The following is a 72,089-nucleotide window of genomic DNA, read 5'->3' as shown; positions in this document are numbered from 1 at the left end:
TCACATTGGGTCTGTCTAGCACCATGTACATATACATTTGCCTGTGTTTTTTACTTTAGTATCACTATACCTATGATCAATGAGATGTGATCATCAGTCAACAAACATACCAGTCTTAATGCATTATTATTGTCCCTTAATAATAATACTCGACTAGGGACCTTTAGGAATATTGATACTATTCTCATAATCTCATTTCTAAGTCACATACTTAGAGATATAGAATTGCATATCATATTCCAAGGACATTTATTAATCTAACATTTATATCGCAGTAAATTAAGAATTAATAAATTATAAAGAGAATAATCGATAGAACATAAATATTAATAATCATAATGTCTTAAACTAAAAATCATAGTGTTGTCTCCAGGGTACAAACACTAACAATAATATCATTTTACAGGAGCGCTACATTAACATATGCGAAAAGAAAGCCGTTGATCCTAACGCGACCCAAAATCAAAGTTGGATAGAGGCGGTAGGACGTATTCGTGAGAATGTGATTTTTGGACATCCAAGGGTTTGAAACTCTGATATTTATCGTATATTTTTGTTATAGACTTGAAATGTTAATATACTCGAGTTGTTGCAAATGATTTGTTCCTAGTAATAATATATCAATATTATTTATAGAATCTGACACACGTCCCCACATCCTCAAAAAGGAGAAGGAATCTCTGGAAGATCTGCCTTGAGTGGCAGACATGATAAAATGTTCATGCATGTCGTGGATGAGACCTTGACCCAAGCTCGAGCCAATCCGGAGGAGTATAATTTGACACCCAAACATATCCGTCTTTTAGCACGGGATGTGGTGGAAGGAGACTCGTTATTACCTCCGAACCATCTTATTATTAGAGAGACGCGTCAAGCCATTGTTAGGATCATGGTGGAGGTCCTCAACAAAATCTATAAGATGGACGATGTTAGGTCACACACACACTGTAGAGGGGGTGAATACAGTGTATAATAAAATTAAATCAAACTTTTATATCTCAAGTAACAGAAAATAAACTTTATTGAAATAATAAACTCTGTTACAGTATGGAACTGTTACCTCTCAGTGATGAACAAATATCACGAGAGCTGCTAGGGTTACAATGAATAAACTTCTCGAATATGATAACACTTTTAGTGTAAACCCTATGTCTGTGTTTATATACTACACAGTTACAAGATAATCACTAATTGATATGGAATATAATTCTGCTTCCTAAAATATATCAATCAGATATTTTTTCTTCCAAGTATTCTATGTTTCATAGAATTCCCTCTTCATGCATATCTCTTCTTATGTTTATCTCAATCTTCTTTCCTTTAATCAGCTGTTGTCCTTATCTGAACGTCCTTCAGTACTTAAGTTCTGATATCCATCTTCTGATGATTATCTCCTGATAATATAAGTACTGATATCCTTAAGTCCTGACTTCCAGTAAGTACTGATTTATCCTGTTTAAGTAAGATCTGAAAACTAAACATAAATCATTTTAGCCATGACATTATCAAATATATCTAACAATCTCCCCCAACTTATAAATTAGCATAATATACAAGTTTAACAGATATTTGATGATGTCAAAAATATTAAGTACAAATGCATGAGAATTAAACTAGATAACTACAACTTACAGTCCTTAAAGCTTTACCAGTCTTTAACTTCTGATAACAACTTCAGTCTGTATTCATATCAGAATTTAAGTAGTTGTAGATCTTGACTTGGCTTCATCTTCTGATCTCTCTGATATCAGGAGTTGTTCTAAGATAGTTCTTCAACAAACATCTCTCAGCATATCTCAGTTCATCAATCATCCTCCTTTTAGCATCTTTAAGCTCTGCAGTATCTTCACCAATTTGAAAGATTGCAGCCCTGAGATCATTAATTCTAGCTTTTCTTATATCCTGATCCAGTCTGATCAAATATGCCTTATCAGACTCAAGATTGAATTCCACAGCCCTGTAACCCAGAAAGGTAGTTATAACCTTAGCAGTGTTGGGCTTCATTTCAACTATATCACCCTTGTGATCTCTGTACTTTGGAAGATATGTGCTGTCAGACTTAACAGAATAAAGCCTTTTCTGTCTCTGAATCTGATTCTTCAAATAGTTTGCAGCACTTTCACTTATTCTGTCATTCACTTGAAGTAAGAATAATACATGCTCCAGTTCTTCAAAATACTTCAATGGAATGGCATTTTCCCTTATATGATAAACCCTACCATCTGTCATGAAGTACAACAATATATGTTCTTTCAAGTAGGTATGGTAAACTATGTGTACAGATTCCAGTTGATTCAATCTCTCAGGATTTGCTCCAATACCTGGTTCACTCAAGGAAGTTGGATCATTGGTAGTGTTCTGTATTCTTCTTTCATCAGTACTTCCTAATCCAGTTTTATCTCTTGCTTTCTTTCCATTAACTACTCTTGCTTCAAAACCACTTGCAGCAGTCTTCAAAGGTTGAGTCTGTTTGGCTTTGGTGAATCCCGGTAGAAGTGTCTTTTATTTATTTTCTGATATCAAGTTAACTTGAGCTATGTCAGAGGTTACTTGCTTCTTTGGAATATCAGAACTTACTATCTCTTGATTCTGAACAACTTGAGCCATGTTAGAGGTTGTCTTAAAAACTTTTCTTGAAGTCAGAGCAAGATCATCATCTTCATCAGTAATTTCTTCATTCACAGGAGGCACATAAACCTTGATAGGTTCACCAATTTTTTCTTTACCCTTGGACCTTGGATCAATCTGTGGTTGTGATTTAGCCATGGTTGCATCAGAATTTGTCTTTTCTTTTGCCACAATGCCCTTGAGTTTTGGAAGTGTATTTTTACCAGAAGCTTCAGATTTAGATGTGACTTTTTCTGATTTAAGTCTGGCTTCTTCTTCCATTAGATTCTCCAAGTCCATTCCCGGATTTTCCTGAAGAAATAACTGTCTTGACATTTCTTCATCAAGATCTAAAAGTTCATCAGAACTTATCCTTTTACCAGTAGCAGGACTAATTCTTTTTCCAGCATTAGAACTTGTTCTGTTACTTGTGATTTCAGCTTTTCTTGATGAGAAACCTCTACCTTGACTATGACCTCTACCCATTCCAGGGTTTCCATGGTCATCTTTTTCATCATCCTTCCCCTTCAGTGTCTTATCAGTTTTGCATTTGGACTTAATTACTTTCTCCCCCTTTTTGGCATCAGCGGGTAATAGAAGAGAGACAAGCAATTCCACTGAGGCTTGGATTTCATTAAGTTGAGATTGCTGAGAAGATTGATTTTTCAGAATATCATCAATCTGAGCTTGTTGTTTCTCTTGAGTCTTCTCAATATAAGCAACTCTGTCAAAGGTAGGTTGGAAGAATTTTTTTTTATCAAGCTTCTGAACTTGTTCTTGCTTCATTAATTCTTCCTGAATCTTATGTATCTCTGCATGAGTAGTTGAATGGAGACCTAGTAGATGTTTAGTACTCAATGCAGTGACTCGAAACTGTATTTTGAAATCATCAGTAATTAACATCTCATCAGCTTTTGTCAAGTGCTCAGCCAGATGTTGTGCAGATGGAGCACAGGTAACTGAGTTCCATTCCTTAGTCCACTCCTGTCCTGCAGGAGTTTCACTCCAAGGCACTGGTGCTTCTCTGGTAACAAACTTCTTAACTAATTCAAATTTAAGAACAGTTTGTTGAGGGGCATGTCCTGAAGGACCTGCTGCATCAGTATCTGCTTTTGGAGCAGCATCACCAGTATCTCCAGCATTTACAGCATCAGAACTTACAGAATCAGCATCTTCTGACAAAATAACAGTATGAGAAGCAATTGTGGCTTCAGCATCATCTTTTAAGTGCTGATCTGGTTCCAAGTTCTGATCAACAGCCATATCCTGATGCTCACCTATAGTCTGATCATCAGCATCTAGATGCAGAGAAGGTGTAGTAGATAGTTCTGAAGTTTGAGCAGCATCAGTAACAGGTGTTGTTGATGGATTAGTTGTTGTTGGAGCTTCTAAGTAAAGTATTTCAGGCACAACCAGGTTCTGAATATCAATTTCAGCACTTGTGCCTGGATCAACAAGAGATACAGACTTTTGAACAGGAGACACAGATGGTGTGTTGGCCTTTTCAGTAGCAGCTTCCTGAGTTGGAGTTGATGGAGAAGCAGTGGCGTTGGCAGATTCTGGTTCTTGTGAGATCAGAGATTCATGATCTCCTTCCTTAGCTGCTTCTTCCTCATCATCTGAAACTGGTCTTTTAGCTCTCTATTTCTTGTATCTCTTTGAAGATGGGGATTCCTTGGGAGTTTCACTAGAAGTCATTTTTCTAAGCCTTTTGAGAAGCTTAGATCCCCCAATTCCAGAATCCTTCTGAGAATGAACTTTCTCAGCTACTTTGACAACAGGTTCTGATGTAGAAACCTGTTCCTCACTGTCAGATTCATCTCTCAAAACAATCCTCCTTCTCTTCTGAGGTGTTTGAGGAACAGTCTTTGTCCTCTTAGGCTTTGAAGATGAAGGCTTCACAGTAGGTGCTGAGGATGAGGGTTGAGCTGTCTATGAAGTGGAGAGATATGATTTGAGATATGTTCTGAGGGTAGGTTGAGTAGTATGAGTGGTATGTTCTGATAGTTGCTGTGGTGTTTGGGAGGTGGTGGTTGGTTGGATATCAGAATAAAAAGATCTATAGGTGTCAGGATCAGCATTTACCAAGATCTGTTTTACAGACTGAGGAATCTGTAAAGGTCTGACCACTATTTTCTTAAGATCAGCATTTACCAAATCATTAAAGGCTCGTTTTGCAATTTTGAAAGGTGGAGTTAAGTCAATGGTAGGTTTGGGTTCATCAGCACAACAAAAATTATATATAAGCTGACAAAATCTAGCAAAGTAGACAACATTCCTATCTTCTGTCATCCTATCCCCAATAAAACCTATCACTGCATTTGCAAAATCGAAATGAGTTTGGTTAATGATAGCATACCCGATGTGCTGACTCATTATAGGGATTGCATCAAAATTAGAACACTTATTCCCGAAAGCTTTAGTGATGCAGTCAAAGAAGAAGCTCCATTCCTTTCTGATATGAGCCCGTTTCAACTGCCCAAGCTTTGCCAAACTCTGCTCGTACCCCAAACTAGCCATTAATTCTTTAAGAGCTGATTCCTTCGGGGTTGAAAAAGTACATCCTTCTGGTAAATGTAGAGCCTTTCGAATTATACCAGGAGTTACCACATGTGTAGAATCATCCACTTCAAAAACAATACTGGGAGTACCATGTGTACCACCATTATCAAAGTGCCCAGTCCGCCAAAACGTCGGAACTTGTTGGCCGGAAAAGACTGAAGGCTGGGTCAATGCATACCCAATTTCACTGTGTGCAAGAAGATCTTGCACAAAATGCAACTCAGGCGGAGCTTCAGCATGATCAAGAATTGCAGCATAGTTATTTGGAACAAATTTAGCTCCATCAATGATCAAATCCTTAGGTGCCATGAGAAAAATCGAGATTAAGAGTGCCTGTTAGGTGTTTGATAAAATGTCTGTATGAAAAACCAACGTCAAGAGATGAAAGAGAGTAAAAGCAAAGAGAGAGATAAAGTTGAAAAAGTAAATAAAAGATTGTATAATCTTCTCTCTCTCTTACTTATACTTGGTAAAAAAAATATAACCGTAGGACACCTGTCAGACATGCAGCGATAATGAATATTTAATGGGCACGGGAAAATAGTAATCATTACTTACCCACTTGCAGTTTTTCAAGGAAAAACCGTTCCACTTACCCAGTAATTCCATTAATCGAGGTAAATCAGTTTTAATTCAAAATTTAAATTGTTCCCAGATATTCAATTATTTTTCACTACAACTCCAATATTCTGAGAAAAATTGAAGAATGAGAATGACCAAAATAAATCAAGTAAATAAGTACTGAAATTGTAAGATCAGAACTTAATTTAAATGAAAATTGAAATGGTCATCAGAATATGGATATATCAGGATTTATCAGTGCATTTAAATTACAAATATCTCAGAGACAAAAACTTGCAAAAAGTAGAAATTCCATTAATATATCAAGAGAATACATTCATGAAATTTAAATTACATCAGAGCTTTACAAGATTGTCCTAAGCTTATAACCTAACATCAACAGCCTTAGTCCTAGCTCAAGAAGCAGGGCAAGGCTGACGATGAAGAAAAACAGGAAGAAGAAAATAAGTTATTTCTTCTTCCTACTCTCGACAAACAGAATAGCGAGTCTAATGATTCGCTCTTGTTGGCGGAGAGCTTCCCGCCTTTCCTCCTCCAATCGCTCCAGATGGCGATGGTAGTCCATATTGAAGAACAGGAGGTGGGTGAGTACATCCTGGGGAACTGAGTCCCATATCTCATCAGGAATGGCAGTGACGTGCCATTCCTGCTGCCAGGCTTCACAGCTCAGCTCCATGTTGAATGTTTCATAGTTCAAAAACATATTGTAATTGACCATGGTGTTTTTGATATAAGGAAAATGAAGGTGAGTTTGTGATAAAAGAATTGATGTATAGGCTGATGTGAAGTGGTTGTTTATATAGGAAAAAGAATGCCAAGAGACGCAAGGAATTTTAATGCTGACAGGTAGAATTAATTCTACCTCGTCTCCCTAGACTTGGAAAGAGAAAAACAGTCATTGGAAAGGTAAAACATGGTTTATTGCGCACAAGAAGCAAGTAAGAATTATTGTGCATGTACGTGTACCACTAACCCTAATGATATTGACTGTTAATCTTCCACTTCAACATATTCTGGTTTAAACTGAGACTATTTTTAAATTTTATCCACAAATAAGTCAAGTAAAGAATCAGAATTTAATATCAGAACTTAGACTTATATCAGAACTTAACAGTCATCAGAACTTGATTTCTTAACTCGAAAAGTGAATGGCTATTTCTGTAATTCTTCACACAAATTGGATATACATTCTTCAGAACTTAATCATTAGAACGTGCAACAGAACTTGTCCTCAGAATTTATGCAGTCTGACACATAAATTGTTCATCTAAAATAGCATAGATCACCACAGAAATTTTCATTATTCATATGGAGTGTTGAGTGTGTGCATTAAGCTAAATATCAGACAAAGAGTAAAAGTCTGATTCACTTCAGTACATCTTAGAAATAGGGCATAACTAAAACTTTCCTAAAAACCTGTCATTATTCTGAAACCTACTATTGAATGAGTTCATACTTGAGTCCTCCTCACTTGTTTTGTGCTAATTTTGTGCATCTTTTTAAATTCCATTGTACAGTGGCTTCTCAGTGTAAGTGAGTCACGATTGCTTATTAGAATTTATGCTATTATCAGAGTATTTCTCCAGTAACCATAGAGTGTGCAAAGTCACCAAAAAATATTTTGCTTTTCTGATGCATATTTACTTAATACCAGCAATGCACTTGGGTCGTCCCTTCCACATTTTTACTCTAGATCTCAAAGGAGTACCTGATCTTAATCCTTGGTTCTTTTCTTTTTCTTTTGATAAGAGAGGTGTATCAGCACTTAGGACATTGAACAGATTTACTAGCATCAGAACTTAACAGATGAGAAGCATTATTCTAGTTTGTGACTTAGTAATAAGATAGACAAAGTAAACTCAACTAAGCTCAATATCAGAATTTGATTGTGTCAATAGGTTTCCACAGAAATAATTACTTCTAACATGGGATCCCTAGGTTATTAAAGACTACTAGGTCAGCATCTAGCACAGGTATCCTCATAGGATTGAATAGTTACATAAACAGACATATCACTATCAGAGTTTAGAAAGTCACATCAGACAACAGTCAGTACTTAAGCAATTTTCAATTAAGCACAGAATACACACAGAGAGTAATTTCTGTAAATACTAAGCAGATTTAGAGAAAGAACCTGAAACCATTCCAAGTTCATTTACCAATCTTGTAAAAGTAGCTTCACACAGTGGTTTGGTGAAGATATCTACTAGTTGTTGATCTGTTGGAACAAAGTGCAATTCCACTGTACCTTCATCCACATGTTCCCTTATGAAGTGGTACCTGATGCTGATGTGCTTTGTCATCGAGTGTTGAACTGGATTACCTGTCATAGAAATAGCACTTTGATTATCACAGTAAATAGGGATTTTAAAATATGTTAACCCATAATCTAGTAGCTAATTCTTCATCCAAAGAATCTGTGCACAACAGCTTCCTGCAGCAATGTACTCTGCTTCTGCAGTTGATGTGGAAATTGACTTTTATTTCTTGCTAAACCAAGAAACCAATCTGCCTCCAAGAAATTGGCAGCTTCCACTTGTGCTTTTCCTGTCAATTTTACAACCTGCAAAATCTGCATCTGAGTAACCTATTAGTTTAAAATCTGATTCTCTGGGATACCACAATCCCAGATCAGCTGTTCCTTTAAGATACTTGAAAATTCTTTTCACAGCTGTCAAGTGAGGTTCTCTTGGATCTGCTTGAAATCTTGCACAAAGACAGGTAGCATACATGATATCAGGTCTACTAGCAGTTAGATAGAGTAGAGAGCCAATCATACCTCTGTAATTAGTAATATCTACTGATTTACCAGTATCCTTGTCTAGTTTTGTTGTACTGGACATGGGAGTGGATGCATTTGAACAATCTTGCATTCCAAATTTCTTCAGCAAATTTCTGGTATATTTAGTTTGACAAATAAAAGTACCTTCTTCATTCTGCTTGACTTGAAGGCCCAGAAAATAGCTAAGTTCCCCCATCATACTCATCTGATACCTTGACTGCATTAATTTGGCAAACTTCTTACAAAGTCTGTCATTTGTAGAACCAAAAATGATATCATCAACATATATCTGGACCAGAAGTAAGTCCTTTCCATGGTTGAGGTAGAACAGTGTTTTGTCTATTGTTCCTCTGTTAAATCCACTTTCCAGAAGAAACTGAGCTAAAGTCTCATACCATGCTCTTGGAGCTTGCTTAAGTCCATAAAGTGCTTTATCAAGCCTGTAGACATAATCTGGATATTTGGAATCTACAAAGTCTAGAGGTTGTTCAACATATACTTCTTCCTCCAATTCTCCATTGAGAAAAGCACTTTTCACATCCATTTGAAAGACAGTAAACTTCTTGTGAGCAGCATAAGCCAAAAATATCCTTATGGCTTCCAATCTAGTAATTGGTGCAAATGTTTCATCATAATAAATTCCCTCATGTTGAGAATATCCTTTTACAACCAGCCTTGCCTTATTCCTCGTAATTATGCCATCACTATCAGTTTTGTTTCTGAATACCCATTGTGTACCAACAACAGATCTTTTCTTTGGTCTTGGCACTAGGGTCCAGACTTTGTTTCTTTCAAATTCATTTAACTCTTCCTGTATTGCTTGCACCCAATCAGCATCTTGAAGATCTTCTTCCACTTTCTTTGGCTCAGTCTGAGAAAGAAAAGAGTTGAAAAGACATTCATTTGAAGTAGTTGTTCTAGTTCTGACACCTGCATCAGGATTTCCAATTATCAAATCAGGTGTATGTGATTTAGTCCACTTCCTTGCAGATGGAAGGTTCTCTCTAGAACTGGATGCTCCCCCATGATCCATGTTGTCTTCATTTTCATTTTCTGATGCTCCCCCTGAAACTATGCTCTCTGAGTTGGATTCTTCAGAATTTAGATTTTCAGTACTATCAGAACTTGGCTTATCAGAACTTGACGAATCAGAACTTGAAGAGCCAGATGTATGTTCTGATGCTTCTTGAGATATGGTAATATCTTGAGTATGTTCCCCCTGCATAGGTGCATCTTCCTTTGGCGTAGTCACCACAGTTTCAATAACATCAGAGTTTAATCCATCAGAGGTTGCAGTATCATGACTTATATTGTCAGGATTTTCAGTATCAGAATTTGAGTCTTCATTTTCAAATCTCAGCTGATCATGATCAATAAAATCTTCAAGTTCAGTAATCTTCTTATCATCAAAAGAGACATTGATAGATTCCATGACCACTCTTATTCTCAAGTTATAGACTCTGAAGGCTTTTGTGGAAAGTGGATATCCAACAAAGATTCCTTCATCAGCTTTTAGATCAAATTTAGATAGCTGTTCAGGATGAGTCTTAAGAACAAAACACTTGCATCCAAATACATGAAAATACTTCAGATTTGGCTTCTTCTTCTTCACCATCTCATATGGTGTCTTTCCTTGCTTGTTAATGAGTGTTGCATTTTGAGTAAAACAAGCAGTCTGCACAGCTTCAGCCCAGAAATAGGTTGAAAGCTTTGCTTCTTCAAGCATTGTACGTGCAGCTTCAATGAGAGTTCTATTCTTTCTTTCAACAACTCCATTTTGCTGTGGAGTTCCAGGAGCAGAGAATTCCTGCATGATTCCATGGTTGTTGCAGAACTCTTCCATTATCAAATTCTTGAACTCAGTGCCATTATCACTCCTTATTATCTTTACTGAATCTTTGACCAATTTATCCAGTTTCCTGACATGTTCAATCAAGATAGATGCAGTTTCACTTTTTGTGTGCAAGAAATACACCCATGTGTATCTGGTGAACTCATCCACTATGACCAAAGCATATTTCTTCTTTGCAATAGACATGACATTCACTGGACCAAATAGATCAACATGTAGTAGGTGATAAGGCTCAAGAATTGATGATTCAGTCTTGCTCTTGAATGAGGATTTTCTTTGTTTAGCCTTCTGACAAGAATCACAAAGGCCATCAGGAGCAAATACTGACTTTGGCAGTCCTCTCACAAGTTCTTTCTTGACCAACTCATTTATATTGTTGAAATTTAAATGAGAGAGTTTCTTGTGCCAATTCCAGCTTTCTTCAATTGATGCTCTACTTATCAGACAGATTGCAGAACCATCAGTACTTGTTGAAAGCTTAGCTTCATAAATGTTACCATGCCTGTATATTTTCAGAACAACCTTGCCTTTAGATTTACTTACTACTTCACAGTGTTCTTCAATGAAATCAACATGATAACCTCTGTCACAGATTTGACTTATACTTAGCAGATTGTGTTTAAGTCCTGAGACCAGAGCTACTTCTTTAATGATGACATTCCCAAGATTGATATTGCCATATCCCAAGGTTTTTCCAATGTTTCCATCTCCATAAGAAACACTTGGGCCAGCTTTCTCCACAAAGTCTGATAGCAGGGCTTTATTTCCAGTCATATATCCTGAACATCCACTGTCCAGAACTAGGATGTTTTTCCAGTTGCCCTGCAATTACAAAGACCACTAACGATTAGTTTTAAGGACCCAGACTTGCTTGGATCCTTTGGCCTTATTAAGTTTGTTAACATTTGCAGCGGATTTAGCATCAGAGTTTATGTTAACATTTTTCTTATCATAATTTACACTATCATACTTTGAATCAGAACTTACACTAGAAGGAACCATGGAAACTTTCTTTAAAGAAGGTTTTATTTGATAATAATCATAGTACAAACTATGATATTCCTTACAAGTATAAATAGAATGCCATAAACTATCACAATGAAAATAAGGATTTTGTGGCTTATATCTAACAGACTGACTCTTAACTCCTAACTTTGAAGGTAAGGAGTTTATGTTCTTATTCTTCCTGCAAAAAGAAGCCAGATGGTTAGAACTTCCACAGTTATGACACGTTTTCCTAGGAGCATCAGGAACAGGCTTATAATCATTGCTTTTATTTACACCTTCCTTTTCATTCCTATTTTTCCTAGGTGATTTTACCTTGTTTGCATTCTTAACATCTTTCAGCTTATGCTTAAGCTGCTTCTTTGTCATTAAGCCTATGTTTACTTCAGCTGTCTTTTCCTGTTTTAGTTTGTCAGAAGTTAATTCCTTTTTAACTTCTGATTTCTCATTATCAGACTTTACAGCTACAAACTTAACAGGTTTTAACTTTGGCTTTTGCTTAACAACAACAGGCTTAATTTCTACAGTTCCTTTATCATTCTTCTCCTCTCCATAACCTAAGCCCTCTTTCCAGTTTTCACTACTTAGCAAATTTTGAGTTGTTCTGCCAGAGTTAGTCCAAGTCCTGATAACTTCTTTTTCCTTTTCTAACTCAGTTTTTAGAGATTCATTTATTTTTAGCACTTCATCCCTAACATAAAAAGCATCATCTCTATCTTTCTGAGTTTGATGGAACATAACTAACTCCTTTTCTAAGAAATCATTTCTTTTCTTAAAAGCAAGATTTTCAGAAGTTAATCTTTCACATGTAATATTTTGATCTCTATAACTAACAAACATGGTTTTAAGATATCTTCTCAACTCATTAATATCTTCAGTATGAAAAGCATAAGTAGTTTGAGGTACCTTTGATTCAACAACTTCAGAACTGCTTCCAGCACTTGCCTTATCAGCATTTGCCATCAAGGCATAATTCTCCTCACTTTCAGAATCTGAGGTGTCTGTCCAACTTTTCTTTTTTGTGACAAGAGCCTTGCCTTTGTCACTCTTCACTTTCTTGCAATCAGGAGATATGTGGCCTTTCTCACCACAGTTGTAGCATTTGACATTTGTATAATCTCCTCTGTCAGACTTTCCTCCTCTGCTCTCAGATCTTCTGAAATTTTTCTTATCAGAACTTGTGCCTTTCCCGGAAAACTTCTTTCCCTTCCTGAACTTCCTATATGCTATCTTTGTGATTCCTTTCACCATAAGAGCACACAGCTTCATCATCTCTTCATCAGCATCCGTCTCAGGCAAGCTTTCAGATTCTGAGTCATCATCACTTTCAGAATTTGATGACTCAGTATCAGACTTTATGAAGAGAGCTTTACCCTTGTTTTTCCTTGAGGTAGCTGCCTTGGGGGATTCTTCTTCAGCCTTAAGAGCCACTGTCCTTGACTTTCCACCTTTTCTTTTGCTTCTTTGTTCCATCTCAAGTTCATGAGTCTTGAGCATTCCATAAATTTCATCAAGAGTTTTCATCAAGATTGTAGTTGTCTGTTATTGTTGTCGCCTCTAAATCCCAGCATTCAGGAAGAGCTAACAGGAATTTAAGGTTTGAATCTTCAAGATCATGCTCATTATCAACCAGTGACAGATCATTCAAGAGTTTGACAAATCTATCATACAAATCAGTCAATGACTCATTAGCCTTTGAGTCAAAGTGTTCATACTCTTGAGTGAGTATTGTCTTCCTGTTCTTCTTAATTGTATCAGTTCCCTGACACCTTGTTTCCAGAGCATCCAATATCTCCTTTGCAGTCTTGCAGTTTATTACCCTGTTTGACATTACATTATCAATGGCACTATGCAGTAAGTGTCGTACCTTAGCATCCTTAGCAATTGATGCAATATCTTCAGCAGTGTAATCACTCTTCTCCTTTGGTACAGTCTTTGCTGTTTCACCTGCAACTGCAACTGCGAGCTTGGTTGGTTTGTGAGGTCCTTCCTTGATTCTATCAAGATATTCTGGATCTGTAGCTTCCAGAAACATGGTCATCCTCACCTTCCATATGGCATATTCAGATGGTCTCAATATGGGAACTCTGATGGTCTCATACAGACTTTGAATTTGTGTCTTTGGAGGTTCTTCAGTTTTGGTGGGCTTAGTTGGAGTTTCTGTATCAGACATGATTGTGTTTGGATCTTAAACTGTTTGTGTGTTAACAGACAGGCTCTGATACCACTTGTTAGGTCACACACACACTGTAGATGGGGTGAATACAGTGTATAATACAATCAAATCGAACTTTTATATCTCAAGTAACAGAAAACAAACTTTATTGAAACAATAAACTCTGTTACAGTATGGAACTGTTACCTCTCAGTGATGGACAAATATCACGAGAGCTGTTAGGGTTACAATGAATAAACTTCTCGAATATGATAACACTTTTAGTGTAAACCCTATGTCTGTGTTTATGTACTACACAGTTACAAGATAATCGCTAATTGATATGGAATATAATTCTGCTTCCTAAAATATATCAATCAGATATCTTTTCTTCCAAGTATTCTATTCTTCATAAAATTCCTTCTTCATGCATATCTCTTCTTATGTTTATCTCAATCTTCTTTCCTTTAATCAGCTGATGTCCTTATCTGAACGTCCTTCAGTACTTAAGTTCTGATATCCATCTTCTGATGATTATCTCCTGATAATATAAGTACCGATATCCTTAAATCCTGACTTCCAGTAAGTACTGATTTATCCTGTTTAATTAAGATCTGAAAACTAAACATAAATCATATTAGCCATGACATTATCAAATATATCTAACAGAGGAATCAAGAGCTGCCAAGGTAAAACTTGTCGTTAACCTTTTTTTCTTGGATGGGAAGTTATATGAAATGTTAATGATTATGAGTGTTGAATTGGTTACCTAGCAAATTTTAGCAAATTTTTATATGAAACCAAATGGTTAGGCTTATCCTAGTATATAAAGATAAATATATTAGTAACGTGATTAAACCTAAACAATTGATTGATGAAATTAATATTGAATGGCTTTGGCAGATTAGAGCACATGTTGATTTTTAAGCAACAAAAAAGGAAAAAGATTATCTTAATATTATTTCTAATCACAGATAACTTACTTACGAGAAAAAAAATATTAAATGATTTATAGGCTAGCTTTTAACTTAAAAGACTCATTTTATACTTCAATTTTGACTCTTTTGTCTTTTTAAAAGTATGGTAAAATCAGAGTAAATATCTTTTTTCTTAGGTAAATAGAAATCTAAATCTAATAAGTACAAATTAAGAACAATCCTGCAATAAATTATTGTGCTGAAGTATGCATATAGCTAGTTAAATTTATACTAATTCGGACAAGATTAGATTATTCGCTGGAAACTTGAGTAAAGAGTAGACCTTTTTCGGGGGGGCTTTGGAATTTAAAAGTTCGAACTCCTTATCTTTTTTTGATGTACTTAGTTGAGCCGGATGAAAAAAAACTTTCACGCACGGTTTTGAAGGGAGGTATCCTATAGAGGATCATATCCCAATTTTTCTTTTGTTAGGACCATAGCTAAGAAACCCCACTTTCTTGCAATTACGAAGTTTGTTCGAATATGAAATCCAATGCTGGAAATACAATATCTCACTTTTTTTTAACTACTCAAGGCTTCGATACATTTCGAAATCGAGAGATCTTGACTAGAGCAGGTACTATCCGAGAACAATTATCCGATCTATATTTAAAAGACCGTGGTACATTACATGGTCAGTGTTTTGCGAAACTCAAGCAAACAAATACACAAAAAATATCGTAAATGACCTGATTTTTTATTATGAATTATTTTTTTGTGTATTTAGTTGTGGTCAAATGCTGAAGTGTCACAATTTTTGTTACCTAGAATAAAACAAAGTTAATATCTTGAGTGAGAAGCTAATCAATTTTTTTTATTTCTCCCGTGCATCTCTCCCACCTCCCTTATATTTACATGTTCATCAAATCTTCAAATGTCTCTTCTTCTGGAGGTATTTTTTATACAAGATGAGTAAATATGGTCTACTATTCCTCTAACCACCACGAAAGGATAAAAGTTTTGATATTGATACTGATAATCATTAATTATTGAAAACTGTTGAAATTCTATTAAAATATTAATTTTTACTTATTTTTTTGAGTTTTTATATTTAATGGAGCATGTGAGGAATTAGTATTAACAGATAATCTAGAAAAGTTGACGCATTAGTAGTTGATCTTAGTTTTTGGGTTGCACATATATCTTCCTAGTTTACTTTGTGCAATACACAAGCAGTAGTACATGTGCATACTATATCGGTAATACTATTTGTGTAAAAGAGTGACTATCACGAGTAATCAAAAGAGTACATAAGTTGTAGCACAAGTATTATTTATATTTTAGGCCCGACTATTTTGGACATGGTGCTAGTGCAGATGTTTTCCAGATTGTGTACTCTATATTTGAGCATAAATTTTCACCGAAATAAATTATTTTGATTACAAATTTATAACTTATTTAAGTGTTATATTGTAGGGAAAGGCACTAGCTACCGAATATGATTTTGATGATGGTGAGAGCAATGGCGAAATTACTGAGTCTGATGAGGATCGTGATATGACCGATTCTTATTATGATCATGTCCCTCATGGTGATCCAGTTTTTAGGGATTGAATGTTAGTGACAAGGTTGTCGCGTACCTATCAAATAATAATATCTAAAAAATCCTTCTAACTATGTAGTAGGATAAGTCGGAGTCGATCCCACAGAGGCAAAGGTACCAATCACTAGTAATTCTCGACTCGATTTAACTAAGCAAGTAACACAATAAAAATTGAGAGAAATACGTTGTATTAATCACATAACTAAAAATATCCAGAGTTAAGTACCCCCACTAGCATGAATCAATACAATTATGATTTCCCACCCCAAATCAATCATATACTACTCAAGAGTAAAGACGCGCCCTATAAAATACCAATAACCTCTCTCGAGTATTAATGACTTCTCTAAAATACAATCAAGCCTATTTTTATGGTATCAATGCAATTTAGAGACATTAAACACAACATCCTAACTTCCTAACAATCCGTTCTATCTATTTTCATGGAGCATTTCATGTCCTTATTGGATAAATCACAACCACCTAAGTTCAACTTTCGTTGATAAATAGATATTGGGTTCAAACAATACACATAATCACGTCTGACATGTAATTGTTAATTAAGCACAACTCAATAAGCAAGAGCATGTAATATAACTAAATTGGGGGGAATTTAGAAAATCATGCATCAATCATAACTAGGGTTCAACTTAACCCTAGATTTAAAAATCTACTCACTCATAACTAGATTAACAAATCACATAATATAATAAGAACACATAATTGATATTAATGAGGATAGAGAAGAAATCCTTCAATCTTTTACAAGAAGAAAAGTAATGATCATTCTCTGTATATGTATGTATATGTATATATAAAATAAAAGTCTTTTAATGCTTCTAGGAAAATACAAGTATGTTTTCTAAACTGATTAGGTTCCTAAAGGAAAATTCATAGCTGACTTTTCTTCAATAATTTTGGGTCGCTCCAGTTGTAATTTGATACTTGGACCTTTGTAGAATTAAAGATAATTCCGTTAGCTTCGCGTGGGCTGTTAAATCATCCAATTCTGACTTCTAGAACTCAAGATAAAGCCCAAATAGTGAATTACGCGCATGTAGTCCAACAAATCTGAATTTCTTTCTAATAAATCTCCAAATTAAACTTTTATTCTCCAATTCATCCCAAATTCATCCAAGTTTAGGATTTCCTTTCCTCCTACAATAAAACATTAAAATCTAATTAATAAAAATTCAAATCAATGTAGAATATAACAAAAAAGAGGAATAAAATCATATAAAATATATATAAATATATATCCTATCAAACATCCCCACACTTATCACTTTGCACGTCCTCGGGAAAAGAAGAAATAAAAACTATATTAACTAACTAACTAACTCTACTTTCGTAGATGACACGATTGTACTGAGCACATGCAAGAAGTCGTTAAACCCCTAAGCAGCCCCAGTAGGACGAGTTTTGTCTCGTGAGGATTTATCGAAGATATACCCATAAAATCAAATATTTTCAATCACCAAGTCTCTCAAGCATGAAACATATCATAGTACTCCACACATTGTAAATCTCATTCACATAACATCCCGAAACTGTCTGAAAGTACAAGTACTTTCACTTTAGGCATCATTAACACATAATAATCCAAGTATTCACATAATGTCTTGGTAGAAAAAAATACCATGAAATAGACACCAAAGCTGCCTTCAGTAAGTAATCATGCTAGGGATAAAAATTTCATATGACTCTCAACTCATACAAGTTATAGGTGTAAGTGTTTCACTCAAGTTCAATTAATTTACCTATGGTACCATATGCTTGATTGTCCACCAAATCTCCACTACTTCGTATATATGTATACACAAATCAAAATTAAGTACATATAATCATGTACTTTCCCTATTTCACATTGTAATAATCAGTGAACACATCCTACTTGATCTTCTTCTTTTTTTATTTTTTTCCAAGTTTTTTTTTCTTCAAAGTCAAGTCATTCTCTAGTAATCAAGGACAGTGAAAAGTCACCAAGATTGCGCTTAATACCAGCACATGTACATGAATCATCTTTTTTATACGATATTGCATTTGCTAACCATTGATCTCAAAGGAGGACTTGATACTTTAATATTTTTTTCTCTTTTTTTTCTAAGATCAAGTAGCTCCATCATAATAATTCCCACCAAATTGTAACTCTTTAACTAAAGAAATCCCCACACTAAATATTCAGCAATCCTGAATTTGAATCAATATGCTCTACCAGTAAATCAAGACAAGAAAGAACAAATAGGCTCAAGAATTTTAGATTGGTGATGTACGAAAGAAACAGATATAAACTTAAGGGGGTTCACTAAAGATTATTTTTTTTATGGGTATTGTTTAGGTATAATGAGGTTAATCCTAGTGCCTTTATCATATTCATGCATACACATATCATGTAGTCTCAAAACGGTTTAAAGCAAGTTCCAGAGCAACATGCCTAATGATGAAGATCACACAACAAAAAATGAATTGATATATAGTGTACCTAATCATAAATTAGGCTCAAATCCTCACATGTTCAAAGTATGCTCGACTCACTAAAATTGACTAAGAAACATCTAAAGTTTTAAAATTTCCGCAAGCACTACACAAGGAATTATCATGCATCAAATGATTTTTCATAGATATAAAACTCAGAATTAATCATGCAAAATAGATATACACAATGTGTACTTATCCATGCTAACATACTCTTGAGACAAAGCAATTATATACAAAAGTTTTTTTAATATTAATATTAAGAACACATCCCCACAGTTCAATGGTTCATTGTCCTCAATGAATAAAAATATATAATATAATATAATTAATACAATCCTAAAAAATACAAAAAAAATATGCAAAGAAAATTTAGAATACTCCCCTAGTGCATAAACACGAAGTGTCCTCCAAAAAACATAAGTCAAGCGCGTAAGACTCAACATAAGCTCATCTGCTATGTTTAGCTTCCAAAAACAATCATGATCATGAAAATAATTCCTGGGCATGAAAAAAAAATTATTTCCAGAAAAATTTCATAGGCATGAAAAATAATTCATGGGCATGAAAAAATTCTGATTTCTAGAAAAATTTCATGGGCATGAAAAATAATTCATGGGCATGAAAAATATCTGATTTCCAAAAAAATTTCATGGGCATGAAAAATTTCTGATTTCCCTATTAATAATCTTGAACTAAGAATTCTTTCCTGAAACACGTCATATCAAAATATCAAGGTATCTTACGGGAGTAAAACTAAAAGAAATACAAAAAAAATGTAATAAAAAAATTACTAATCTTACCAAAATCATGGGTTGTCTCCCAAGAAACGTTGTCGTTAACGTCGTTTAGCCGGACGTTCCAGAATCAAATTCATGGTGGCTTCAAGTTCTTATCAGAGAACCATCCAAACGATAGTTGAGATTAAATTTGCTCGCTTTGAAAATATTTTTCTCATCAATCTTCACATCAATTCTTGCATCTGTAAACTTTGTATTTTTCCTTTTCTTCTTAATGCTTACAAGGTGCTTATCTCTCTCAGTAGATTTAAACTCACGCTCTTCTACCTCATCATTGATAATCCATCTTGTGCCCTAGAGACAACACTCTGATATTTAGTTTAAGATATTTGGATTATTAATATTTATGTTCTATCGATTATTCCTTTTATAATTTATTAATTCTTAATTTATTGCGATATAAATGTTAGATTAATAAATATTCTTGAAATATGATATGCAATTCTATATCTCTAATTTATCATAGGGGACAATAATAATGCATTAAGACTAGTATGTTTGTTGACTGATGATCACATCTCATTGATCATAGGTATGGTGATACTAAATTCAAAACATAGGCACATATATTAGATACATGGATGCTGGATTGACCCGTTTTGAGATACTACATGTTTATAGTGTCATAAGGTATTCTCATAATGATAATGATGTAATGGTCCTTAAATCTGCAGTCATTATATTTCTATACGAGAATTAATATACTTTGATTCCATTAAAGTTATCCTTGATCGGGTAATGATAAAAGTAGACATTGGGTATATTATGAATCGTATGAGAAATATGAATGATTTAGATGAGATTTAACCCTCCTATTTTAGGCGTGATATTATTGGCATCTTGTGTGAGTTAGACTATGAAATGTGTGGCCACGCTCAAATGTTGATTTGATATGATAGTCTACTCATTGATCAAGGAAACATGGATTAAACTATGATGAGGATGACACATTACATGCCTCTAGTTTAATCTATAATATTTGGTTAAAGGGATTATATTATATTGTACATTATCACGAAAGGTTTAATCTAATCACCGATTTAATTATTCTTACTTGGGTAGCAATGATGTATTACTAGATGCTGCTCATTTTTTAAATTTTAATATGAGATATAAATTTTTTTGACAACGTAATAATAACCTACAGGGTCACACACAAAGAGCGCTTGAAGGAGAAATAATTTAAATTATGAATTTAAATTAAATAAGTAATTTTTTATTATGATATTAATTAAGTATGACTTAATTAATTAAATAAATAAAATAGAGAATTTACTTAAAATAATTCTGAAATAAGTTATTAATTAGTTAATTGTGACTTATTTAAATAATAAATTGGAATTTCAGATTATCATTAATTATAATTAGATTATAATTAAAAAAAACTCATATTTCTCTCTATATAAACTCTTTGAGGGCTGATTAAGGTTACATGGTTTGCAAATCCCTGGCCGTTCAAGGAGAAAGAGGAAGAGAGGTAGAGATGGAGTTTTCGGGTGCTAGTACACATCAATCCTTCAAAAAAACCCCTCGTATGGATACCATAAAGCGTAGATCGTGAGAGCGGGATACGTGGTGATTCAATAAGATTTGGAACTCCATTAATGAACTCTTAAAGCTTCTTTAAGGTAAAGATTCTGACTACAAATTAAATAACAATTTTCGCATGGATCCTGCGGAGGGTTCCGATTTATTCTAGTTTTAATTTAATTTTACATCATTTCCGTTGCGTTTATGTGCACGAAACCCTCCATGCATTGCCACTGATTTATCGATCCCGGCCATGTCTTCCGGTGTTCAAGCGAACACATCTACATATTCTTTTAATAACTCGACAAGCTCTTTCTAAAAGGTCGTTTCCCGGCCTTTTCCAATTCTTACTTTTCGAGTGGGGTTCCTAGGATCAAACTCTATTTCCACTGTCCGCGCAGCATGTCTTTAGGATGATGTTGCGCTTCTTACATAAAACTTTATAACATGAGAAACTTGTTAGGGTGTAGTTCCAAAAGTCACGGGAAGATATATCACTCCCTGGATTGGTATCATTGAATTCTCGAATCCATAAAGAGGGTCCTCAAGGCAGGGGTCTATGCGTAGATGGCCGAGCTTCCTTCTGTTGATTGTGTGTTTGAAAACTATGTTTGCAGAAGAGCCATTATCAACCAAGATTCGTTTTACCTCATTATCTGCAATATCGAGAGTGACCACCAGTGCTTGGTTATGATCAGGATCCAATCCTTCATAGTCCCTATAGGAGAAGCAAATAGACTCATATTCGTATGGATGGATCATCATGACATCATTGCCCATGTCTGGGCTCTGGGGTGGTGAGATCGAGCCGCCAAAAACTACATTTACCACATGTTTACCATTTCCCGGGTCTTGTCTTTGTCATTCGACTTTTTTTGCACATACTGGCCCATATTTCCTTTCTTGATCTAATCTTCGATGAACATTTTGAAGGAGAAATAATTTTCAGTCGTATGATCGTGATCTTTGTGGTATCCACATTGTTTGTCCCTTTCCCTGTTCTCCGGCGGAGCTAGGAGGGGATTTGGACAGTAATAAAAAGGTTTTCCTTTTACTTCCCTTAAGATGTCGGCCCGTGGCCTATTGAGGAGTGTCCATTCGAGCTCCGTCTTCGGCTCTCTTTTAGCCCTCGGTTTCCTATCATTCCTCTGGGGTCCTGAATAGTTATCCCGGGGTGGGGTTCCCTGGCACTGTTGGAATTAGTTAGACTATATGTCAACCTTTAATTTTTTTTGTCCTTTTGTATGATGAGCGTCGTTCCGGGGACTCGTCGTCATCATGGATTCTCTAGTTCATTTTCATTGATTTAAGGAAGTCGTTCTCTTTTATGAATTTGGAGGCCAAGGCGTAGGCAGATGCAAGGCTCTGGGGCTCTCTATGGATCAAGTCTTTGACATAACCTTCACAAGACACCGGATGTAAATTTCTCCAAAAAATGTTCATAGCATACTTCTCCTCTAGGTTGGAGAGTTGATTAACCGCTTCTTGGAACCTCTTGATGAATTCGGGTAGGGACTCTTTGCTTCTCTATTGGATTGTTTCCAAATGGCACATTTGCAATTCATTGATTCAATTAGCCCAGAATCTCTTTAAGAATATTTCTCCCACGAATCTACGCTACGGGATGGGATATGGGTGAACCATTTCTGCTCTCCTCCCTTCAGAGTCGACGCAAATAAATGACATCTTGTAAGATCACCGTAAACGTAGATGTTAGAAATTTGCTCGAAATAGTCCAGATGTTCCTTGGTGTCGGCCAGCCCGTCAAAAGAATCAAAGTTGAAGTGTTTTAGCCCTGATTCCCTGGGAGTAGACTTTAGCATTCTGGTAAAATGGGTGGCAGCTGCACCTATTTCCGTGTCACCCTCAATTTTCCTTTTAAGGTCACGGATGGCCCGGGCCATCTGTTCTTGCTTCGATTTCTTTTCGGGTTCGGAGTCCGAAAAGACATGAATTATGTGAGATTTTTTCTTTAATTTTGCTTCTTCTTCTCAGATTCTCTTTTCAATGATTTCTTTGGCTTTAGTTTCTTCCTCCTTCCGAATAAGGTCTCGGAGGGTGGCTTTTCTAATTTCATTCCGGGCATCATTTGTTGTCCTTTTCATATTCTTGGCGACCCGATCCAAGACAGATCCGCGGGTCTCCCCGGAGTGTTATTCTTCCTGGTCCCTATGACGGGTTTCAGAATCAAGGTGATTATTTTCTTTCCACAAGTTCATTACAACTTGTATTTGTTCCGGGGTCATGTTTCCTCAGGGGTTAGTCGATGTTTCAGCATACTTATGAGCTGCTTTTTTAATAGTTATTCTCTGATCTCCTAGTTGGAGAGGTTGGGATAGGGTTCAAGTTATGGGGGGCCTTTCCTCCACATCCTCCGTATCACCGTCCATGGACGGGGCGATTGGAGGCAGAATTGATCCAGAAATAGCGGTTTTACTATTCCTCGTAGTCATAACTTTCCAACAATACGTAGAAATCACAGTAAAACAGAGTGTGCAATAATACGTAAGTTTAGATCTAAAGAGTGTAGTGATCACAACTGTGACCCAATATGTGTTCACGTATTATGGAAAAAATGGCTAAATAAGATCAACTAATGATATCGTAAAAGTATAAGCATCGCCCAATATAGATCTGAAAAGGTCAAAAGAAAGCTTATAAAGGCGAAAGATCCTGGTCTCCTGGGCGGAGTAGAGAGATTGAAAACAATAACAACACCATGCGGAGGTTCGCCTTCCTTCTAGCGCCAATGATAACTCTGATCTATACTCCGGGGTCCTCTCCTCCTTCTATCCGGACTCGACCTCCATTTGTGCAGATACAACAGTGTTTGTGGTATAGCTATGGGATGTGCTCCTGCAAGACAGAACCGGAGAGGGGTGGCATCCCCGCGGCACCTCCGATGTGAGAATGAGATAGAGTTTTGAAAAAGTAGGGTAAGATAGGAATTAAACATATAAGAGTGGTGTGTGTACGTATATATGTGTGTAAAAATCAGTAACCCCCAACACACCTTTTGGTCAGCCTTTTATAGGCTTTCCAATAGGATCTGGGGGTTTCTACCTCGAATCTGAATTGTTTGCATATTCTGGATTAGGGAACGCGTGGACGTCTATGATGAGTCAATGCGTTCCTGGATCCGGACCGTTGAAAGGTTACAGATCCGGACAACCTGAACAATGTTGATGTTGTCACGTGTCCGGCCACCCTGCCTGTATTTGTTATTTGGGTCCTCAGCTCCTGGGCCTAAAGTAATATGGATATTAGAACTCAAACTATATTATATTCGATAGAGTGCTAGTTGTATTTTACGGAAACTTACGGTGTGTATTTGTGATCCATTTTTATGTATACAACATAAAAATATTTATAAAAACAATTAACATTCAAATATTCAGAATAAACCACAACGATGTTAAATCCAATTTTCACGTTGGTTTGTTTTAATTATTTCGTTGTTAACATTCTTTCAAAAACTAAAAATAATTTACTGAGAACATTGAAAAGAAATAGTATTATGTTTAATATTAAAATCACAGATATAGAAGTTATTAAATGGATAAATCGTTGTCAAGCAACTTGAAAATGAGTTTGGAGTTTGTAAAAGATTAAAAACTTTTACGGCATCTTCAACAGGACCCTCCCGGTCAGTCTCTAAAATATAATGTACATGATACATGATTCTTAGCAAGTTAATACATAGATTTTCGTGTCTAACTCCTTTACGTTATGTTGACTCCAAAATTATATAATATTAATAATTGAAATTTTTCAATTACAAAAATTTGAATAAAAACATGTTCAAGTAAATGAGACGGTGATGTGCAGGTTCCCCAATATTCACTCCGTTCTATTCATCTTTAGTTGTCATATCAGAAAACTTAAGCGTAACAAGAAATTTTAGTTGGATAATTGCGATCCTTAATGATTATAATATATATTAAATTTATTTGTAATTGTATATTAGTAAAAAAATGGGAGGTATTATCTTTAAAGAATATATGGACAAGTATTCGGGAATTACTCCCTCGTTCTCGATTTATAATTGTCTCATTTAATTTTTGACGGTCAAACTTGATTTTATAAAAACTCATTTTTTCATTATTTTGAAAAACTGAAAAATAGTACATATTAAAGTAGATTAAACAAACTTTCTCAAGATATTTTTTTATAAATATTTTCAATAATGTACTATATAAATTTTTTAATCAAAATTAGATTAAATTGACCACAACACTTAAATCGGGACGGAGAGAGATTTTATTTTTCGAAAGGAAAAACTAAAACATGATGGGAAGTAACAGATTTTGTTGCATTCTGTGAATGTGATTATGATTATGTGAGCCATGTGTTCTGGTTGAATTTAGACATCGATCAAGACCATTGTAACTTAACGAGTATTTAACAAATGTAGTGGTTTCCAGAGAAGCTTATTCAGGTACTCATTAGCGGTAGCGAAACCAAATACATATGCTGCAATCTTTGATATCTAACCAGAACTAAATCCTCCGAACTCAATATTAAATTTCATTTACTACCTCCCTCGCGAAAAATGTTTCCCGTTTTGACTTTTTACACTATTCATAATAAGCTATTCATTACTAATTTATATATTATATATAAGATCAAATATAATCATGAGTGATCTTCTTAGATTCATATTTATGAGTATTTTAACATAAAGAAATTTTATATATTTAATATTAATACAAAATTAAAAATATTAATAATTAAAAGTATGAATTGACAAATGTGTTAAAATATAAACAAAATAAATATTTAGGGCGGGATTTGTACCCCGTGTTTATGTTACTCCCGGAAAGCACTGCTTCCGTCTTGGTCACCACAAAAAAAACAGTCAAAATTACATACCCACTGCCCAAGATGAGACTTGGCCCAAAATATAGCCATGCACTTGAACTTCAGTCCTGTACACCTTTAAGCTCGCAGTGTTAAGTGAAAAGAGGTCAATAATTCAAGATATACGTCAGTATATATCTATGTTAAACATAGTATACATATCTGTAAATATCTTTGTAAGTTGATAAGCGTAGAATTAGTTTCAGCCTAGAATTAGTTTCTATATTCTATGCTTATCAACTTACAAAGATATTTATAAGATATGTATATTATGTTTAACAATCTCCGATCCAAATATTGGCAGGGAGATTAAAAGAGTAAAATATTATCAGATAAAATTAAAAAAAATAGATAAAATGGTTGGATCAATCCAGTTAAAATTATATCTAAAGTATAAACACATAAACTTATCTAAAGAATCTAAAAATTATCTAAAAAAATATTGATCACCCATTTTCTTTTTCTTTTATTATTCACTTAGCAAAAATATATATTTAATGTATAAAGTTTGTTTAGTGAATTAAGTAGTGAATGTAAGTTATTATAAATAAATTTTTTATTATAATTTTTTTTATTATTTTTGTTAAGTTTTGAAATGTAGAGAATATTGATTTTCTGCGTGAAGAACCTATAAATAATAGATAAATTCACGATCCCTCCCTTTTTATCTCATTAGATTTAATAAGAGAATAATTTTATAGAATCTAACCAAAATAGGATTGAGAACTATAATTCCAATAATGAATTTATTGCTATAGCATAAAAATTGATTTTTTGTGTTAAAACAAAACAAATACTCGTTGCTTTTAGTGATGACCACACAATCTAAATTTTAATATCTAAGTTTATAAGTGTCTCCTTTTTATCTAGCATTTGGATTATATGATTTGAATTAGGTGATTCTATAATTCTCTAGATCTATTCAGGAAATTCTAAAATTTTCAACACTTCCAAATTTATATTCTTGGTTAAAAACGTATCGGTATGTTATCAGCTACAGAAATATGAATAGAATACAAAATATGAATTCTGACGCAAAGGTAAAATGTTTTCTAGGATTCGATTATTAGAGAGAGGGAGATTTTCTTGAGAGAGAGAGATTTGTTGAAGTGTTGCGTATGGCTGGAGAGTTAAAAGTACTGACAAATTCAGTTGCTACTTTAAGAACCAAAGTCCAAACTTTAATGGGACCCATTAGTCAGATTTCTGTCACACTTTTTCCACGGAACAATGACTACGTGCTAAAACGCTTGACTTAATAAATCGACCACGTGAGGTCCAACTGTAAGAAGTCCGTGAATTTTAACCTTACGATCATGGGTTGTTTCGAGGGGAATGCTCATAGCTGGCAAAATGGATTTGGATACGAATAACGGAATCGAAATTCATGAAATTTGATTCAAAATTCGAATTATACAATCCGATAATTATTTGAAAATTGATTTAAACCGATATGAAAAATACCTGAACCGAAAATGATCCAAAATACAAGATTTAATTATAACTTGAAACTGATTAAAACGAATAATATATTACTGGAACTGAATATGACTCGATATAAACAAAATTTATACCCTTAAACAATTTTATGTTTATAATAACATACTTATTTAATCATATTCTTTTGTAAAAGTATATTATATTATATTAAAAATATATATTAAAAATATTAAATTAAATAAAAAAGATATTTTTTAAATCTCAAAAATATAACAAATAAATAAGTTATGATCCGAAAATATCTGAACCGAGTTTAATCCGAACAGAATTTTGTGTTCGATCTTAATCCGAATTTTATCCGATTTAGACCCGCACCAAATCATATCCAATCCGAATGGTCTTCAAATAAATCATAATACGAAAGTAGATCCGATCCGAAATTGATATGATCTGAAACCGAACTGGTTATCCGAATTATAAGGTCTAGGCATGCTTGACGTTTCTTATTAGAAGGGGTAAATAATTCGGTTGAGTACAACAATATTTATTTACTTAAAAGATTTAGGCCATACTATATTAAAGTCTAAATTTCTCACGGATGGAGTACAAACACATAATATTATTTTTATTCATGAAAGATCTAATTAGAGTATATATATATATATATATATATATATATATATATCTAAAAAATTAATTCAATTGAGATGAATACAAGAATCAGTAAATCGGTCATTGTCGCTCTAGAATAGTAAGGTGTTAAGGAAAAAATTCAAACAACATTGTATATTTTTTAATATCCCTCAATCATATGGTATATTTTGATACGATTTATAATAATAATTATAAATAATATCAATAATCAATAATTAAAGTAAATAAATTATGTTAGGGGGACTCGAACTTGAAACCCTCCTTGATATTAAAGTATTAAGAAAAAAAGTCCAAACAAAAACTTATGTTTTTTAACACCTCTTAATTGTATAATATATTTTGCTAATATTGAAAATAACAACTACAGCTAACACTAATAACAAATATTTGAACTAAACAAACAAGGATAAGATAACTTCAAATTTAAGACCCTCACTTAATTGAGCTGTGATACCCTCACTGTAACGGCAGAGTCCAGCTGGCAGGGAAATAAAATTTGAAATGCAGAAAGAATTAGAATAGTCCAAACTCCCACCTTCTCACATTGCTTTTTTTTAAAAATTTCTGATATTACGTGTTAAAATCTAAACTACAGGAAGTTTACTATTGCATCACGGACGTTTCGACATCATTTTTGTGTATGCATCTAGTACCCCCTTCGTACCCCGTCCCAGTCAATTCTTTACGTATAATTTGGATACGGGGGTTAGGAAATATGTGTAACATATTGAAAAAGAGAGAAAAATGGATGAAGTAATGGGACCCGTTGATTTTTAATATATAAAACGGAGATAGTATAGTGTGAAAATGAAGGAAAAGTGGGAAAGTGGTGGGACCTATTGGCTATTTTTGATAAGTTTTGAAATATAAAGAATTGGATGAGACATCCAAAAAGAAAAACGGTATTTCTAATGTGTGTCCAAAAGCACACATTAGTCACTAACTCCAATAAAAATGAGCTTTTTTTATTGGTGAAATTGATGTGAATGCAGGGGCCATTAACATTTATTATTCAACCACCAATAAGAAGAGCTCATTTTTATGGGAGTTAGTGACTATAGAAAATCCCAAAGAAAAATGTAAATAAATGGTTGAGACAGAGGGAGTAGTACTCTTTTCTACATCAATTTTTGGTACGCTTTTCAATATTTCTTTAAAGTATAACTCCATAATTTTTTTTAAAAAAAATTCTGTATAAAAGTTTTATGTTTAAACTTTTATCAAATAGTAAAGGTATTGAAATCAACGGGAATGAGGGAGTACTAGTTAATAACTGATAGTATCAAATATTATTTAGTTTATTAAATAATATTAAAAGTATATAATAATATCTTACTTAATTATTTGTAGTCATAGTAAATTGTACTAAAGTAAATTTATAGAAGTTACATTGTAAATAAATCGTGTATAATTACTTAGATGTAGGGAATCAACCCTTATTTAGATATATGGAATTGAATCAGGGTGAAATCATAAATACTATTAAAAATGTATAATAAATTAAATATCATTTAATAATACGTATTCGTAATAAACTGAATCTAAGTGAAATGATAGAATTTATAAAATAAATGAATTTTACGTAATTTCTAGAGAATCTAATCATGGTGAAATCAAATAAGTTCAAGTATATGAATAAATTTTGTATAATTAACTAGTACTCCCTCCGTCCTAAAAACGTTTCCTATTTGTGTTGGACACGTTTGCCAATGCACACTTTTGATTGTTAATATTTTTTAATTTGTATTAGTATTAAATATAAAAATTTCACTGTATTAAAGTACTGATAAATACGAATCCAAAGAGATCACTCATGACTATGTTTGATATTATAGATTAGACGTAAATTAGTAGTCAATCGCTTACCGTGAACAATACCGAAAGTCAAATTAGAAAACGTTTAACGGGACGAAGGGAGTAGTAAGGAATCAAATTCGATGTCACAGAGAGCCTATTCAATGTAAGTACTAAAATTTCATATTTTTGTTATTTTGGTACTATTTTATTTTATTTTAAAACTATTTTATTTATTAATAAAGAGTATAAATATCTTATAATAAGATATACAAGTGGAAGGTGATCTATTACATCAAAAAATATATTCGTCCCACTGGATTGTTTATGTTACTTTTCGACACGATTTTCAATGCTCGCACTACTACAAATCTTAACTTAGGAGACAGCACTTGCGTAGCGCTTTATATGAAGTGTTTTACAATTATATTACTATTATAGCGCTTAATATAAATAATGTTATACAAGTTAATATACAGCATAATTAAATAAAAAGAAATTAAATTAAAAATAACTAAGATTACGTATGGGAAGGATGCGCTATATAAGAATTTACTTTAACAGCGTTTCTCAATGCGCTATAGAACTATATGTGTTCTAAGTAATATTTATTTATTTTTTGATTTTTTTTATTCTTAGCGTTTGCATAAGTGTTGTGAAAGTTAATGTATTTTAAGTCATTATTCTTATGTATTTAAAAATATTTGTAAAGCTTGAATAGCAGTAAAATAAATGTTTTGTAAGTAAATGTATTCTACATAATTTTTTTCATAATCCTACTTTAATATTAAGAGTCCCTTAATTTTAATAAATAAATATACTTTAACAAAAATTTCCCCAATTCTCCTCTCCATCAAACAAAATTATCTCCCCTTCTCTCAAACAATGGCTTAACCGCCGTCTCTCTATCTCTCTTCTCGTAATCATCAATATCTTTAGAAGTCATTCGTCTCACTCCACTAATCGCACGGGGATTAGGCTTATTTGCTCGTGCTGCAGGTCTGGTTGGTTGGTTCTTCTTCAAATTGGGATTGCTTCACTTGGGGTTCAGTACTAGGTTTTGGTTTGGGATTAAAGGGGATTGAAATAATTTCCCAAAAGTTTCACTTGTTTCCCTAATTTCAATACTTGGGTTAAATTAATTTGGGTTTCAATTAATTTTTTCTTTAATAAATTTTTCCAATTTTGTAACTGCTTCACATACTAAAGTCGAGATTATCTATGGGTTTCAGTTTTTCTCACGGGTACAAGACAATCAACAAACCTCCACTCTTGAAGAACTTCTACTAGCCTGTTTCTGAAATTAAAGGTACACAAAATTTAACAGAGACTTGCTAGTAATTGTATTTGATGTTTGTTTATGGTTGAGTGTGGCATAGGTAATTTTAAGGTTAAATGTTTTTACTTGTATATTTTTACAAATCATATGTTCTAGTTTATGTTAAATATTTTATTAATCGTGATATTAGGAATGGTTCTAATTTGACACATGTATTTCATGATAATTGTGGTAAAATTATTCTTTAATTTGATTTGTACGTTGAGGCAAACCCTTCTCTAATATATGTACATAATGCCTGAGTGTGTGATAAAACGGACTTTGATCAATATGATTCAATAAAGTAGGGTAATTTTATACTATAACAAGCCTAGCTAGGTTGTTCTGAAAAGTTTTAATGTTGTTAATTTAAGGTTTATGTAGCAGCTGGTCTACGTAGCTATATATGTCCAGGGAGTGATCATGTAGCTAATGTAGCTAAGTGCCTTTGCACAAAGCAAGCCAATGTAGCTTGTATGTTAAACCTAATTATGCAAAAAAAACACACTCTGTTTTGCATTCTTGAGTCGTAATGGCGAGTGTTCTCTATATTAGTATCCATAGAATTAAAATGTGCAAGGAATTGTGAATTTAATTAAGTACTATATTGAATAAATATAACATAGATATGTTGTATTTTAAGCACTAGTTCTTCTTGAATACTCATAATGTGTGTGAGTAATTACTGTAATGTGTGTGAGATCAGTATGATTTAATAAAGTAGGGTAATTTTGTACTATAACAAGCCTAGCTAGTTTGTTCTGACAATTTTTAACGTTGTTAGTTTAAGGTTTATGTAGCTGCTGGTCTACCTAGCTATATATGTCCACGAAGTGATCATGTAGCTAAGTGCTATGCATAAAGCAAGCCCCTTGTATGTTGAACCTAATTATGCAAAAAAAACACCCTGTTCTGCATTCTTGAGTCTTAATGGCAAGTGTTCTCTGTACTAGTAGCCATAGAATTAAAATGTGCAAGGAATTGTGAATTTAATCAAGTACTGTATTTAATATATATAACACAAATATGCTATATTTTAAGCACCAGTTCTTCTTAATTACTCATAATGTGTGTGAGTAATTAGTGTAATGTGTGTGAGATTAATTCTAATAGGTAGTTACAAATAAGCCCGAAAGGTAGCAACTGAATATGTTTTCAATTCTGAGTTACTTTGACATAATATGCTATATCCTTCGAATGGAATTAAATATAGGCTAAAATACTATATTATCATATGAGCAAAATGAGACACGTAACTTCACGAGGCTAGTATCACCCAAAAAATCCAAGACAGTGATCATGCATATCAGAGTGCAAAAGAACATCTTTTTAATGACTGCACATTCTATAAAGATTGTCCATAAAGTACTTCATGAAATCTTTTATTTATTTGTTAAGTTACTAAACTGAATCTTTATATTTGATAAATATTATCTCTATATTTTTTACACAAAAAATTTTTGGAAGTTGCAATGCAGGGGCATCCAATGTCTAAACAACTTTTTGTAATTTTTGTAATTTTATTTTCCGTCAGAAGCCAATTCAGGTATTTGGACCAAGTATTCAGCTTTTATGTTACAGGAGAATAGGATATTGATCCTTAAACTGTTCTCTCAACTAAAAGTAGAATTAGGTATGTTATCTAGACTTGTGTTATTTTTTGGGTGAATGAATTAAGAAGGAACTAAAAAAAATTGTACTATTTCTTGAGTGAAGTCTTATAATTTTCATTCCTTCCTTTATTACATTTCTAGATATATGTTAATTAGTGTATCTGGCCGGCTTCACAGTTGTTAGACCATTATTGTTACACAAAAATAGAAAGGTAAAATTAAGCAAGCTTCAAATGAATGGTCTGGCTAGTTGGTTCACAAGTAGATATCATGTGTCATTAACACAAGTGTTTATAATTTTGTTGGAAGTAGAGAAAAAATTGACAACTACTACTCCATATATAAATGAATCTCGTCAAGTTGCTAACCTAGCTATGTAAACCTTACAGTTACTGATTCTCTTTCAATACCTCATAACCTGTATTGGATTACTTTTTTTGTCAAGATTCGATGCACACACAAATAAATATTTGTCCAGATTTCTATTTGTCAGTAATAATTGATTTACTCATTATGTGGTATATGAACTTTCAAGAATTAGGTCTTTTGTCACTCTCAGTAATTAATATAAAGAAAAACCTGCAAAACGTAAAACCAGTTTTTTAGGATTTCGTATCATCCTATTTTAGGGACGGATGGTCCTTTTAGGCTTTGAACACAAGGGGCCATGTGCAAAATCTGGAATTATAATGACCTTGTTGGCTTTTATAGTTCTTGACATGTTCAGAAGCTATAATTTTCAATCCATTTGACAATTGTACAATTTCCAGCAGATAAATGTTTATTGAATAATGTCTATGCTCTCTACTTGTGTTGGTTGATAAGAGCATGCATTTGGACATAATCAAGATTCTAGAATAGTTATAATTGAACTGAAAATACTAAATTAAAATCATATTAAAATTTTGTTTAATCTCGAGATATATGTAAAAATGGGTATACCGGCTATATCAGCGTTAATTGGTCAGAATTTGTTTATTTATTTCATGAAATATTTGTATGCATGTACTTAGTATCAATTTTTTCTTTGCCTTTTATACAATTAATTTGATACTAAATTGTATAACATAAAATTTCAGGTTGTATATTTATTAGTGTTCTTATGGATCGTAAATGGATAAAAGCACATCGGATGTCGGAAGAATACAAAGCTGGTGTCAAACAGTTTTGTAAGCTTGCGGCAGAAAATTCCAAGAATATTAATTTCATCTTATGCCCGTGTACGAAATGTTTGAATATTATTGAAGTTAATGGTCCAAACGAGTTGCATGACCACCTGATGTTTCATGGTTTTGAGAAAACCTATACCCGTTGGACATATCATGGGGAAGAGAGAGGAGAAAATAACTCTGGTAACTTTAACTTTGATTATCAATTTGTAGATACAGTTGATACCGATTTTATGGAAGATGCTGAGGGTGGTAGTTCTAGTGTTGAAAAGGATATCCCTAACATCATTAATGATGAATTACGTGATCATCCTGATATGCATGAGGAGTTAAAGAACGATGCTGCTTTACCTTTATGGCCTGGGTGCACTAAGGCTTCTAGATTATCGGCTGTGTTGACTCTATATAACCTAAAAGTTGGTCATCAAATTTCTGATGCGTTCTTCACGGAGATGCTCACAGCTGTTAGTGAACTTTTGCTGGATGGTAATGTTCTCCCTCGTAGAGTTATGAAGCTAAACAAATGCTCAAATCCATTGGATTAGTACACAACCGAATTCATGCGTGCCCAAATGATTATATTCTTTACCGAAAAGAGTATGAAATGTTGGATGAATGTCCAAAGTGTCATTTAAAACGATTTAAGGATGGAAATTCCCCGTCCAAGGTCATGCGGTACTTCCCAATAATACCCAGACTGATGCGGTTGTATGCTAGTCCTGAAGATTCAAAACATTTAACATGGCATCACAATGGGAGAATTAAAGATGGAATGTTGAGACACCCTGCCGATTCACCTCAGTGGAAGACATTTGATGATGTACATCAGGACTTTGGGAAGGAACCAAGAAATCTTCGTTTAGCACTTTCAACCGATGGAATGAATCCTCACTGTCTCCAAAGTAGTTCTCATAGTACTTGGCCTGTCATTCTAATTATTTATAACTTGGCGTCGTGGCACTGTATGAAGCGTAAATATATGATGATGTCTACCTTAATATCTGGTCCTATACAACCTGGTAATGACATTGATGTATATTTGGCACCTTTGTTTGAGGATTTGAAGCTACTATGGGAAGAGGGTATTGAAGTAGAAGATCGTTATAGAAATGATCATTTTAGGTTAAAGGCCATGTTGTTTGGAACTATAAGTGATTTTTCCGCTTATAGCAATATATTTGGATATAGTGTGAACGGTTATGATGCATGTCCTTTATGTGGTGATGAGACGGATAATGGCCGATTAAAGAATTGTAAGAAGTGTGTTTATATGGGGCATAGGCGGTGGTTAGACTCTAATAATAGATATAGAAATATGGCAATGGCATTCAACGGTGAAGTTGAAAAACGAGGTCCTCCTCGTATACGGTCGGGCCTTAAAGTGTTTAAAGAGGTTGAAAATATAAACATAGAGTTTGGAAAGAAATTCGCAAAAGATGTTCCTTATAAGGGTTGGAAGAAGTGTTCAATCTTCTTTGAATTGGCTAAGTTGAAAAATGATGTTTTTGTTTTGAAAAATGAAATCAAGGAGTTAAAATACAAGGGGTATATTCCGGGTTTGCAATATGGAGGTTCTAGCCATACAGATAACTTTGACATGGATGATGATGTTTATAGTGATCACTGCGACGATCATAATGCTGATGAAGCTGTTGCAAGTGAAGACCTTCCTGAGGTATAAAGTTATCCTTATAATTAATATAAAACAGGCATGGTATGGCTATATAGGTAGAAAAATAACTTAGTATTATAATACAGGGGAGTATTATAATATGCTCTTGGTCACCTTTGTACTTATGGTTCCGCTAATTTAGTTTAACTATAATTTTTGTTAATATCTGCAATTACAGGGAAAAAATCCTTGCTTTCTATACCTAGATCCCGGTCGTAGATATGTTGGGCGAGGGACCTTGTGGAATGATATAGATGATACAATGCTTCATGGTGTTCCATTAGAAGAAGAATATGTGAGGGTGCAGTTTGAGGTGGCGGTACCATCAGAGGTTAATACTCAATTACCTCGAGCTTGTGACGAGGCCTACCTTATTGGAGATGCTCCAGGATATTTTCTTGCATGGCCACGCAAATTGGTCTCAATGAAACTAGAGGTTGATATTTACTTTAATTTTTTTTTAATCCTCATGCTTATCTTGTATGATATTCAATTTTATGTTACTCTTTTCTAGACACCTCCAAAAATCTTAAATAAAGAAAAAAACCGAGAAAGGGTTAAACAGGTTGGCCAGGAAAAGGTTAAGGATAAAGAGAGGGAGAAAACAGTTGAGTCTATCGCTGCAGTTTCTTCAAAACAATTAGGTTATCCTCTCGCTCAAGATGTTTCACATGACGGAGTTGTGGAAATGGTTCGTCTTGCTATTGTATTTAATCGTGTTTCAGATGTAGAGATTGAAATGAGACCTTTTTGGGATGGAGACCCTTGGACCGAGCATATTAATAAGGAGAATGTTTTGGAGGTACTGAATGAGCAATGGTTAAGTGCTTCGAGCCTGACGTTCTACATTAGGTAATACAAAAACAAATTTCATGGATCTCTTATTTGCACCTATTTTTTTCTAATCATGTTTTTTCTTAGGTATTTATGTGAGGTCTATTTATCCAAAAATGAAAACATGGCAGCGAAGTTTTCTTTTGCTTCACCTCATGTCGTGTGTTACTTATCGGATAATTCCAAGGCTTCATCGAGTTTGGCAAAGTTTATGTTGGGATATGTTGATAAAGAGCACTTACTTTTTGTGCCTTATAATATTTCGTAAGTTACATTTTTTGTGACACTATGTAAGTTTATTTAATTTCATGTACTTATTACTGATAAATAATTTTTAGAGAACATTGGGTCTTGGTTGCCATAAATACAAAAACAGAGAGCATTTACTTTATGGATCCAGCTCCAAAGGCCACCATAGTAAAATACAAGAATTTGAAGGCACTTATAGAAACGTAAGTAGAAATATATAGTTAATAACTTGCAGATCGTATTTATAAAGGTTAATGCTTATTTCTTATGTCAAATATATTTTCTATTTAGGGCCTTGGTTTCTTTTCGGACTGGACGTGGAAAAACTTATACAAAGATGGCATATAACACCTTTAAATGGACAAGCATACAGGTAAACACTAATGATGCCCTTAAATATTACAACCCCTGTGATATGGGTTTTACTATCCATTAATATTTGTATTTTATATTCATCATGGTGAAAGTTCACTTTAACTTCCTTATTAATATTTGTATTTTAAAATTAATAGGTGTTTTTTGAAAATTTAATCTTATAGCAATTATAGCTTTTTCAAATATTTATCTAGATAAATATATTTAAAATATAAATATTTTATATAATAAATATTTAGTGCTACGCTTATATTATATACGTATATATATTAGCTTTATTCTTTTTTATTATAAAATCTAATATAAATTTACTTATATGATTAACCAAATATTTAAAAAATATTTTTAAACAAGATAGATAGTTTTCATTTGTATATATGTGTTTGTATTTTATAAAAATTGTGTACATATATATAGAGTAGCCTAATTCTTTTTATAGTGTATTTTTTCTAATGAATTTGATAGACTTGTTAGTTCATTAGGTATTGAGTATTTTTTAGAACAGGAGCCAAGTAAGGACCTTATAAAATGTTGTTTATTAAATTGAAGCATGTCCAACATTGTTGTTATGATAAGGTAGTGATATATGATTATTGTTATGCACAGTGCCCTAAACAACTTCCAAATGATGGTATTTTTTGTGGACATTACGTGGGATGTTTTATTGAAGATGTGTTGCGTTCCGGTGAAACGAGTATAAGTGTAAATGTAAGTGACCCTCACATTGCTAATACTAAAATGAAGCCAACTATATTTTAACATCATTTATTAATTTTTTATAATTTTCGTGTGTGCAGTTCACTCGTTCTAACAGACTCATGTGCTATTCTCATGAAAAAATGCTCCGCTTCCGAGATAATTGAGCAGGATTCTTTTACAACCGGTATCTGAAGGGAAAACTTTTGAATATGTAGTTTTTTTTATCTTATCCTACTTACTGGCTTGTAGTAAATAACGAAATACAGTTGTTTGAGATCTAGATCTAGTGATGTTTTCTGGTTGTTATTTAATTGTTACTCTGCTGGAGATTTTTAAATCATTATGAAAGTTTATGATTGATTTCAAATCTTTTTATTTTACAAGTTCAGTTTGTGTGATTGATTGGAATTTGAGTTTACATTTTTTGTAATTAGCAAGGTTGGATTGTATTTTAGGGATTTTCAAAAAACAGCAAATGTGTACAAATAGTGAAATTATATCAATTATATTTTTTTTTATAAAATGAAGGTCTTAATATAGCAGTTTCAAAAGTGCTATACAGGATGGCAGATGGTATATGTGTCCAATGCTTATATAGCATTTTTGAACCGTTATGCAAGTAAGCGTTGCTCCTTACATACCACTTCAAAAAATGTTCTACAACTTCGGGTCTCCAACTTATATAGCATTTTAAAAACTGCTATCCACTAAGATGTACTTGTACGACACTTACCTATATTACACTTATTAAAATGCTATCCAAGAGGAGCACTTACAGAGCGCCAAAATAAGCGATGTACAAGTAATTGCCACTGGCATAGCGACGTGTTGCATAGCGCTCAAAAGCGCTATACAAGTAATTGCCACTTGCATAGCGACGTGTTGCATAGCGCTCAAAAGCGCTATACAAGGTTTAAAAAAAGTGTTATACAAGAGCAGATTTGTAGTAGTGTCGTTTAAAGTATAGTTTCATAAGTCCGCAAGGGTTGGCTCAACTGGTTAAAGAGGGGATAACTATCCTCTTGGTCACAGGTTCGAATCCCACGGGAGGAGAATTTATGATTATGCATCTTGAGTCAGAGCCTGTCGCTTAAATGCGGTTTACCTTGGTTCACGTGGTTTGCAGGCTATTACGTGAGCCCGTAGGGTTTACCCAGTGCGCACCCGAAGGGTATAATATTTTTTTAATTTTTTTTAATAAAAATTTTATGTTTAAACTTTTATTAAAAAAAAATTGATAAAAACATTATGAAACTATACTTTATAGAAGTCTCGAAATACGTGTCAAATTGTAACGTAAACATCCCAGTGGAACCGAGGGAGTAAATTAATGTATGTACAAGAATCGATTCATGTTTTTAACCGTTTTTGTAGTGTAATAAAATATAACAAAAATATTATTATCTTAAACAACATGTCTAGAACATAAAAGGAATAATATAAACTTATTTATAAAAGAAAATCAGTAATTAGGATTTTCATTTATAAACATTGTTGAAAATATCAAACATGAATGAGTACGAGAGCAACTATCGTCAAAATTCATCCGTGTCTTGGAAATAATGAGAGGAGGATAACATGTAGATCATATTTTTTGCCTATATAGTTTTTTCGGTGCAAGAATAGTGATGACTCAGATGCAACTAGACAAATTTAAATAAACTCATACTCCTTCTATCCCTAAATATTTTTTCCATTTGTGTCGGACACGCACGTTTTTTATTGTTAATATTTTTAATTTTGTATTAGTATTAAATATAAAAACTTCACTCTATTAAAGTACTCGTAAACACGAATATAAGAAGATAACTCATGACTATGTTTGATCTTATAGATTAACCCTAAATTAATAGTCAATCACTTAACGTGAACAATGACAAAAGTCAAAATAGAAAAAGTATTGTGATACGGAGGGAGGGAGTATTGTTTTCGCAACAAATTTAGAGTTCGGATGTGTACTACAGTCTACTAGTACATTTTTTAACTAAACTTCTAGAAGATGGGGACGAGATGTTGTAGTGAATGTCGATTATTGTGTGGAGTAAAATTCGAGATGCAGAATTTGTTGTATCGTAGCAACTTTAGGGTTTCGTACTACGTAACTCCCGCTCTTTCATTCATGTTTCGAATATGTGAATGGAAAGAAGCCACGTTTTACGAGAGTTATACAAACCTTTTCAGTTTTCAGTCACCTTCCTTTCAAACTTGTCATAAACACAAACCGACCTGATTCCGTATTTAACTGACGGAGATGCGGGGACGGAATCAGAAATATAGTATAGAGGAGATTGAATAATATTTAGAAGGATCGAATTAATTATTTTATATTTTTTTAAAATTTTATATTAAAATTTTGATAAAATTTAAAGTTGACTGAGACCAGCACTCACTCCTAAATACACTAAGATCTCACTCAAATGCACATATTTTATAAGAGGTACAAGAACTCAATTCTGAATCACTCATTTGTTGGTTTAAATATAATTTTTTATTATAAAAAAGATTAATATGGCAAATAAAATTACTCTTTATTCGATTATTTTCTGTTTAATCAATTTTTCTCTGAAAGGATAAGCCATTAATTTCATTTCGGTATCACAGTGGGTGTTCTGATTCTCAATTTTTAGGATTGTAACAATATATTATAACCAAAAATATTTTCCTTTTAAAGAAAGTTTTCAATTTTTTGCTTATGTTTCTTTTGTCTTCTGTGATAGTACGTGTCAAAATTTTAAACCACACAGTCTATCATCGCATCACATTTCTACATCATTCTTGCCTATAAATAGTAACATACTCTATTATATCTTAACAAATTGCATACACGAAAGACGATCTAACTAAAATATGAGCTGGTGGTGGTCACGTTCAGTTGGCGCTGCAATGGTAATCCTTTAATCCTCTCTCTCTCTCTCTATATGTCTCTTCTAATCTTCGTTTTTCAATTATGTTCATACTAAGTTGTACATCTCACTACTAGTCACCACTACTAATTTAATCCTTCATGCATGCAACAGGAACAGGAATCTCTCAATCAAGAAAATGTTCCGTTGAGCTACGAAAATGTGGCCTTAGTTGTGGGCATTACAGGCATTGTTGGCAATAGTCTGGCCGAGATTCTCCCTCTCCCTGACACCCCGGGCGGCCCGTGGAAAGTCTACGGCGTTGCTCGTCGTCCAAGACCACCATGGATTCCAAACAAACATGTTGAGTACATCCAGTGTGACATTTCCAATCCAAAGGAAACTGAATCCAGACTCTCCGGCCTTAAAGATGTGACTCACCTCTTTTATGTCACTTGGGCTAGTGGATCTACTGAAGCTGACAACTGCGAAATAAATAGCAAAATGTTTAAAAACTTGTTGAATTGTATCATTCCGAATGCACCAAAACTGAAACATATTTGTTTGACAACCGGGAAAAAGCATTACATGGGTCCTTTTGATACTTTTATGATTGCACCACATGAACCTCCGCATACCGAAGATCTTCCCAGGCTAGATGCTCCAAATTTTTACTATAATCTCGAGGATATCTTGTTCGAGAATGTAGCCAAAAAGGATGGCTTAACTTGGTCAGTCCATAGGCCTGGACCTATATTTGGTTTTTCACCTTGCAGTATGATGAACATAATATGTACTCTCTGTGTTTATGCTTCAATATGCAAACATGAGGGTGCAGTTATGAAGTTTCCAGGGACTAAAGAAGCTTGGAGTTCGTATTATTCAGCTTCGGATGCTGACTTGATTGCTGAGCAAGAGATATGGGCTGCAGTGGATCCAAAGGCCAAGAATGAAGCTTTCAATTGCAGTAATGGTGATGTGTTCAAGTGGAAGCATTTCTGGAAGGTTTTGGCTGAGCAATTTGAGGTGGAATGCGGAGAGCTTGAAGACGGAGAGAGGCTGACATTTGTGGAGTTGATGAAGGATAAAGGGAGTGTGTGGGAAGAGATTGTGAAACAAAACAATTTGGTGCCAACTAAACTAGAAGATGTGGGAGCTTGGTGGCTTGCTGATTTTACATTTGGCATTGAGTATCCTTTAGATTGTATGAACAAGAGCAAGGAGCATGGTTTCTTGGGTTTTAGGAATTCCAAATCTTCTTTCATTCAGTGGATTGAGAAGCTCAAAATCTCCAAAATTGTTCCTTAGGGTCAATTTTTTCCTTGTATTTTCATGTTTTTTTAGAAATGTGGTGATTTTATGTTTACTTTTTGTGTCTGTGTGTATCTTGAAAAATGAAGATCTCATATAAGTCTAATGCAATGTTATCTTTGGTATTAATGTTATATTATAGTACCAAATGCAAAAATACTACTCTAAAAGGATGTCATACTTATATGTAAATATGCATATATGTATCCTTACTTCTAAATTTGAAACCAATGATACATACTTGCCACATCATCTATTAATACAAATGGAGGGGAAAAATTAAATAATTATTGTTTTGTACACCACAAAGTATCAAAACAGTATTAAATTAAGTAGAAGTTAAAAGATTTATGTAGATTTAAAACTAGTTATGAAACTAGTTTTGTAGTATAACTTTTATTTTAGTACCAAAAAACACTTTTTAATTTTATATTATAATAATAAATATAACTATTTTTTACATTTAACATTAGACTTGCTCCCAGATCTCTCCAGCTGAGTGACTACTTTAAATAATATATAAAAAGAAAACTTGGACATTTGATAGTTTGTCTTTTCATTTGGGGTTTTGTCGCAGAGTAACTTCTACCAGGGCCATATGGTATAGAAGGACTTGGGACTTGGGAGGGACCTATTAAACATACGATAAAATCAAATAAGAATAATACATGATCAATGCAAAGTTAATGAAGGTGAGTGAATATGGTATTCGACTATTCGTAACGTGACTTAAGCAATGTTCTTTCCGAGTAAGTTTTGAGGTAAATGGTGAATATTTATATTTTGTGTGGAGAATCGTAATGAATCCCGCTTTATTATCTAGACGTATGTATATATTAGAGCATATATACCGGTATTTCCTTTTAGTTAATTCAGCAGCTTAATTAATGGACAATGGCAAAATTGATATGCAGTGGATGTGTTTTGATGCAATCTATTTTCAAAACTCCATTAATTCATTAATAGGAATATTAATAATCAACGGCAGTTCTCTAACGGCTGGCAAATGACTGGACCCACGTACTTTTCACAGGCACACACATATTTAGTCATCTGCATTGTGAAATTAATAATAATAGCATATTTCTATATAATTATACATATTTTGTGTTCCTATATTTAAATATTATCTATTAAAATATTATATATTATATATTATATTACTAAAAACTAGCTAGCATTATGTAATTTTAAATACTATATATTTAATTTGACAAAAAATCATTTATTTAAAAATATCACGATTAATTATTGTCAAGAATATTATTTCTGAGAACACTAAATAATAAATTTAAGTTAAATATATAATTTTATACTAAATTATTGAAAAAGATAGCTAGTAATATATATAATTATTTATTCAATGAATAGTAATCGATGAAATGATGGAGTTTGATGGGTGTATATAAATTAACAAAAACGATTGATTTGTAATGAATAGTAACCAAATCCATTGATTCAATTCATGAATTGATGAATTGACGCCCCTCACGGGCTGCATATGCTCTTAGCGGAGTGCGCGGGGCGGATCAGGGGGGATTTTGTTAAAAACTGAAACCGAAACCGCAACCGCATACCCTCGGTTTTTAAAATTTAAAACCGCAACCATAACCGAAGTCACCAATTCGGTTTCGATTTCGATTTTAAAAATCTCGGTTCGGTTTTTAACGGAGCGGGTTTGGCTATAAAATCGCGTCCAATAAAATTAGTAAGATAAATACGAGTAATAAAATTTTTAAGCATTCAAAGTACAAAATACAAAATACTTTTATTCCGAAACAAGAATGCAAAGTCATAATAAATTACAACCATCTAAGTTAATTCGAGCATTATTTTAATAGACATGACTTTAGCTAATGATAGGAAAAAGAAGGAAACTGTTGTTGACATTTTTACAGGAAAATATATAAAAAATATTAAAAAATGACAGAGATAGAGAACATCATTTGCCAGACAGCTAATATAAGTCATTAGTTAGTAGTTACCACCCACGAGAGCCGACCAAACAAATGGTTTGGCTCGGCCCGATCGGAATTCGGCTCGCCAAAAAATCATCTAACTCGGACCGTGACGTAGCGGTTAATTATTCGGCACAAACCGGGTAAGAACACGAACCGAATACGAACTGTATATTCTGAAACCGAAACCGGCCCGGAACCGGCACGCATAGAGCTGCAAACGAACAGAGTCGAGCCGGGTTCTGTCCGAGCCGAGTCGAGCTTAGTTTATTTTTAAAACGAGCCGAGCCGAGTTTAATACCGAGCGGAAAGTGATGTTCAAACTCGGCTCGTTTATAAACGAGTCGAGCTCGAGCCGAACACGAGTTTGTTCACGAACAACCGAGCTGAGCTGAACTCGAGCCTAATCGAGTTTGTCCACTAATATTTTGAATATATTTCTCAATTGAATAATCTTAAATTATAATCTATAATTTTACAAGTTGTATCGAGATCAACTACTAGTTTTACATTGAAATTATATATGCACACCCACACTTTATCCTTATTTCTTAATCTAGCTATATCATTTTATTTTTCAAGACGATTTTTAGAAATATAACCAATTTTATTTTTAATTATTTGACATTTGTAACTTTATAAGTCATACATTACTTTTTAAAATGACGATGTCAAATTTTATTATATTTTGTTGTTTTACTTAAATTTGGTTTATGTAAATTACAAGTTATTTAATGATTTTTATGAAATATGAATAATTGGAGATGAATGTATCATGATAACAATGTGATAATTACTTACGAAAAAACTAAGTGTTAAATTTAGAAAAATAAACAAAATCTCTAAAATAATTAAATTATTAATAAATGATGAAAAAATGTTGTTAGGAATATGTTGTGTACTTGATGATAACTTGAACAAAACACTTAGTAGATTGTAGTTAAGTGAAATTGTAAGCTTTCAACGGATGATCATTATCAACATCCGTTGAAAGAGTAGCTTATGTAACAATAAGACTAGTAGCACATTTCTGCATACTTGTATAGCTTAGTGAACTAGATGTTGTAGATTGTCCAAGTTATGTTAACTACTAGATTGATATGCAAGATAGGATGATTAACTGTAAATATTAGATGCCTTGTAATCTTGTGTAAATGAAGCAGAGTTAACTATCAAGAAGACAGTCTCAACGGATGATTTACAAAGCTTCAACGGATGATCAACATAAGTCTCGACGGATGATCAACCTGAGTTCCAACGGATGTTCAGACAAAGTTCCAACGGATGATCAATCTAAGTTCCAACGAATGTTCAAATTCAAAAGAGCAGTTGATAGTGACTTGACAGTCACATGCGTTGAATTGTATGCAAATGGAATGTGGCAACCTGTTTGAAGGATTTAGAGAACAAAGAAGCATTTTCATTTCCATGCTAAACAGATGATATTCAAATATGCGGGAAAGAGAAGTGTAGCAGCATGAAGTTAGACTAGATATAGTTTGTCTTATTATCTTGCTTTTTATCATGTAACTTGGTGATATATAAATCAAGGGTAGCAAGTTGAACTGTATTGATTTCAATCCCAGCTAGCAAGAAAAACTAGAGAAATAGATAAAGCAAAATCTGTAAAGAATTTCTCTGTAGTTCTTATTGTTCAACTTGTAAGCAGCTGTGTACTATTTGTATCACAGAGTTCTCAACTTAATATATATCTCTGGTGGAAAAGTTCAATACACCAGAAAGTTTTTAAATACTTGTATTTAATTGCTTTGTGATTTGACTTCTGTTATACTTTTATTCTGCACCATTGCAAATCAAACACAGTTATTTATTTGTAGAAGAATCATTCTTAAAATTCAAAAAGTAACCAGATTTACATTCAACCCCCACTTCTGTAATTCTTGTTTAGATTATTTGGGAATAACAATTGGTATCAGAGCAAGCTCTTGAAGAACTAAGAGTTTAAAGATCTCAACAACTAACAAGATGAGCAGAAAAGATGTTGGAGTAAAAATTCCATTTCTGGACAAAGACAACTATCACCATTGGAAGGTGAAGATGCACCTGCATCTCCTATCTCAAGATGAAGCATATGTGGACTTTATTAAAAAAGGTCCACATGTCCCTATGAGAGCTGCTACAGGTAATGAACCATATGTCCCAAAGCTTAGAGCAGAATGGTCTGATCCTGATATTGAAACAAGTTCATAAGGATAAAAAGGTCATGGACATTTTGTTTAATGGTGTTGATGGTGATATGTTTGACAACATAATAAACTGCAAAACTGCTAAGGATTTCTGGGACACAATTCAAGTCATATGTGATGGTATTGATTTAGTAAGGGAGAACAAAATGCAACTCTTGATTCAGAAATATGAGCATTTTCATAGTTAAGTAAGTGAGTCACTCACTGACATTTTCAGTAGATTCCAAAAACTACTGAATGCTCTAAAATTGCATGGAAGAATCTATCAAACAAAAGATTCAAACCTCAAATTCCTTAGATCTCTGCCAAAGGAATGGAAGCCTATGACAGTCTCATTGAGAAATTCTCAAGATTACAAGGAATTCATCTTGGATAGACTGTATGGGATTCTAAATACTTATGAGCTTGAAATAGAGTAAGATGAGAAGATGGAGAAAGGAAGAAAGAAGGGAGGATCCATTTCATTGTTTGCTGAGCAAGAAATGGAGAAGGAGACAAAGGTTGAAGCTGTTGATTCTGCACCAAACCCTAGAGTTTGTGAAGGTGGATTCGACGGATGATGAACATTTTCCGTCGAATAATCATAAGGATTATCCGTCGAAAGACAATGAGCCACATCCAGTTGAGGGCAAGTAAACCAGTTAGCAAAGCTAAGCTAGCCAAGTTAAATGAAAAATATGGATCAGTTTCTAAGAACTTTATTCTAGGAGAAACAAGTCAAGTGAAAAAGAACAAAAGAGTTAATGTAGGTCATCTGTCTATCAAGCCATTGAATGACAGGTTGGAGAAAATTGAAGTGAGAACAGAGTCTAAAAAGAAAAACAATAGAAATGGGAAAGTAGGAATTAACAAACATAACAACTACACACCTGATAAATATGCACTAAGAAAAATCTGTGTTAAGTGTGATAGTGTCAATCATTTGTCTGTTAATTGCAAACTTGTCATGCCTACTTCCATGTCTGCACCTCCTTCATTTCCCAGCATGCCTACAATGCCTGTAAATGGTATTGTAACGCCCTCAAGACCCGGGGTATAAGTCTGGGGGTTACTAGCTAATCTCCAAACCTGTACAATTTAATTAACAATTAATAAAGAAATGAAATTAAACCACTTTAACACTAACCAGGATCTTTTTAGGTTGAAGTATGAAAAGAAGAACCACTAACTACTTTTATTACAAACCAATATTCAAAGTCTCACAAACTCTCTTTATTACAAACCATTGTCTAATTCATTTTAAACTAAGTTCAACTTTTATTCAAACACACACACATACTATCTATCAACACTCCACCTGCTCGGGCAACTCAAAGCTTTCTTCCTGGATTGGGATCAACACCTTGGGTATGAGAGGATCCCGAGGCTTGACCCGCTTCTTTACCACTCGAGTCCTGATTGGTTTCATATTCCTTCTTAACTGAAAACAATAAGGTGAATAACAACAAAAGGGGTGAGCCAAAAATTGCTCAACAAGTCCACAAAATATAAACAGTGTTAAGGCATTTTAAATGAATTCGTCATCCCAGGTATATCTGCAAAGATATAACCTCACGAGAATTGAAAGAAGGCCATTACTGGTGAGTACAAATAAACTAAACTGGACACAAGTTCGCATCTATATTCTGCTGATCAGTCAGAATATAATGCAGATCCATATCTCAATATATAGATCCAATCGGGTACCCAGGCACTACGGCCCACGTCGAGGCACCAGTCATCCCGGTCCTCAGGATTAAGACATACTCAATCCCAAAATATCATTATCCAGTCCATCGCTTAGCAACCGGAATAATCGATATGCTTTGATATATTCCAAACATTAGAATATATCAATCTCCATGTGTCATCAATAGAATATGAATCAAGAATCCAAAGAAACTGGAGAAATCAAGAATCGAAATGAAATATGAACAAAGGAATAGCAAGTGTATATCAGTGATCAAGAACAATAATCAAGAGAATGTAAAGGTGATAAATATTTGAATCAATATCACTATTCTGAAAGTAGAATAGAGGAAAAACTTGCCTTCTGCGCGACTTACTGCAATTGAATCACTTCAGTCTATCACCTTGGACTATTACCGACTCAACTGGCCTGACTGGCTTAGCTTCTGTTGGCAAAACAGACTGGTTAAGTCACGTCGCACTTCATTTGCATCTTGAATCGACTTCAAACCGATCCTAACATCTACCCATGTGCTTATGGCTGACTCATGTATTATATATAAGCAAGTAAGACTCGATTAACCATGTAATACACATAAGCACATAAGCACATAATCATTTTTATGGTTAAAATAATTTTTAAAACCAAAATCGACTCGCTGATCGCTCAACTGATCGTTATCTGACTCGTTTCCCATTTTTCCGGAATTTTTCGGACACGTCTCGGCACGTAACTTGACTGATAATCAAACAAGTCACAAAATCAACTAACTTCTAAAAGAAATTAAGCTTTGATATTTTTTTAATGAAAATGATTCATTTTTCTGAGTTAACAGACTTTCGTTTCACGTAAAACAGACTAACGGTTGAATTATTATTAATTAAATACTGAAAATTCCATTTATTATTATTATAAATAATTATTACTAATTTTTAAAACCCAAAAATAATTTTTAAATCATTATTTAAGAAAATCAGAATTAAAAATAATTTTTCTATAATTTTTGAAATTAAAATGAATTTATTATGATTTATTGAAAATTATTTGATTAATTATCAAAATAATTAATCACTTTTAAATAATTAATATGTAATAAATAAATAATAAATAATTAAAAAAATAATTCAATCTGATTTTTAGAAAATAATTCAGAATTATTTATAATATAAATTAATTAATTAAATAATTAATTAATCAATTTATAAAATAAATAAAACTGATTTTTAAAATTAATAAAACTAAAAAGTAAAAATAATTTCCAGAAACAGTTGTCAGAAAACCATCCCTGACAAAATCAGATCAAACCCGGGTATTTTACACGGGTCAAACGGGTCAAAATCCGGGTTGTGAAGAACACGCCGGATTTTGCCCAGAATCCGGCCACCGGTGCAGAATCCGGTGAGCCATTTTCAGGCCAAAAAACGGAACCGTTTGGTTCGTTTTTCACAGGGTTTCAATTCCAAATCGTTCTGGCAATCTAATTCTGGCAATAACATCACAGAATAACCCTCTGGTCATCTTCTCTGATCAAAATCGACATGAAATCCGGCCAAAAACCCAAATCATTCATTTGTACATAAAATCAAACGTTATATAGTGCAAAATGAAGCTAAGAACATATACAATCAAAGCCATAACATTACAAGAACCAAATATTCACAGAAACCATCGAGTTGTGTTTTGAAAATTCGACCTAAACCCTAGAAATCGTGAATCACTATCCAAGCATCGTTTGTTCAATTAAACACCATGAATCGACTGTAAATCATCTAACAAAGCTATATCAATCATCAAAACATCAAAATTACCACAGAATCAAAAAGCCCTAATTCGAGCATAAACCCTAGAAATCGAAAATAAAAAACGATGCAATAAAACGTGAAATTGATGCAAGAAACAGAAAGAACAGATCAAAACCTTCAATTTGGATACTCGAATCACTTGTTTTGGTGCTGTAATCAGATCAAAATCACGACTTGAATTCCTGACCCGAACCTGTTCTTCCCGACCCGATTTCAGAGGATTTTTGGTAATTTTGCAGATTTTAATGATTAATTATAATTAATTAAATAAAAATTAGGCTATTTATAGTAGTAAAAATAATACTCCTAATTAAAATTAAGGGGCTAATTATACATTAAATAAAAATATTGAGCCCTAATTTTTATAATTTTTGAGTATTAAAATTTAATTTATAAATATTTTATATATGCAATATATATGCCAAAAATTCTCAAAAATTATGAATAATGCAAAAATGCAAAGAAATAATATAAATGAAAGTCCTATAATTTTATAAAAATAAAAATGTGATTTTTGTGGGATTTTGACACCCAATGGGGCCCGGAAAAATCATTTTTCGCAAAACGAGAAAATTTATAAATTATCTAGATGTTCAGAACAAGGCGATTATAAAAGCCATTTGATGAAAAATAAGGCCGATTATTTTATTTAAAATACTGGCTTTAAAATCATCGTTTGGGTCGTAAAACGTTTGAAATAAAACCTATGAATGCATAATAAAATATCTGAAAAATACCTTAAAAATACAGAAATGACATGGGATACACGTATCATGTAAGAGTTAGGGTTTATCAGATAATCACACATAAATGACACATTAATACACATATTTTATTATAATCATGATATAATATAAACGTAAAGTTCCCAGTCGTTACATCCTTCCCCCCTTAAAAGGATTATGTCCTCAGAATCTTCTATGAAAATAAATGAGGGTATTTCTCTAATATTTCACTTTCAAGTTCCCAGGTTGATTCTTCAACCATAGGATTTCTCCACAACGCTCGCACTAAATATACAGACTTATTTCTCAACACTTTCTTTCGCCGATCTAAAATTCTTACCGACTGTTCTATAAAAGACAAATCAGGTTGGATTTCTATCGGCTCATACTCGATTACATGCCTAGAATCAGGATTATATCGCTTAAGCATGGACACGTGAAACACATTGTGAATATGCTGCATATGAGGCGGTAAAGCTAATTCGTATGCAACTTTTCCCACTTTCTTCAAAATTTCAAATGGTCCAACGTATCGTGGTTTCAATTTACCCTTATTGCTAAATCTGGTTAATCCTTTCCATGGTGATATTTTGAGTAGTACGTTTTCTCCTTCTTGATAGTCCATATCTTTCCTGGCTTGATCTGCATATTTGCGTTGCCTGTTTTGCGCTGCATCGAGTCATTTTCGAATGAGTTTAATCTTTTCTTTCGTCTGTTGAATTAGTTCTGGACCCAAAATTTTGCGTTCTCCAACTTCATCCCAATATATTGGTGATCTGCATTTTCTCCCGTACAATGCTTCATACGGTGGCATTCCAATGCTGGCGTGATAACTGTTATTATAAGAAAATTCCACCTGAGGTAAATGTTCATCCCAGCTGCCTTCAAAATCGATCGCACAAACTCGTAATATGTCTTCAATCGTTTGGATAGTTCTTTCACTTTACCCATCGGTTTGCGGATGATAAGCGGTACTCATGTTCAATTTAGTTCCAAGACATTCTTGAAATTGTCTCCAAAATCTTGAGTTGAAACGAGGATCTCGATCAGACACGATAGATACTGGAACTCCATGTCGCATCACAATTTCTTTGAGATATATGTGCACTAGCTTGTCGAGTGAAAATCTTTCATTGATTGGTAGAAAATGTGCCGACTTCGTGAGTCTGTCAATGATTACCCATATCGCATCATGATTTGCCTTTGTCCTTGGTAGTCCTACCACAAAATCCATCGCTAGATGTTCCCATTTCCATTCTGGAATGTCTAATGGTTGCAATAATCCACTCGGACGTTGATGTTCCGCTTTAACTCGCTGGCATGTGTAGCACTTACTTATCCATTCAGCTATTTCCTTTTTCATGTTCGGCCACCAGAAGTTTTCTTTCAGATCACGATACATTTTTGTACTTCCTGGATGAATGGAATACTTCGAATTGTGCGCATCTCGCATTATTTCTTCTTTTAATTCTGCTACGTTAGGGATCCAGATTCTCGACGCAAAGCGTAAAATTCCTTCATTATCTTTCTGAGTTGTGATTTCTTCTCCCATCAGGTCGTCATCTTGACTCATCACTTCATTTTGACAGCGGCGAATCTTTTCTAACAATTCCGGTTAGAAAGTCATAGTGTAGATAGCTTCTGCAGATTCATTGGGAATACGAATCTCAATTTCCAATTTGTCGAATTCCTTGATTAAGTCTTCACACGAAGTTAACCGATTCAATCTTTCTTTCCTGCTCAGCGCATCTGCTATAACATTTGCTTTCCCTAGATGATAATTGATCGTGACGTCGTAATCCTTTATCAATTCCAGCCATCGACGTTGTCGCATGTTCAGCTCCTTTTACGTAAAGATATACTTTAGACTTTTATGATCTGTATAAATTTCACATTTTTCACCGTAGAGATAATGTCTCCAAAGCTTCAACGCAAATACGATTACTGCCAATTCCAGATCATGAGTGGGATATTTTTGTTCATGAGGTTTAAGTTGTCTCGAATCATATGTGATGACGTTACCGTGCTGCATCAGTACACATCCTAACCCGCGATACGAAGCGTCGCTGAAAATGACGAAATTTCCTAGCTCGTCTGGCAATACAAGTACTGGTGCGGTTACTAACCGATTTTTCAGCTCTTGAAAACTTTCTTCACACTTATCACTCCATTCAAACTTTTCACTTTTTTGAGTTAACTTGGTCAGCGGCGTTGTTATTTTCACAAAATCTTTGACAAACCTTCGATAATATCCTGCCAATCCCAAGAAACTTTGAACTTCTGTCGGCGTCCTTGGTCTTTCCCAATTTAACACAGCTTCAATCTTCGCTGGATCGACTTGGATGCCTTCTCTACTGATAATATGCCCTAGAAATTGTACTTCTCTTAACCAGAATTCACATTTCAAAAATTTTGCGTATAGTTGCTTTTTCCACAGAATTTCCAAAGCTATTCTCAAGTGTTCTGCATACTCTTCTTCTGACTTGGAGTAAATCAAGATGTCATCAATGAATACAATCACGAATTTATCCAAATATTTCTTGAATACTCTGTTCATCAAATCCATGAATGCTGCTGGCGCGTTTGTCAGACCGAATGCCATTACCAAAAACTCGTAATGCCCATATCTTGTACGAAACGCAGTCTTTGGAATATCTTCAGCTTTAATCTTCAATTGATGATAGCCTGATCGCAAATCTATCTTTGAAAACCATGCTGCTCCTTTTAGCTGATCGAACAAATCGTCGATTCTCGGTAAGGGATACTTGTTCTTGATAGTGAGTTTATTCAATTCCCTATAGTCAATGCATAATCGCATGTTGCCGTCCTTCTTCTTCACAAATAACACCGGTGTACCCCATGGGGATACACTAGGTCGTATGATGCCTCGGTCTAGAAGATCTTGCAGTTGCGTTGACAATTCCTTCATTTCGACTGGAGCTATCCGATATGGAGCTTTCGAAACTGGTTATGTACCCGGTGCTAGATCAATTGTGAACTCAATTTCTCGATCTGGTGGTAACCCTGGAAGCTCGTCTGGAAAGACGTCTGGAAACTCGCACACAATTGGAATGTCTTCTATTCTAGGACTTCCTCTTTCAGTATCTAACACGTAAGCTATGTACGCCTCACATCCTTGTCGAATCAATCGTTTAGTCTGCATCACAGTAAGAAATTTCTTCTGCTGTTTTTTGCCTTTGAATATTACCGTTGCATTTTCCGCAGTTCGCAATTTGACTCTCTTATTCGTGCAATCTATCTGAGCGTTATGACATGCTAACCAATCCATTCCCAAGATAATATCGAATTCTCCTAGCTTAAAAGGAATTAAATCTACCAAAAAATGATGTCCGGCTATTTCTATATCACATGCAGGACATACTCGATCTACCGGAACTTGGTCGTCATTCGCTAATTTTATAATTAACGTTTCGCCCAACCATTCGATTTCACAATATAACTTATCAAGAAATTCTTCAGAAACAAATGAACGAGTAGCTCCAGAATCAATTAATACTTTGGACTTACGGAATTCACCAAAAGCGTACATGCAATAACACTCGGACTCTGCACCGCTTCTTTCATGGTCATGTTAAAAGTTCTTGCTTTGGATTGATTAGGCGGCGGTGGAGGTAACACTACACCATAAATGGCCTATCGCAACCCCCTCCATGTGAGTGTTGCTTCATTATGTTACCTTAGGTATGCTACTTTTGACCTAGTGCAACATTATAATTTTGATGTTACCTTAGCTACATCATTGGTGTTGTATTAGATAGATAGTGTTGAATTTTTCAACATGCATGGATAAATGTTACCTTAGATTATTGTTAAACAAATATATTATTTTTAATATAAAATAAAATTAAATAATTGTTCATTTCTAGAAATATTTACAATACATAAAAGTAATCAATATATTTTTCTAAAAAGTAAAATTCGTCGAGATAATTTAAATATATATTAAGTTTTTATGTTAATTTAAATATTAAATAGTTTTTTATCTTTAAATATTTATTACTAGACAAAAAGTAAATAGTACATATTTTCAGAAAAAAGTATTACTAGACAAATACATTCGTATGTTTAATATTAATTACAAAATTTATTTATTAAATTAAAAATTTTAGATTTTAAATAAAAATTAAACATAAACTGATATAAACATACAAGCACATTAGTCAGTGAATTTTTTGTGCTAGTCAGAGCGGCAAAATGCCCGCTCATTTTTTCACTAGGTGACCCCTCTGTGTATCTCTCTCCCCCAACCTCTCTATTTCTCTCCCCCAGTCTCAGCCCGGCTTTACATCTCTTTCCCAACTCTCACTTTGGGCTACATATATATCAGGTCGATTCGTTGATGACTTACTACACATATTTAAGTCGGCCGGGTCAAATTTGAGAGCTTCAAATTGGGGTTTCTTGTACTTGGGGTTGAAATTAGGGTTTCTTCGCACTTTAACTAATTAGGTTCTATAACTTTGATTTCAGGTCTCCGTTGATGGATTTGGAGCTTCAGACCTTCGATTTTAGGTATTTTGGGAGTTTTTGTACTTATTTAGATGTTGATATATTATCGGATGAAGAGATTCTCCTGGAAGAAATTAAGGAGAACTCGAAAGGTAGTGCCTATTCAATTGTAACTATGTTGTTAAGTCTATAGATTGTTGCCTGACTGAACACGTTATCACTTCCATCATGGATTAGTCTATAGAAGCATTATAGATTAGTGTGCACAACATATGTCTTTCAATTAGTGGTCATATTTTCATACATTTTGCAATTATTCTTTCTATTCTTGACTTGTCACTAAAATTGACTAGACTTTCCTTGTTGTGTCTTTATTATTACCTTGTAGCAGATTAGAACGTCTACAACCTCTCAAGAATGAGAGAATCAGCAGCAATTAGGTACAAAGGATTTGGAATACCAATGGATTGGATGCTTGATACTGGTTATGTAACACAGGTACATACATATGCTCTTTAGCATTGTAAATTTAAATAGAATTTTATAATGCAGAAGACTAGACTTACATACTGTGTACTTATGTGAATCAAAACCAAGTGTCTGGTGCCATGTTTTTACATATAATCAACTACAGTTTACTGTCACTCTACCGACACCAGTGTATCCTGTTACTCCTGTGTTTTGGCTAATGCGTGTACATGCACAAGCAGCTCTCCTACTAAAGCAAATATAGGGGCCTTGATTAATACTTTAGTGTATTCTATTACACTTTAATCACATTTTCTACTTTCACAGCTAAGAGTTCCAGTTACCCCCATATTTTTTTGTCAAAAGTAAATAATTAAGGCAGCATTTAAAAAACAAGCGGCCAATCTGAAATCTAATTATTATATACTGGGTGATAGACTGATAGTCCTCTGTAGTTAACATATCAGGTGTTGAAAACAATTTTGCTACTTTTGGAGAAATCTGGTTGTATTCGTAGCTTTTCTCTACTTAGTTGGTTTACTTCTTGTTAATCTGGATTTTATTTTTATACTACAACTCTTGCTGCATATAATATTTCCTATTTTTTCTTCCTCCATTCATACAATATGGATCAAATCTGTGTTTCTTCCTTCATTCATACAATATGGATCAAATCTGTGTTTCTAAGCCTTACTTTATTATCAATATTGTTAACTTTGACTTTGTTTTAGTTGAATTATTTTTAATTCTTTTTTCCCTCTCTACTTCAGCTTATTTTGTAGGAAACTGAAGTCCTTATTGCTTTCATTCTGATAGAGTATTGTAACTTCATTTTTATGGTCAGAGTCATAATTGGTTTATATGTATGCCAATGAAATTTCTTATGCTCCAGACCTGTAGATTTTAAAATATAGCTATTGTAATTAAGCTGATTTAGGTTATTTTGTGCAGAAAATATAACATTGTTATAATCGATTCCTTGAACACAGAACCAAATGAGTATCTATGAATCTAGGAGTATATATACGTTCAAAGTGGTAACTTCACATTTTTAATTATATATAACATGTGCATTATATTAGGCTCTCAAAGAGAGGTCAATGTCTGTAGAGATGGAATTTATTTCTCTATTATGCCTTATTTATATTTTGCATATATTCTGCAATGTTTTGCTCTGTTTTCATTGACTCATCAGTCTTTCATTTTATTTCACTGACGATCCATGTTTTTCTCTCGTGGCTGTTAATAGTGAAATATGAATTTGGACTTGGCGGTGCCATGATTTCTACAATTTTGGAAATTTGGATTCCGAATATAGGTCAACTAGTTTATCTTTTTGGTGGATGGTGCCCATATTCCACGTAATAACTGTGGTCCTATATGTGGGTCCCACTTTTTTAAAAATATTTTGAAACTCTAAGGTAACATAAAAAATAAGTTACAACTGATCTCTCTTTCTGTTGCATTAGCAAGCTAAGGCGACATATAAACAAGTTAAAACACGATGTTGCCTTAGGCACCAAAGATGTTACCTTAGACCCCTAAGGCAACATGGAAAAACCTATCTTTAAAAAAATGTTACCTTAGCTTAAAAATGGGGCAAGAGCAACATATTTACCCCCTAATACAACATTTTTTTGGTGTTACAGTAGGCATTTTATGGTGTAGTGTAATGCTAACACTCTCGGAACACTGGCTGCCATAGCTGGTCCTTTGCAATTTCTGGCGATATGCCCTTTCTTTCCATACTGGAAACAAGTCATCTCTGCTGTTCTACCTGTTGGACATTCGTTAGAATAATGCCCTTTCTGCTTACACTGATAACACGTTACATCCCTTTTGATACATACACCAGTATGCTTTCGATTACATGTCTTGCAGTACGGCACTGGAACTCTGACCATTCCCTGCTGACTGGAGGTTTGGAAATGATTACCTGCCTTCTGTGAACCTTGTCCTATCCTTTTAAAATTCAAATTTGCCCGGGCTTGGAATCCCGGCTTTCTGCTGGAGCGATCTTGGAAACTTCCCTGTCCCTTGTCTTGCTGAGATCTTTTACTTTCCCCTTCTATAATCAAAGCTTTCTGAACTACGGCGATATACGTCGTTAATTCGAAAACTGCAACTTGGCCACGAATCCATGGTCGTAACCCTTCTTGAAACCTTTGAACTAACTTCTCTTCAGTGTCAACCTGTTCTGGAACAAACCTAGCCAACTCAGTAAATTTGGCTTCATATTCTGCCACGGACATATTTCCCTGCTTCAGCTCTAAAAACTTTATCTGCATCTGATTTCTTACGTAGCGAGGAAAATGCTTTTCTAAAAACAACTCTTTAAACCTATCCCATGCAATAACTTCTTCACCCTCTAAGGCCTTTTTAGATTCCCACCAATAATTCGCCTCTTCTGTCAACAAGTAACTAGCAAAATCAGTCTTCTAGTCCTCACCTACCTTCACTAGTGCGAACGCTTTCTCTACTTCTTTTAACCAGGTGGTAGCTTTAATAGGATCAGTAGTCCCTTCAAACTCTGGAGGTTTAACTGACTGAAACCGCTTAAAAGTAACAACAGGTAATATTTATGGTAATTGAGGCTCAGGACGAGGTGGCTGTTGCAACATTTGTTGTTGTATCTGCTGTTGCTGATGCTGCATCTGCTGCTGCATCATTACCATCTATTATTGCATCAAATAGAACATTTGGTTCATGGTCTCATTAGTCTGGTCTTCAGAATTGCTGTTAGAGGTCTCAGCCCTAGTCTTTCTTTTTGGTTCCATCTTCTTCTGATAATAAAAGAGGTGATATTTATTTAACAGTTTAATAAACAATTGACAATATGTATGGAAAACAATTTATCCTGTATTCATAACATGGTTTATTTAAAGAAAACAGTTGCTGAGTGTACAGACTAGAAATGTAAACAGTTAAATAAAATAATTGTTCTCTTTTTTTTTTCTTTTTTTTTCAACAGGAATTATAATATGAAAAACTGTAAAGTGAAAGTAAATGCTGTAAAACTATAAAGACTGAAATTTAAATAAAAGAATTTGAAAAAGTTCATCTTATATATATATGTGACACCAGCTTCAGGTGTAAATACTTGATACAAAAAGTCTCGGGCTACTGGTCATCACTACGGCTACAAGTCACACTATCGCTACAAGTTAAACTACTACCACAAGTTAAACTACTGATACACACATACACTACTACTAAGTTATACTATACTGCCTCTATATACATATGTACTCTGGAGTCACCGTCTCAAACCATCTCAGAACCCAGGCGGAATACGCCTAAGCTCCTCTCTAAGTGCCTGGACCAAAGTCTATGCCAAGCGAAAAACCCTGTAGAACTCTGCAAAAGAAGGAGGTCCATCATGAGTCAAATCATCCAAGCTCCTAAGTAGCACTCATCAACACTGACTGTAATCGCTGTCTCATATAATAATCCGGCTGTAGGGCCGCTAACGGTCCTCTGTCCCTCTGATCATACAGATGCATAATCTCCCGACACTGTGCCCGCCAATACTCCACATCATCCCTCATAACTCTATACTCATGGTATGGTACCATATGCGGCTGAGCAACCTGACCTACTGACTCCTGAGAAGGAACCCTCGGAATACCTGCACCCTGCTCGGGTAAACCTAACTATAGATCCACATCATGCTCTCCCACCCCCTCTACTGGAATCATCTGAACTATGTCCGGCTCTGGGGCATGCACTGGTATATGAGGTAACAATGGTGGTGGTGGTAACTCCTGCTCAATACCTAGTATAAACTGGTGCTCAATAGGTAAAGGAACCATCGGCTCGAAGAACTCAAATAGATCAAACATCTCTATGGGGTCATGCACTATCCCCTGTACTGGTGGTACCGACTCCTTGTGGCAATGGTGGTGGAGGTGGTAGAGGAGGAAACATATACTCAGATACTGGAGGTATGGCTGGTGCTACTGGCCCAGTGACTGTCCTCTCGGAAGATGCAGAATAACCAGAAGATGCCATCTGATAATGTACCAAAGAAAAGAAAATGTACCAAAGAAAAGAAAAGGTCATTAACAATCCTAAGATTATTTCCCTATTCTAATCTGACCTAAATCCTAACACTATTCATCCTAATTTGATTATCCCTATCTTATGTGATCTCCCTATCCTATCTTAATTTCAATGTTCTTGTTTTCAGGGACCAGACCTACAGCTCTGATGCCAAACCTGTAACGCCCTCAAGACCCGGGGTATAAGTCTGGGGGTTACTAGCTAATCTCCAAACCTGTACAATTTGATTAACAATTAATAAAGAAATGAAATTTAACCCCTTTAACACTAACCAGGATCTTTTTAGGTTGAAGTATGAAAACAAGAACCACTAACTACTTTTATTACAAACCAACATTCAAAGTCTCATAAACTCTCTTTATTACAAACCATTGTCTAATTCATTTTAAACTAAGTTCAACTTTAATTCAAACACACACACATACTGTCTATCAACACTCCACCTGCTCAGGCAACTCAAAGCTTTCTTCCTGGATTGGGATCAACACCTTGGGTATGAAAGGATCCCGAGGCTTGACCCGCTTCTTTACCACTCGAGTCCTGATTGGTTTCATATTCCTTCTTAACTGAAAACAATAAGGTGAATAACAACAAAAGGGGTGAGCCAAAAATTGCTCAACAAGTCCACAAAATATAAACAGTGTTAAGGCATTTCAAATGAATTCGTCATCCCAGGTATATCTGCAAAGATATAACCTCACGAGAATTGAAAGAAGGCCATTACTGGCGAGTACAAATAAACTAAACTGGACATAAGTTCGCAACTATATTCTGCTGATCAGTCATAATATAATGCAGATCCATATCTCAATATATAGATCCAATCGGGTACCCAGGCACTACGACCCACGTCGAGGCACCAGTCATCCCGGTCCTCAGGATTAAGACATACTCAGTCCCGAAATATCATTATCCAGTCCATCGCTTAGCAACCGGAACAATCAGTATGCTTTGATATATTCCAAACATTAGAATATATCAATCTCCATGTGTCATCAATAAAATATGAATCAAGAATCCAAAGAAATGGAGAAATCATGAATTAAAATGAAATATGAACAAAGGAATAACAAGTGTATATCAGTGATCAAGAACAATAATCAAGAGAATGTAAAGGTGATAAATATTTGAATCAATATCACTATTCTGAAAGTAGAATAGAGGAAAAACTTGCCTTCTGCGCGACTTACTGCAATTGAATCACTTTTGTCTATCACCTTGGACTATTTCCGACTCAACTGGCCTGGCTAGCTTAGCTTCTGTTGGCAAAACAGACTGGTTAAGTCACGTCGTACTTCATTTGCATTTTGAATCGACTTCAAACCGATCCTAACATCTACCCATGCGCTTATGACTGACTCATATATTACATATAAGCAAGTAAGACTCGATTAACCACGTAATACACATAAGCACATAAGCACATAATCATTTTTATGGTTAAAATAATTTTTAAAACCAAAATCGACTCGCTGATCGCTCAACTGATCGTTATCTGACTCGTTTCCCATTTTTCCGGAATTTTTCGGACTCGTCTCGGCACGTAACTTGACTGATAATCAAACAAGTCACAAAATCAACTAACTTCTAAAAGAAATTAAGCTTTGATATTATTTTTAATGAAAAGGATTCATTTTTCTGAGTTAACAGGCTTTCGTTTCACGCAAAACGAACTAACGGTTGAATTATTATTAATTAAATACTGAAAATTCCATTTATTAATCATTATAAATAATTATTACTAATTTTTAAAACCCAAAAATAATTTTTAAATCATTATTTAAGAAAATCAGAATTAAAAATAATTTTTCTATAATTTTTGAAATTAAAATGAATTTATTATGATTTATTGAAAATTATTTGATTAATTATCAAAATAATTAATCACTTTTAAATAATTAATAAGTAATAAATAAATAATAAATAATTAAGAAAATAATTCAATCTGATTTTTAGAAAATAATTCAGAATTATTTATAATATAAATTAATTAATTAAATAATTAATTAATCAATTTACAAAATAAATAAAGCTGATTTTTAAAATTAATAAAAATAAAAAGTAAAAATAATTTCCAGAAACAGTTGTCAGAAAACCATCCCTGACAAAATCAGATCAAACCCGGGTATTTTACACGGGTCAAACGGGTCAAAATCCGGGTCGTGAAGAACACGCCGGATTTTGCCCAGAATCCGGCCACCGGTGCAGAATCCGGTGAGCCATTTTCAGGCCAAAAATGGAACCGTTTGGTTCATTTTTCACAGGGTTTCAATTCCAAATCATTCTGGCAATCTAATTCTGGCAATAACATCACAGAATAACCACGGGTCATCTTCTCCGATCAAAATCGACATGAATTCCGGCCAAAAACCCAAATCATTCATTTGTACATAAAATCAAACGTTATATAGTGCAAAATGAAGCTAAGAACATATACAATCAAAGCCCTAACATTACAAGAACCAAATATTCACAGAAACCATCGAGTTGTGTTTTGAAAATTTGACCTAAACCCTAGAAATCGTGAATCACTATCCAAGCATCGTTTGTTCAATTAAACACCATGAATCGACTGTAAATCATCTAACAAAGCTATATCAATCATCAAAACATCAAAATAACCCCAGAATCAAAAAGCCCTAATTCGAGCATAAACCCTAGAAATCGAAAATCAAAAACGATGCAATAAAACGTGAAATTGATGCAAGAAACAGAAAGAACAGATCAAAACCTTCAATTTGGATACTCGAATCACTTGTTTTGGTGCTGTAATCAGATCAAAATTACGACTTGAATTCCTGACCCGAACCTGTTCTTCCCGACCCGATTTCAGAGGATTTTTGGTAATTTTGCAGATTTTAATGATTAATTATAATTAATTAAATAAAAATTAGGCTATTTATAGTAGTAAAAATAATACTCCTAATTAAAATTAAGGGGCTAATTATACATTAAATAAAAATATTGGGCCCTAATTTTTATAATTTTTGAGTATTAAAATTTAATTTATAAATATTTTATATATGCAATATATATGCCAAAAATTCCCAAAAATTGTGTATAATGCAAAAATGCAAAGAAATAATATAAGTGAAAGTCCTATAATTTTTTAAAAATAAAAATGTGATTTTTGTGGGGTTTTTGACACCCAATGGGGCCCGAAAAAATCATTTTTCGCAAAATGAGAAAATTTATAAATTATCTAGATGTTCAGAACAAGGCGATTGTAAAAGACATTTGATGAAAAATAAGGCCCATTATTTTATTTGAAATACTGGCTTTAAAATCATCGTTTGGGTCGTAAACGTTTGAAATAAAACCTATGAATGCATAATAAAATATCTGAAAAATACCTTAAAAATACAGAAATTACATGGGATACACGTATCACGTAACAGTTAGGGTTTATCAGATAATCACCCATAAATGACACATTAATACACATATTTTATTATAATCATGATATAATATAAACGTAAAGTTCCCAGTCGTTACAGGTATGCCTGCACACAATTTGAATGCACAGTTTGCTAATATGCCATTTGCACAGAATCCTTACTATGCTGCATTTAGTATGCCTCAAATGCCATTTAGCATGCCTTACTGGAATAACATGTTTGCACAAAATATGCCTTTCCATGTTAATCAACCTGTACGTGATAATTCTGTAATGATGATGGTTTTAAGGATTCTACTCAATTGACTAAGGATGAACTTCAAATACCTAAGTCAAATGAAGACAAACCTAAGAAACCTAAGAAAAGGGCTAAAAAAACAGGACCCAATTAAACTTGGGTACCAAAATCAACTTGATTTTATTTTGCTGTGTGCAGGGAAACAGAAAGAATCTTTGGTATTTGGATAGTGGGTGCTCAAGGCACATGACTGGAGATTCTACCCTGCTCACTGAGTTTAAGGAAAGAGCTGGCCCAAGTATTACTTTTGGAGATGACATCAAGGGTTATACTGTGGGATATGGCTTGATTTCAAAAGATTGAAGGACTGCAAGATGGAGATTTCCATGAAAGCCTCAAATTTGAAAATGTTGAGATGATTTGTGAAGACAGTGAAAGAGTGCGTAATAACTCACTGATTGAGCACTCTTGCGCCGAAGATGAACGGGGATGAAAGGTGATCAAGAACCAATATCCAAGGACAATGCAGAAAAGTCTACAACTAATGAAGCACATAATTCAACATCCGTCGAAAGACCAAGTGCATCATCCGTCGAAAGACAATCCACATCATCCGTCGACTGGCAAAGAGAAACATCTGTTGATCCATCATTAGGAATTGAAAGCCAAGTTAGATCACAATCAGAAAGAACTCCAATTTCAAGTCAAAGATCCATAAACTCAGGGGGAGTTTCTGAACATCAAAACTCAGTCAATCATCAAGACAACAATGAGGCCTCTTCATCTAGAGCTAACCTACCCCAACAGAGAAAATTGACTAGAGATCACCCATTTGAACTGATCATTAGTGATGCATCTTCAAGAGTGCAAACAAGGAAAGTAACCCAAGATGAATGTCTATATAGTAGCTTTCTATCTCAGGAAGAACCTAAAAAGGTAGAAGAAGCTCTGTTGGATCCTGATTGGGGTTTAGCTATGCAAGAGGAGCTAAACCAATTTGAAAGGAATAAAGTATGGAAGCTGGTACCCAAGCCTAAAGAAAAGAATCATATTGACACCAAGTGGGTATTCAGAAACAAGATGGATGAAAATGGCATAGTTGTAAGGAACAAAGCTAGATTGGTTGCTAAGGACTACTGTTAACATGAAGGAATATATTTTGATGAAACTTTTGCCCCTGTTACAAGAATTGAAGCCATCAGAATTTTCTTAGCCTATGCAACCCATGCCAATTTTAAAGTCTATCAAATGGATGTCAAAAATGCTTTTCTGAATGGAGATTTGGAGGAGGAAGTCTATGTCAGTCAGCCTCCTGGTTTTAAAGATCCAAATTTTCCAGAATATGTCTACTATTTTCTGAAAGCACTCTATGGATTGAAGCAAGCACCTAGAGCCCTGGTATGATACTTTGTCAAAGTTTCTCTTAGAAAATAACTTCACTAGAGGTACTATTGACAAAACCCATTTCTTTAGAAATGTTAATGGCTCTAGTATACTTGTTCAAATTTATGTAGATGATGTTATATTTGGCTCTAAATATGAAAAAGTTTGCAAAAAGTTTTCCAAATTGATGCAAAGTAAATATGAAATGAGCATGATGAGAGAACTAACTTACTTTCTTGGTTTACAAGTTAAGCAAGTTAGTGATGGAATATTCATTAATCAAACCAAATATATTTATGATCTTTTGAAGAAGTTTGTGTTAGTGTTTGTGCCCTAGAGACAATACTATGATGTTTTAGTTTAAGACATTAGGATTATTTATGTTTATGTTCTATCAATTATTTTATTTATAATTTATTAATTCTTAATTTACTGTGATATAAATGTTAGATTAATAAATGTCCTTGGAATATGATATGCAATTCTATATCTCTAAGTACGTGACTTAGAAATGAGATTATAAAAATAGTATCAATATTCCTAAAGGTCCCTAGTCGAGTATTATTATTAAGGGACAATAATAATGTAATAAGACTGGTGTGTTTGTTGACTGATGATCACATCTCACTGATAATAGGTATAGTGATACTAAAGTCAAAAACACAGGCAGATGTATATGTACATGATGCTGGACAGACCCAATGTGAGATTCTACATGTCTGTTGTGTCATAAGTAATTCTCACAGTGATAATGATGTAATGGTCCTTAGACCTGAAGTCATTATATTTCTATACGAAAATTAATATACATTGATTCCATTAAAAGTTATCCTTGACCGGGTAATGATAAAAGTAGGACATTGGGTATATTATGAATCGTATGAGAAATATGAATGATCTACATGGGATTTAGGAGTGATATTATTGACCTCTTGTGTGAGCTAGACTATGAAATGCGTGGCCACGCTCAAATGTTGATTTGATATGATAGTCTACTCATTGATCAAGGAAACTTGGATTAAACTATGATGAGGATGACACATTACATGCCTCTAGTTTAATCTATAATATTTGGTTAAAGTGATTATATCACATTGTACATAATTCACAAAAGGTTTAATCGATCACAGATTCAATTATTATTACTTGGGTAGCAATGATGTATTACTAGATGCCGCTCATTATTTACGATTTTAAATTACATTTAAAATTTGTTGCCAACGTAATAATAACCTGTAGGGTCACACACTAAGAATGCTTGAAGGATTATTTAATTTAAATTGGATTTAAATTATATTAAAGTAATTCGAATTATTTATAATATTAATTAAGTATGACTTAATTAATTAGATAAATATTGATATTTGAATTTACTAATATTAATTATGAAATTTATTTGTTAAATAATTAAGTGAGACTTAATTATAATACAAATAGGATTTTCGAATTAATAATAACTCCTAATTAGTTAAGAGTTATAATTCGTTTTTCTACTCTCTATATAATATCTCTTGTGTGGCTGATTTTTGGATAAAAAGGACTTTTACTAAAACCCTAGCCACCAAGAGAGAAGATGGAGAGAGCAAGAAGAAACGTGTTTGTGCTAGTACACATCCAATCCTTGAGTTCAAGCATTCGTGTGGATACCGATAGAGCGTAGATCGCGAGAGCGAGATGCGTGGTGATTGAACAAGCTTTGGATCTCCATTAGTCAACCAATTGGTAAAGCTTCTTAAGGTAAACAATTTGATCTACAAATTAAATATATGTTTTTCGCATGGATCCCGCGGCGGGTTTCGAAAATTCTGTTTTTTTTACGTTTTTAATTACTGTTTCCGTTGCGTTTATGTGCTCGAAACCTATCAGTTTGATCAAATGGATTGCACATCTGCAAAAACTCCCATGGCCACTGCAACTAAACTTGAATTAAACACAACTGAAAAGTTTGTGGATATTTCAAGCTATAGAGGCATGGTCGGCTCACTTTTATATTTAACAGCGAGTAGGCCATATATAATATTTGCTACTTATCTCTGTGCTAGATTTCAAGCTGATCCTAGAGAATCTCATTTAGTAGCTATTAAGAGAATTTTCAGATATCTCAAAGGAACACCAAAACTTGGCATTTGGTATCATAGAGATTCTGGTTTTGATCTAACTGGTTATTCAGATGCAGATTATGCAGGTTGTAAAATTGATTGAAAAAGTACAACATGAACCTGTCAATTTCTAGGAAACAAGCTAGTATCTTGGTTCAGTAAAAAGCAAAATTCAGTTTCTACTTTTACAGCTGAAGCTGAATATATTGCTGCGGGTAGTTGCTGTGCACAGATTTTATGGATAAAAAATCAATTGTTGGACTATGGTCTACAAGTGAATAGGATTCCTATTTTCTGTGATAACACAAGTGTCATTGCCATCACTGAGAATCCAGTACAACATTCAAGGACTAAGCACATTGACATCAAGTACCACTTTATTAGAGAGCATGTTATGAATGGTACTGTGCAACTTTATTTTATTCCAAGTGAAAAACAACTTGCAGACATCTTTACCAAGCTACTTGATGAATCCACCTTCACTAGGTTAGTAAGTGAGTTAGGTATGCTTAATTACTCTTAATCTATTATGATGTCTAAGCAATTTATATTGCAGCCAGAATAACAGTTGATATTTCCTGTCAATAATGTAAATTTTGGCTAAGTCAGAATTTACATCTCGACGGATGTTTATTATCCGTTGAATATGAACATCCGTTGAATTTTATCATCCGTCGAAGTATCAATTATTACTCTTGGTACTTTTATTATTATCCGTCAAATTGCACTCAATCTTAGCCGTTGATTTTGAGAATTATCCGTCGAATTTACTTACAGACTGTATGTATATTTCAACGGATAATCTTAGAATTTTGACAGTTTTCAATAATTTTAAAATGGTTATTTTGGGTTAATTTGATTGGTCACTTGATTTTACTTTTTAATTTTTTTTTTGAAAATTTATTTCTGAGAAAGTATAAAAGCTAATTACAGTTATATTCTTTGTTTTTATCTTTCTCAAAGCAATTTCTCTAACCTCTTCTTCCCAAAAGCAAAAACTCTCTCTCTGCAACTAATCTCAACCACAGCAATGGCACCCGTAGTCAAAATCATGTCATTAACGGGGTTCGTCTATGAAAAGAATAACTTTGTGGCTCTGGTGAACAAGTAAATTCCGGCATCTGAAGACTATCACAAGATGATGGACTTCATACTGAACTGCCAACTGAGCTAAGCCATGCTTGAGTCCCCAACCATTTACTGTGAAGTTGTTGGGGAAATTTGGACTGCATCTATGTTGAATTTAAAGGACAAGACTATTACCTTCACTCTCAAAGGTAATGAATACTGTGTTAACTGTAATGCAATAGAAAAATATTTTAAATTTCCTGAAAATAACACACTTGCTCCACACACAAATACTGACGTGAGTAACATGCTAGTCTCTATGGGTTATGCTCTAACTGCCACTAAGTTAGGTGAGGTTAGAAGATTAGGCCTTAGAAAAGAATGAAGTTTCTTGTGTGATTCTTTTATTAAAAAAATTTCTGACAAAGTCAGTAATTTTGATGCTGTATCTTACTCACTAGTTCACATGTTGTACATGCTTCTTAGTGATAAGTATTTCAATTTCAGCACATCTGTCATCTATGAGATAGGGAGTAAATTAGGGGATATTAAAAAGAGGTCTAAAAATATCTATTATGCTAGATTTCTCATGATGCTAGCTAATTTTGTTTCTGAGAATCTCTCAATTGAGAACCCAACAAACAAGTTAGCTTGCTGGGTCCAAGAGAGAAGAGTTATTGCTTATCTTAACAAGTCAAATCATCACAAGGATGTTCCACTTGTATACATGCCCATCATGGAACAACCTTAGGTAAGTGAGGTAAACATCTATGTATCTACCGCTACTTCTCAACCACCTGCTTCTTTGCAAACAACCGTGGCCATGGCATCTGTGACAGTGACCAAACAGGTGCCTACCTAAGCCACAAAACCAAAAGTTTCTAAATCTAAATCAAAGAAAGCCCCCTCTAGTGTCTCTCAAAAGAAACTAGTTGAAAAATCTACTGAAAACCAAGATGGGGGTATGAAGGGAAGTGAGATTGGTGAGGGACAGGGTGAACATCAAAGAAGACCTAAGAATAAGGTTGGAGAGGTGAGTGAATCCCAGCCTAGCCACACTGCAGTTTTCCAACAAACTGTAGTGATTAATAAGGACATTAGCTCATTGCTAGCTGCATCCTCACAAAAGGATGTAACTATTGAACATAGCTCACAACCAAGAGCACATGCCAAAAGGGTTAGGGACACAAGCTCACCCCAAACTTATATTAGAAAGAAGAAATCCAAAACTATTGGGGATACACAGGGTGCACACAAAGTGCCTACTGTAGTCAAAGACTCAGTACATGCACCATCTCAAAGTCACGTTGATGTGACTCTAATAAATGTGGAGTCACAACTAAAATCTTTAACAATTGAAGCACCAAACACACCAAACTCACCCACACATTCACTGAATGTAGATATAATTCATACATCAATTCCTGATTCTCCATCTCTAACTCTCATGGAGGAGCCAAAAATCCAAGCAAGTGAGCATCATCTTTTAGATGATTTGTTGGTTCACTTGCCATTTTTTTCTGAGTCTACTGAGACATCTGTGCAAAATCTCAAATCAATCACCACAGATTCAACAGTAGTCTCTACTCCAAACTCTTTTGCTTCCACTATCTCGACGGATATTGTTCATCCATCGACTAGTGATTGTATCTCGACGGATGAGCTTAACAGCAGTCATCCATTGAAACTCTCAACTACTACTTCGACGGATGTTCCTCATCCGTTGAATATCACTGCACCACATCAAATTTCAACAAATGTCACAAGTGCAGATGATCTAGCTATTTCTTCCAGCTTAGAAAAAGTGAGTGAGTGGAGTCCCACCTTAGTAGGTGAAGGTGAGGGTGTGAGGGTGGGAAGCCAAGGGGAGCCCTTGATGCCAAAATAGAGAGATTATGAGAGAAAAGCAGGTACATGAGAAATAAGGATGGAAACCATTGCTAGTGAGTCAATGAATGTCAGTGATACGGAAAAAGAGAGGCTGTTTCAGCAAGAATATCAAGCTGAAATAGATTCTATCTCTTTGGATACTGAGACATTTACTCATCCTGTTCCAGCATATCAAATTCTAGCTGGACAGGGCAATGAGGATGCTGATAAGACTTTAAACCTGGTCCACACTACCGCTTCTATGCAAAGAGCAAAGGATGCTATAACTGCCATGCCCTCCACAACTGGTAATGACCTTAAATTGGCTGAAGACTCATTTGGGGATGATGAGGATGAAAGCATGAGCATTGGGGGAGATGCAAAAACTCCATCATGGATGCTACACAAGTAATGCTCATATCCACATCTCCAATCCACTATATTCAAGCTTATTCATGACACCCAAACAGCAATTCAAGCATCCACTAATGCTAGCACCAAAAGATTACTTTCAGCCCACCTGGAATCTCTACAATTGCATAAGATTCAGGCTCTCCAACAAAGTCAGAATGTGGATGCCATTAAGCATGAAATTTCTGAAATCAAACAAGACTTTGTAGCAAGGTTGGATGCTAGGCTTCCAGGCACCACCATGACTGAAATAGCTCAAAAGCTCAGAAAGGAAGCTGATTTGAACAGAAAAGTTGAGGCCATGGATTCTAGACTGACAAATGTGGAGAAATCAGTGGCCAAGATACTTGCAAATCAGGAAGCTCAAACTAGTCTACTCCAACAGTTGGTGGCTGCACAACTCCCTATCTCTACTCAACTTGATGCTAACAAAAAGGGGGAGAAAGACTCTATCATCCCAGTTAGCCAGGGGGAGTCAACAAGCGAGGGGGAGAAAATGCTTAAAATTCAAGTAAGTAAGGTGATTGTGCCAGCAATTGCCTTCACTAAGCCACCAGCTATGGATAGCATTGACTTAATCAAGCTAGCAGCAGCTACGTTGGAATTCATTGAAAAATCTAACAAGCTTGATGTTGCAGCAGCTGAGTAAGAGCTGGATGACAAATGGAAGAAGATTGATGAAGAAATTTGGTCCAATTGAGAAGAAAGACTTGGTCTTTTCTCACTTCTCTCAGTTGAGGCAAATTTCATTCAATGAAATGAGTCTAGGGAACTTAGAAAGGGGTCAACCCTCAACAATCAAGTCTCCAAAGGCCAGTGTGATCTTTAAGCCAAAAAGAAATTATCCAAAAACCTCAGACAAAAATCCACTGGACCTATCATATGAAACCCCTAGGCCCGATGAAAAGAAGCTGCTTGGAAGGTCCATAACTTTCTTCAAAGACCCTAGAGACTCAGTGCTAAAGAAAAGGATTTCTAAAATCTACAGAATTGGTAAACTGATCTGTGTAGTGGCTGGACATCCACAATTTGCAGAGGATAAGAAAGAGGAAAAGGTGAGGCTCAAACAACAACAAAAGCAAGCTACTTTAGAAGCCAAGAACCAAGCTAAGAAGCCTGTAGTCACAGAAACTGTATTGCCAACTGAGAATCTGGGTGAAGGAAAGAAAGAAGAACCAAAGCAAATAAAAAGGATGTTTAGATACAAGATGCATGCAAAGAGAAAGATAAATTTTGATGAAGACAAGGAAGACTACATGCCGGCCCAATCTACAACTTCAAGTCAACCAGCCATTCCTACAGTGAAGGAGGCTGAATTCAAGGTTGATCCCAACATCACCTTTCATGGTGATCCTGTTGTTCCCAATGATGAGCCTATAGAGTGCGACAACTTGCCTCTTCCTGATCTAATTCTTTCCATCTTTGCCAAATAAAGAAAAACAAAGAAGAGATCAGTCAAAACAGTCAATCCTGTCAAGCTTCAATTCAAGCAAGTGGTCAAACCCAAGCTTACTGTCAACAAGAGAGATCAGCTCTTCATATGTGACATCAAAGAACTTTCAGACATAAATCTCTATCTGGATGAGCTAGAAGAAGTCAGATCTATTGATGCATACAAACATGTTCCAGAGAGATTAGTTTTTAAGTACAAGGGTGGTAAAGAGATTACATGGCCACTTCACATAATTCTCAATGAAGGATATTCAACTTTGGTGACCATTTTCTCCTCAATCAAGAAAAACTTAGGATTCAACATAGTTGCCAAGAAAATGGTACTGAAAAAGATTGAGGAAATAAGGAATAGCTGGAGGGGAAACAAATGCACTCCCAAGAGTACTAACAATCCCTATTACTGGAGATAGAGTGCATTTGAGGCCGTACTGGATTATGGAGTTCAAGGATGAAAAGAACATTAGAAAATTTTTCAGATTGGAAGATCAGCTAAAGATTGCAAGCAATGAAACTCTTATGGAGATGCAAAAAAGCTGGATCATACAAATGAGAATGAATTTGAATTCTACAGACAACTCCAAAATCAAATTGAGGAAAATAATGTGAAGTTGGGAAAGAAGTCAAGGAAATCAAGGAAATGATCTAAATTTGCTTAGTCTAGAGGAGCACCTCGAAAATGATCTGTAAGACACTCTACAAATCTTTCTTTGTGAGAATTTTCAATAAATAGCAGCACTTGAAATTTTAATCTATTGTATTTCATTCTGTATTCTTAAAATGTTTTGTTATCATCAAATTTCTCTTAATTTACGGCTACAATTCCAATAGACATAAATTGAGGGAGATTGTTAGGAATATGTTATGTACTTGATGATAATTTGAACAAAACAATTAGTAGATTGTATTTAAATGAAATTGTAAGCTTTCAACGGATGATCATTATCAACATCCGTTGAAAGAGTAGCTTATGTAACAATAAGACTAGTAGCACGTTTCCGCATACTTGGATAGCTTAGTGAACTAGATGTTGTAGATTGTCCAAGTTATGTTAACTACTAGATTGATATGCAAGATAGGATGGTTAATTGTAAATATTAGATGCCTTGTAAT

General features: G+C 34.2%; 1 protein-coding gene and 1 long non-coding RNA gene across 2 annotated transcripts; both read left to right on the top strand.

The window, feature by feature from the left end:
- The first annotated feature begins 40,335 nt into the window (after nt 1-40,335).
- LOC141687489 ((S)-8-oxocitronellyl enol synthase ISY1-like) lies at nt 40,336-41,830 on the top strand. Its single transcript, XM_074492782.1, has 2 exons — nt 40,336-40,433; nt 40,565-41,830. Exons 1-2 carry the CDS (start codon nt 40,395-40,397, stop codon nt 41,696-41,698), a joined length of 1,173 nt encoding a protein of 390 aa, XP_074348883.1. The 5' UTR covers nt 40,336-40,394; the 3' UTR covers nt 41,699-41,830.
- Nucleotides 41,831-54,270: 12,440 nt separating this feature from the next.
- On the top strand, nt 54,271-56,173 carry LOC141687199 (uncharacterized). Its single transcript, XR_012560953.1, has 3 exons — nt 54,271-54,410; nt 54,554-54,684; nt 54,924-56,173. It is a non-coding gene; the product is annotated as an uncharacterized LOC141687199 (long non-coding RNA).
- The last annotated feature ends 15,916 nt before the right edge of the window (nt 56,174-72,089 follow it).

The sequence above is a fragment of the Apium graveolens genome, chromosome 9, assembly GCF_009905375.1.
Source record: "Apium graveolens cultivar Ventura chromosome 9, ASM990537v1, whole genome shotgun sequence".
Classification (NCBI taxonomy): domain Eukaryota; kingdom Viridiplantae; phylum Streptophyta; class Magnoliopsida; order Apiales; family Apiaceae; genus Apium; species Apium graveolens.
This window is presented reverse-complemented; position numbering and strand designations above follow the sequence as displayed.

Coding starts and splice junctions, on each gene's coding strand:
- LOC141687489 (XM_074492782.1), top strand. CDS start 40,395: ATGAGCTGGTGGTGGTCACGTTCAGTTGGCGCTGCAATG. Junction 40,434..40,564: donor GTTCAGTTGGCGCTGCAATG/GTAATCCTTTAA, acceptor TGCATGCAACAG/GAACAGGAATCTCTCAATCA.